The sequence below is a fragment of the Symsagittifera roscoffensis genome, chromosome 2 (genome assembly GCF_963678635.1).
Source record: "Symsagittifera roscoffensis chromosome 2, txSymRosc1.1, whole genome shotgun sequence".
Classification (NCBI taxonomy): domain Eukaryota; kingdom Metazoa; phylum Xenacoelomorpha; order Acoela; family Convolutidae; genus Symsagittifera; species Symsagittifera roscoffensis.
Window position 1 is genome coordinate 35,126,484 of NC_087063.1, and position 69,262 is coordinate 35,195,745.

At 35.4% G+C, this 69,262-nt stretch overlaps 3 protein-coding genes across 3 annotated transcripts; 2 read left to right on the forward strand and 1 right to left on the reverse strand.

Moving 5' to 3' along the window:
• Positions 1–965: 965 nt before the first annotated feature.
• On the forward strand, positions 966–26,381 carry LOC134839820 (uncharacterized). The gene is made up of 5 exons (XM_063855442.1): positions 966–1,199; positions 1,483–1,802; positions 1,958–2,414; positions 24,659–24,981; positions 25,913–26,381. Exons 1-5 carry the CDS (start codon positions 1,149–1,151, stop codon positions 26,379–26,381), a joined length of 1,620 nt encoding a protein of 539 aa, XP_063711512.1. The 5' UTR covers positions 966–1,148.
• Positions 26,382–28,674: 2,293 nt separating this feature from the next.
• Positions 28,675–34,758, forward strand: LOC134840108 (uncharacterized). The gene is made up of 3 exons (XM_063855800.1): positions 28,675–28,809; positions 32,908–33,230; positions 34,162–34,758. Exons 1-3 carry the CDS (start codon positions 28,783–28,785, stop codon positions 34,628–34,630), a joined length of 819 nt encoding a protein of 272 aa, XP_063711870.1. The 5' UTR covers positions 28,675–28,782; the 3' UTR covers positions 34,631–34,758.
• Positions 34,759–52,042: 17,284 nt separating this feature from the next.
• Positions 52,043–59,139, reverse strand: LOC134840157 (uncharacterized). Its single transcript, XM_063855866.1, has 6 exons — positions 59,041–59,139; positions 54,986–55,309; positions 54,664–54,816; positions 53,918–54,183; positions 52,631–52,789; positions 52,043–52,374 (listed from the first exon to the last, which is right to left on the reverse strand). The coding sequence occupies exons 1-6, from the start codon at positions 59,048–59,050 to the stop codon at positions 52,057–52,059; spliced, it is 1,230 nt and encodes a 409-aa protein (XP_063711936.1). The 5' UTR covers positions 59,051–59,139; the 3' UTR covers positions 52,043–52,056.
• Positions 59,140–69,262: the final 10,123 nt, after the last annotated feature.

Below are 69,262 nucleotides of genomic sequence, written 5' to 3' on the forward strand. Positions count from 1 at the left end.
GCGTTTGAAAGAGGTGAATTGAAACGCTCATTCAAAATAATAACTTATTACATAATAACATTTTTTGAACCAATTTTTCAAATTTATGAAAACTTAAATCGTTTAAAAAAGCTCGGGGTTAGTTTTGACTGTTTTTGCTACGTAGAAATTGGAAAAATGTCTAATGGCCTTATAGATTTTGTTTACTTGCCGCTATCTAACCCTATTTTAAACAAAACTGAAAGGCTTTTACTTGAACCGAATAATTGAAAGCGTCTTTCAAAAAGAATGGTTTCTGTAATGGTTTCTACTTATCAATTGGATCTATGATAGATGAATTCCACATATCGATTGCAGGTCAAAAATTCAGTTTGACAAAAATAATGCAAACAGGTCAAAAGATTTTTTTTCGGATGCGATTTCAACTTATTTAACTTATGAATACTTAACAGTTTTTAGATTGGTAGAAGTAATTTTCTAGGGTCTTTTAAAAAAACGAACTTTTACAAAAAGTTCGCACCAATAAGAATTTCGGCGCTTAATTGAATGAGACAGGAAATATAAACCGATTCTATGTTAGGGAAATCATTATACCAGTTTTTTGCCGTTTATTTCATGTATATTTGGCCAACTAAATAATTTTATTGTTTTTTAAACAAAGTTTCAAGTGAATTCAGCGGCCTCGTAATTCACAGTGATTTAACGGCTCCCAAAAAAATTGATTTTAATTACAGTTATTTAATAGCAGCTTTCAATAAATTTACCTCATAATTTTTAATTTTATAAACAGCATGCTTGACTAAAAGTTTGTCAAATTTTTTTTTCTCCAAAGCTGACTCGAATTTTAAAACTTTTAATATATCTTAGTAAAAATTTAGCAATCAATGGGACAACTGCAGTTTGAAAAATTTATCTGTGAAACAATTTGGTGTTCGAACGTCGTTATTTATTACTCTGACAAACCATGTTTGCATTGTATAGTGAACCATTTTGAATGATTTTATCTCTACTTACTACAGCAGTGCTACGCTCTAAAGAGTTTAAGCTCTAAAGAAAATATCAGTTATAAAACTCAGTATTCAACACGCTTCGGGTCATTAGCTTCAAACCACCTAAAGAAAAAGGCTTGAGATATTTGGTTGTAGGTCTAGTCTGACACATTGAGTGAAATGGAACCGTCTGGCGATCAGCCCAATTCTTCACAAACCCAACCAAACCAGGTGCGACATTTTAATTTTTCTCAACATTTTTGCTCGATTTTTATGTAGAAACAAAGAAACATATCGAAACTAAAACTCTGTACTTTCTTTATGAACAAATAAAGAAAATTAGTACCAAATGTATGAAGAAAAATTATGAACAATCTAGACTTCTATTTGGACTTTGAAAAAAGAGCGAACTATCTTTTAAAAATGAACAATCTAGACGTCTATTTTCTATTTGAACTTTGAAAAAACGAATTTGATTTTTGAGATGGAACAGTTTTGGCTGTGCCGCATGTAGGTTCGAATAATCCAGTGGGGTTCATGGCGCACTCTCAGCTCCCTCTTCATGCGTTGTCTCATGAACGCCCCTAACTCAGTCACCTTCTGCGAACTATTCGGACTCCCCTGGTACTACGGAGTAGAAGCCAAAACATCCAGAACTCTCATCCCCATAGACCTCCCGCATGACAGCACTACTTTTGCACGGGTGAAGGAGAAGTATGAGAATGCTTATGATGATAAGAAACTGGTGTTTGGAAAGGAGTTCGCATTTTATGTTTCGCCGCAGCAAAACTATAAATATATACCACGTGGCTATAGGCAGTCATTTCTTATCAGGTAAACACTTTGTTCCAACTTTTTCTGAAGAGCGCTTTCGAAGAAGAAAATCTATAATGAAATAATAAAAAATCGACAGTTAAGATATTCTTATGCCCTTTTTCGTTGAAAACAGTTTTGAAATCATCAAATTAAATCAATAACTGTTATTTTAGACATCCATACAAAACAGTAACATCTCTTAATAAAGTCATGATGAAACAAAAAGATCCAGGCTTTAACTGCTTCCTGGACGAAGACGTCAGATTTGAAGATATCTGGAACCTCTACCTTTACACCCTCGAGTATCTGGATGCAGACGCAATCATAATCGATGCTGACGATTTAGTCAGGGATCCTGAAACTGTACTCCGCGGTTATTGCCAGCATTACGGAATAGAATACAAAGATACATTTATAAATTGGGATAGTAGCACTTTGAACGAAGACATGTTAGTATACGGGGAGTCCTGGTTTGAGGAATTGCTCAGTTCGTCCACCGTCAGGACGGATCCATACGTCAAGAATCTTCTAGAAGATCCACCAGATATTTCTGAATTGTCACAAGAAATGCAGAAGTCAATCGAATCAAACTTAGTGTTTTATCGAAAACTTTTTGACAAACGATCAAAGTTTTAAATTGTACTCGGTTTTTACAATCATTTAAAACAGTTACTGCTACGCCATTCGGTATATCTGTCTGTTCATTTATATATTTTTAAAAAAGCTGGAGTGTTTATGGAGCGTTTTTTCCACTGCTTTTAGAATCCTCAAACAAACGTCGCTCATGCATCAAGTATGCTAATGGTTGAACCTTAAAAAAGCTAACTTAAATTTGCCCTTTTTAGTAGCAAAAGGTCACGAGTTGGCGCATTTTTTAACGAATAAGAATTCTTTGACTGCTGAACTTCCATTTATTAAAGGTAGGGGTGATCTAATATTCACAACTGCAACTCGGGTCCAGGTCGTGGTTTTATGTTGGGATGGTGCTGGCAAAAAGTTGATATCGTCTGACCACGGGGAAAAGTTTGGTTTCCTCAGACGTGTTGACTATACTTAGCAACTTTGATACCGTGGGGTCCACAGTACATAATCTGGTATGTTCAGTTTAGTCCGTAAATGAAAGTTAAAATTATAGGTACTTTGTTCAGTCTATCGCATACATTTTCGAACATTTTCGAATGATTAAAGCAAACCATATACCCGAAAATCGTCAGCTTTTTGATGACTTTTCATTGTTCATTACACCATCGGATTTAGGGGACGGATGCCCCCCTCATGAATTTGAACCCTGCCGACCCAATAAGTCCACCCTTTGTACTATTTTCAGATATACATTTTTTGTGACGGACCCGAAAATTTTTTTAAGGTGCCTTCGGCGCCGATATATATTTCTTTTGAGAGGGGAGCGCGCGCCGAGAAAACGCAACTTTTTGGTCAAAATTTTCCAAAAAGCGCCTAAAACGCTTTTTTTGTAGTGTTGTTTTTTTAATTTGCCTGCGGCGCAAAAATTTGGTCAAAATGGGTGTCTTCATAGTGATTTATTTGTGAGAGCTCAGAAAACCTAATTGGTTGAGCTAAAAAAAAAGGCGACAAAAATTTTGAATTTTTTAAAAATCCTCCGCCCCTCGAGAAAATCATAGATCCGCCCCTGGTTCATTAACAAACTTTCGAACTAATTTCACTGATTTCACACCTATTCTCTGGAAAGCATCGACTTTAAAATGTCGCCAATTTAATATCAAGACAAAACTAAATGTTTTATTACGCTCATACGCGAGTTTAGGAGGACTTCTGCAAACTCATTAAAGAATAAAACAGTGCAATTTCATTCATTTTTGCGTCATTTCTATTACATTTACACTTTTTAGTGATTGACTACTACTTTTTTTACCAAAATTAATTTCAACACTTTTCAAAACTGATTCGTTTTTCAAGGCTTCTGTTCTATAATGCTTAAACATTTCTATGGTCAGAGGTTGATCATGAAGCTTGCAGTTAGTACCCGGGTTAACCTCCATAAACCAAAAATGCTTATTATACAAACCCATAGACAGAAAAATGCTTATCAAAAAATTCCATACATCAAATAAATGGAAAAATGCTAATCATACAGTTTTCATACAATTTTAAAAAATCATTGAAAAAAGATTCGAACCAGTTTCGACGGCTATTTGAACAAGCAGTCTGGTGATGAAAAAAAACTGTGTTTCTTTTTTTTTGGAAAAAAATGGATATCGTACAATTTACATATATGAAAACTGTATGAGTATAAAAAATTTTGAAGTCGATAACAAAATTTTTTTCAAAAGCATTATTGAAATTGCCCGAAAACTTTTTTTTCAACCGCAAATCCAACTATGCACTCAAACTAAAATTTTCCAAAAAAAACATTTTTAATTTTTTGTCTGCATAACGTATCCTGTATACACAAAAATTGGATTTTTTTCCGTTTTTTTTGGATAATTTTTTTCAAACAGGCTGAAAACTCCTATTTTTTGTATGGCATGTTCAAATATGACTTGATCAATGTCTGATAATTTAAAAATTCTAACTTTAAAAAATTATCATTTTTCAAATTTTTGCCAAAATCTAAAAGTTTGATGCTTTCAGCTTACGATTTGTGAAGAGAACTGTTACACAGTTCAGGTCGTTTCCAATGCATTGTAAATGCCAGACGATCAACCCTTTGGTGACTCGACTCTAGTTTTGAGTGAACCATAATTTTAGTCACTTTTGTTCGGTCTCGAACCTATCCCAAAATTTTGAGAAATAGAGTCTAAAAAAATCAACTTTTTGCTTTATGAAAAAACGCTTGTCCTACAATTTCCATATGTGAAAAATGCCTATCTTAAAATTTTTAAACATTTTATGTATCTATGGAGTTGTACGAAATTGTATGACAAGCCTTTTTCATATATGAAATTTGAAAGATAAGCGTTTTTGGTCAACCCGGGTATTTCATGAAATTTGAAAAATAGTTAATCAGTTGCAAGATCACAATTCTTGTTTTCAAGTAATTGGCAATTATTTTGTATGGATTCTTTTTACGTCTGTCTCATTCGTTATTACTTTGACTTTGTCTTTGTCTTTTGAAATCTTATAAAACAATCTTGTTTTATGGCACAAGATCTCTCGCCAACTTCCGTTCTCCCTCGTATCATAAACTAAATGACATTGATGTTTTCACGATTTTAGCAATTCCGATGATGTGAAAAACTAGGTCAAAGCAGGATTTTTTTCGTATTTTTTCTATGTTTTTGCATGATTCTAAAATCTACATTTTGAATGGTTCTAACTATGAATCAAGATGTACTGATAGAATGTCAATTAATTGGCTGTTGATGGCACTGAGTGAAAAAAACTGCACAGAGGGAAAAATCTCAATATTCGAAAGTTTTTTGAAATGTTGGGGATGACTTAATGATCTATGTCATATTTGATGATAATATCAACTCCTCTCTCGTTGTTCGTTATATTGCATTTTTTGATGCAGTAGACCTTAAATCTGCAGTCTTATCCTTGAGTTACAACAAAGTTTCTAACAAGCAGATAGCAGAAAGTTTCGACTTGAATTACCAATGAGAATAAAAATTTCGTCTGCTGCATTTTTGATAACAATCATATAAATTGACACAAAATTGACTCCAATTTAAAAAATTCACAACGAATGAACTGAGCTACTTCAACTGTTTTCTAGTATTGTTAAGGAGTTTGGTGTCAAAAAAACCCCTGCTTTTTTAAAATAAAACAAAACGAAATAAAAGTAAGCAAAAAGAAAAAATTCGAAGTTAGCAAAACACTAAATCAAGACCCAAACCACCATCTTAAGTTTTCTAATACAATTGCGAAAAAAGCAGTAATTATCACCCAGGAGAACATATCCGCTATTTAGACTTAAAGTCGAGATTTCTCAACTTCGTCTAGTTTGCTTTACAAATCACAAACTACTGGAATAATTATCAAATTATATGTGAATGAAAACTGAAGAAAAAAATCAGTTCTATTATCAGAAAAATGGCTGCCTTATCACAATTTTGACAAAAGCGCCAGTGAAATCATAGGCTCGTGTAATAGGTTTTTTAAAATTAGGAGATCTGTTTTAAGAATAAGGAGTAAAATCAGTTCTTTTGTTCTAGAAAAATAATTATCTTCACAACGTTTTTTCACAAATCCAATGGCTTGGACGATCTAATTATTTCTGTTTTTATTGATTTACGAAAGCAAACAAAACAAATTGACAACGCCAAAACAATCAGTTTTTTGAGTTGGGTCATGATTTTAAAGTTGACCTTACTCTCGGGTGACTTTTTGTGATAGCAAATATGTCTGTCTCCCTTCCTTGTTTATTTGATGGCAGTTTCAAATAGATGCGTTTTTTTTCCAATCGCGCTTTGTTGTTGACTTACAAACCTTTGTTGTCTTTGACCAGCACAAAAACCACACAGTTGTTCAAAACAGTGACCACTCCCGAATTTTTTTTATCGATGCTTCGATTCCCAGTTTGTGTTTGGATAATCGTTCACAATATTAAAAGATCATTGACTGCGAGATAATGTATCCGCATTACAAGGCCAAACTGTGTTTTTTTTAATTGCAAGCGGATTCCGCAATAAGGATGTTACCTTTGTTCTTCTTATGTTCTTTCGTTTTTTATCGTTCCGACAAAACTTTAACATGCTTAAAGATTTGTCGCTGGAATCCAGGAACAGAGAGACAGAAAATTGAGTGCCTATCACTGCACATTTTGGCCTCGTAATGCGTAACAAAGAACAGGATGAGCTTAAAAATCACACTTGGTTAGTTCTTTCCTTATTTTTACCGTGTGAGCTTCGACTCGTTTTTAAAGTGACATCACCCACGCTTAGAGCTTCAGAAGGCAGAATGCAAGTCTCAAGGATAATTGAAAAGAAAATTAAACCAATTTTCAGCCTAATATAATAATTTTCATATAGAACGTAATCAATTTCTCTGGTCGCTCAAAAATAGAATAAAAATCAGAAACTACAAATCGATTTTTCTCGTGACTCGGAGACCTTTTTGGAAGTTTTAATTAACGACTGAAATGGCATCAATGTGATATATCAATCCAGCTCGATGATTTATTTGATGTACCTGATTTTGCGTGGGGAAGAAAACTAAAACCAACTCAAAAACAAGGTTCCTCCGCATTATCAATGGTCTGAACAACAAGACTGCTCGTATCCGGACGAGGCCATGAATGTTCCCACTGCCTTTTAAGGTATATTGAGCAGTAACAACATGAAAAGTTTAAATGTAAAAAGGTAAAATATATTTGTTTATTTCAAGTTTTTTGCAAAAATCATCCAAAAGCCAATATAAATTTCAAACTGATAGATTTTGTTCCTAGTAGCGAATCAATTATGGCGAATAAGCTTCCTTAAACCAAATTGGAACGATTTCTAAGAAGGATTAAATCTCCAATTACGCGTTAATAGCGCGAAATGTCTCGCGCGTTAATTGTCCCAAATCGGCCAAAATGGCAATCTTTATACCCCCAAAACTTTACAAAAAATGATCACAGGCGAAAAATCTTTTCAAATTTAAGCTCAGGACAACAATGTCTTTTGATTGTTTTTTAAATTTTGCCACAAATGGCTAGTTAAAATGTCGAAATTTGTCTAAAGAAAAAAAACCCAACCGGACCACAAATATTCCTTTACTTTTGTTTCGAAAGTCGGAACACATTTTGAATTCAAGTGTTATTTGGGATCTAATTCAGATAATTTATTTGATCAGGCATTTCAAGTATTCATATTTCAGGAGTTTGAAAAAAATCAGTGTTGTATATCGGTCTATAAAAATTTTTGTTGAAGAGCAATTAAGTTTAACGGTAAATTTTTCATTTACAACAGTTTTTAAACCGCCAGAAAAAACTTTCGAAACAATAAAATTCATCAAACCATTCATTTCTTTTGTCGCTACTGAGATTTTTTTCAGAGATTTATCAAAAAGAAGAATTTTTCTCAAGGACAAACACATGCCATTTGGCAGCTTGCTTTGAGTTATTCAGACGATTATGGCCGATGTTCCGAACTTAGAGTATGTTTATAAATTGTTTAAAATACGAATTTCCAGAGTTATTTTGCGAGAATATGCTCATTATTTCAATTGATTGAAATTCAAAATTCTTACAATTTCTGGAGATTAGAGCGCACAGTTTGGCCCATCACAAGGAACATCGCGATTATCCCAATTGCAATTATCCGAATTATCGCGATTATCCGAAATGTCGCGATCATCCAAAATATCACGATTATCCGAAATATCGCGGTTATCTGAAATATCTCTTTTATCCGAAAGTCGCAATTAACCGAAATACTTTCCAACTCTCACTCTTCTTTGAATTTTTTCAAACAAAATTAGGAAAAGTGATTAAAACATGAAAATTGACATTGAAATTCTGGCCATTTTTTTGCAAGTTTTTGGAAAGCCTGCTGCAACATACGTCTGAACTTGAAGTTGAGCTATTCACCTCAATTTTTAATCTTCGATCACTTTAGATGATTTCAATTGTGAACAAACTAGAAAATGAATACATCTTTGCACTAGACAGTAGTTGGTCACGCTCTTCAACTCGGATTTGCGGAGTTGGAATTGCAGCTTTAATTCTTTGGGAAGACAACAAGTATCGAGGACATCATAAAGCAGGTCTACTACAGGACATCAGGAAGACAACTACAAGACATCATACAAGATGTCAACTTCAGAAATTTTGTGAGGCCTGGTCCAAGTGGTTGGTGAACAACAGATTGACAAAAACTTATCTCCGGTGCTGCCACACTCCAAAAATTGTCGGAAACTGTAAGACTAGTCTAGTTTTTATTCAGCATTCAATGCAATAAAATTCCATACAGTGAGTCATTATGATTTTCGACCCAAAGCAAGCTCCAAGTGGTAATTTTTTCCCGATACCGCAAATTTTTAGGGTAATTTTGAACTGATTTAAAAATCCAAAAAATTGGAACATAGAAAAAGGTATAAAATCAATTTTTCGGATAAGTTTTGACTCGAATCCTCGAACCGTAAACTCTTCGGCTAATCGTTCTTTTTACGTCGGAAAAACCACACAATAAGACAAAAATTAAAAATTACGATATAAAATCCCCAAACATCGTTGTTATTCCGTTTCCAACCTATGTTAAGTGGTTTGGTAAAGCAATATCAGGCAAGTTGAGTTTTTCGTCCTTAGGTTTCTTCCGCGTGGTTGTTGATATTCAACCAGATTTGCCTGATTCCCCACCTCGTTGGTTAATTATAATTCAAGTTGCCCTCTCAGGAGCATCTTTTTTTTCGCCTGCGCATTGACTTCGTTTTTCGCAATTTTTTAAGTGGTCAGGTACGGTGATGTTAAGTAGGTTAAGTTGAATTTGTTCTTCCTCAGGTTTCCTCCGCGTGGTTGTTGGAGTTCAACCAACCTACTTAATTCCCATCCCCTTCGCTAATACCGTCGCGAATAAGGGCTAAACGCATGGTGTTCATCGTCGGAGCCAGCTCGCTAGATCACACGCTTCGTAAAATATCCGCACCGTCTAAAAAGCGTATGGAAAAGACCTGTTCCACTAAGCCGGGTTCGAGTTTTAGTTTTACGCCAGGGATTTAAAGAAAACTGTCCAATACTATCTGCATCACTTTTTTTCGAAACGCACAGACCTACTTATTTGGAACGGCGCCATAAATAACTCTACTAGTGGACACCGCAGTAACAGCAACCGTAGTTTGAGTATTGAACAGCTTAAGAGCCTTCTTCTGAGATCAAGGAAAACCTTACCTCTATTGCATACTGTCGCCGCAATGGTACTGAGAATATATAAGCAGAGTAAAAAAAGACAGGAGTTATCTTTCTTAACGTAATTGAGGACTTTATTTTAAAGCGAAAGGCCAAAGACCAAATACTTATCGAAGTGTAGAAAAAGCAACACCAGCTCTCTCCCCTTGAGTTGAAGACTCTTTTGCTACTTAGACGGTACAGTGCTACTCTGAGTAAACTGAAAATTTAAAAGAGGCGGAACCATTTGTCGCCTAAAAATCGCATAGATAAAAACTCAAAAACTCCTTGTCCTTCCAAAAAGAGTGAAAAACAACAGTCGAAGAAATCAGATATCCGCTCTGAGTTTTCACATCAGAGAAGCCGACATCAGCAATCGGATTCTCGGAAATCTAGTCTTATTTCCGCCGCTCCGTCGAGCACTTTTTCTGATGAAAAGCGCAATTCAATGAGTTTATAGAAACAATAAGAGGAGAATGAGATGTAGGCAAAAGTGTTCTTAAGACTGAATGAGCCACAAAACAAGACGAAACAATATATTTTTTTCTAACAACAAAGCAGTTTAGAGTTGGAACAAATGGTTGAAGAACACAGGAAAAAATTTGCAGAAGTTGGGTTGAAAGGGCTCGAGTTCGAAGATGAGTTGTCGGAAACAGTGAGAACGCCGAGATAAGTGATTTAACTCGAATCTCTCCACAACTAACAATAGACGACAAGGATTGTACACGTCACTGGGTCGAATCTGTCGACCACAATTAGCCTGGCGCTGTTGTAGTTACCAATCAACAGCAACAAGTTAGTTCGACAGCTCCTGAACAAACTTATCCTGTGTAAGCAAGTTCCATGGCCTCATCAAATTTTGCAGGAGTGAGTAATGGCCACGCAGCTTCTGGTGATCCGAGATTGTATTTCAGCAACCAAATTCAAACGCAAAGATATAATTTGTCGATAGTAGCGGGCTATCAGGCACCTGTAATCCCATCAGAGCAACAAATAATTGTTGCCGTTAGTAATTATAATTTTCAAATGAGCACTATAATCCTTAAAGTAATTATGGGAGACCAGCTGTTACTTCCCTCTGAATGCCAGCTCAGCAACACTATGTTCCTCCCACAACTGTTTTTTGAGCAGTAACCCCGATTGCTCCTACAAGATTTCTTTGCGCAGCCTGAAAATTTTTTGCAATCTTATCAAACGTTGGTTCCTGATTATCGCGGTAATTCTTCGAGTTACCCAGCACCAACTCCCGGTAATTCACATAGTACACGTCGAGCGTCCTCTTTCGGCACGAGAATTGGTCGATATACTCATGCACAGCCGAAAAGATCATCTTCCTGAGTGGAAGCTGATGCAATTTAATGGCAACCCACTTAATTCGCGTGAGTGGTTTTACCAGTTCAAATCGACTGTCAACTCAACCATACTCAGTGATGATGAAAAGCTCACCTATCTGAAAGCGCTCGTAGTGGGTAAATCATAATCCGCAACCGCCGGGAATAGTTATAGGGGAGTACTATATAAGTGAGAGTTCGGGCAGCCGCATGCTGTAGTAGGGGCTCAACTGGATAAATTGAATAGTTTTCCACCTCTGAAACAGCACAACTCGGAAAGTGTAATTGGCTTTTCCTCTACAATCTCTGAAATCGTTGCCGTATTCGAGTCTCTGTTTATTAACAACGAACTGAAAAGTGTTAACTTAATGAATCAAGATGTGACTATGCTTCGCTCGAACCCTAAAGAGGCATGTCAATGCAAACCGTAAGAAGTCAATGGCATCGACCAACTCTGCTAGATTTCAACGAGTGGCTTAAAGAAAAGGCGGAAAGCCATGAGCGGCTAAAGTCACGGAATTTTAAGGGTTAGTCGGAACCATTGAAACAAAAAGTAGGCAATAAAGTGTTTGCTAGTAATCCAGAAAGTAAGTGATAAAACTAAGAAAAAATTAAAGTTCCCTACATGTTTTGTAAGTAAAGGTCAACACGCTTTTGGAACTGCGCCGCGTTCAAAAAGAAAAACGCTACGCAACGGGCAAAGTATGTGGCCTAACAAAAACTTTGCTTTGCGTGTTTACAGAGCAATCACAGTTTTCGTAATTGTAGCAACGCCAGAAATGGTTCCAAGCCAGATTGTGAAAGCACTCAAAACGTGATTTTGCATGAAGCTGAAAAATATGCCCACCAAAGTATAATAAAATCTTCCAGTCGTCAGGCCACGGAAATACTAAACATATATCGACTGAAACTGCCGTCTGCGATATAACTTAAGACCTCCTGCCAGTTGCATCACTCGCCGTTTCTTCGGATGCGAAGAATACTAATGCCCTAATTCCTTGCGATAGGGCTTCCACGCACTCATGTGTGTCCGCTGATCTCTTTAAAACGTCTCTATTTGTTTGGTACTCCCCTTAACCTTACCATAAATGGATTCAATTCCAGGAGCTTAATGAAAACTCATCAAATAAGATTTCAAGTTAACGCCGAAACGAATAAAAGTGAGATTTCACTTTTTTGGGCTTATAAAAAGTACCATATCCGCATCGGATTGGATTGCATAACTATTCCTGGTGTAAAATAAAATACCCGGATAAAACCTATACATTATAAGTAGTAGGAAGTCGAAATAATTACTGAACAGGAAATCTACAACGCAATAGGACCCGTTAAGTACCTTCTAGGGGACACTAATTCTCTGAGCGCCGAACGGCTTCCGGTAGGCCGAAAAACGCGCTCTGTCGATTTTGAAAATTGACAACTGTGCTGATGGTGAGAGGTACAATGTACCAATGCTTTGGATTGATAATGAAAGTAGTTTATCGAACAACCATTAATCCTCCTTAGCTCAATTAATGTCTTTAGAAAGGAGGTTAGATAAAGATTCGTCACTCCGTGAGAAAAACGCCGAAACAATTAGAGATGGTATACAAAAATAATATGTCATAACCGTTAAGGCACACGATCCCAAATCAAGAGCCGATCGTGAGTGGTATCTCCCGCATTATCCGGTGTTAAACCCGAACAAACCTGTTCAGTTGCGCCAAGTCCTCAATGGTGAACCGAAGTGTCATCGCACTTCCTTGAACAAGTCTCTGTTGGATGGCCCGGATCTTCTTCAAAACTTCATTTTGTACTTTTGAGATTCCGTCACCATAACTACGGCGTTTTAGCCGACACTAAAGGGATGATCTTACAGGTTGGAGCCTGTGAAGAAGATCAACGTTTTCTTCTCTTCTTGTTGCGAGAGGACCCCACATTAAGTGTGGCAGTTCACCAAAACACGCTTCACATTTTGATGCTCGTGACTTGCCGTCTTGTGCGAATTTTTCTCTGCAGAAGAATGCATCTGATCATCAAGCTGAGTAACCAGATACTGCTTCAGCTGTTGTCCAGATGTTTTATATGGATGACTATCTGAAATCTCTGAAAACAGAAAAAGACGCCTTGAATTTAGGTAAGGATTTCTTCTCGTTGCTTAAACTTGGTGGATTTCATCTGAAAAAAAATTGTCGGCAATGTGCCCGATGTAACAACAACTCTTGATCCTGACAACCGTGAGTCCAATTCCTCTGTTAAAGGTATTTGTGAGAATCCAGACCAGTCATTGCCTGAGCTCGGTCTGAACTGAGATCATGTAAAAGATACCTTAGTCGCTAGTAGAGGGGTTGATTGTTCACTAGACAAAGCAATTGCTCAAGGCACCCTGTTGAGTTTTGTTTCCTCGGTTTTTGATCGAATCGGATCAGTAGCTCCGTATACTCTGAGGGCTGGCCTTCTATTAAAAGATTATTGGCGAATCAGTGGCCAAAAGTAAGACGATGACCTCCCAGGGGAAATCAAAAAGCAATTCCTTGAAGGGCGCTCAGGTCCGCCTTTGTAACGTTCTTTTATAATACCTAGTAGCTGTTTCAGTGAACTTTTTGACGAATAGAACTTCAAATGTTCGGTAATAGTTCGCAGGTTGTTTTCTGTGCCGCCTTTTCCTTCGTGTGCGACTTACTAGTTGGCATAAGACTGAATTAGCCTTTATGATTGGCAAATCCCGCGTGGCGCCTTTGAAAGCGCTATCTATTCAAAACTTCGAGCTTCAAGCGGCCCTTCTTGCAACCCGTTTTAAAGAGGAAGTTTTGAAAGAACTTACTTTCAAAATTTTAGACATTTTTATGTGGACAGATAGTACCACTCATGTAATAAATTACCCGTTTTTGTTGGTAATTGGACTGGTGAGATTCTAGAGTCTACCACCTCTCTCAGTGGCATCACTTACTTAGCGGTGACAACCCAGCTGATACCAGTACACGAGGGATTTCTTCGGAAGCCCCCAAGGAAAGCAGCTGGGTTAATGGCCCTAGTATACTGAGGACGACGGATTGGCCATTCAAACCCGATACAAGGGTTATCGATAAGATAAAAATCAAATGAACTTCATATGTGATATCGACATTTTTCTGGAAATTTCGTCAAATTTTGTTGTCAATGTTTTGTCAGACAAAAACTTTCCATTCGGAAACTGGGAGAGATTCATCTCATTTGTAAAATACAAACCGACAGTAGCTATTTTAATAAGATGTTTGCCTTCCCATAAACATTTCCGGTTGGGTAAACTAAAAATTAGCGACCCATGTGAATTGGACATTGCTGAGCAGAAACTCATTTACCTGTCCCAGTGTGAGACATTCCCTAGCGAGCTAAAGCAACTAGGTTCCACTGAAGTTATTAGAAGGAATAGTCGGATCGCCAAGCATTAGCTCGCCGTTCGTTGGACTAGCTTGCATCCTTCGCTCGACTGGGTGCATCAGCCGATTCCGATAGCAAGCATCAATTTATACTTGATGCACGTCACGCGATTGTTCGATGATTGGTTAGACACTTGCACGTTAGGAACTTCCACCAAGGTTTGGATTACATGCGTGCGGTGGTTAATTTGAAATACGTTGTTGTACTTGTTGCTGCGAAACCTTGAAAAAATTGCCAAAAACGTGCCGAAAACGCAAAGCGCAAACCATAACAATTATAATGTCTGATCTACTCATTGAGAGGTTGGGTTTTGGGTCATAAGGAACTTCCTTTCTCTAACACAGGTGTCGACTACTTTGGGCCCTTCCTAGTTCCGATGCGCAGAAGTACGGAAAAAAGATGGGGTTTTTTGTTTATCTGCAACTAGAGTGGTACACATTGAAGTGGTCCCCTTTCTCGACATAATTTCCTGTGTTATGGGCGTGGAGAGGTGGTATTTTGACTACCATCATGTCCGACAACGGCACGAACTTTGTTGTCGCTCAGAAAGAGCTCTTAGCTTGCGTTGCGAGTTGGAACAAGCTCGCTCCGGCTGTTTTTGTTCAGAAAGGGAACAAGTGGGAACTCGGTCCACGTAGCGCACCGCACCATGGCGGCTCCTGGGAGCGATTAGTTAGAAGTGTGAAGCGTGAAGCCTTTACTGTATGACATCTCAGGCGATAGATGAGTAACAGAGGTTCTAGGAACCACTCTTTGCCTTGTTGAGCGGTCACTAAAAGCAAGACAAGTCACGGCCGCTAGTTGCAACCCGCAAGGTTTCGAGGCGTAGAACCCGACACATTTTATGGGTCATCACGCAGCGACTTTTCCCGCGCTAATTTTTGAAAAAAATTCGAGCATAAGAAGCAGTACGCTAGAGTGCAATCATACGCTAACGCAATATGGACATGTTGGATGCGGGAATACGTTCCTTCCCTCAAAAAGAGTGCAACGTGGTGCGGCCAATCAGACGTTAAAATGAAAGCCTGCGACTTGGTTGGGATCAAAGAGCCTGAGAGTCCACGTGGACCTTACCCACTTGCACGTATCGTTAGACTGCACTATGTCAAGGACGGATGCGCGAGAATTCGCCGACATAAAGACCGTTACGAGCAAACTGACCCACCCGACTGTAAAATCTGCTCCTGTTCTTTCTTGTTTGGGGGCGGAGAATGTTGCAAGGCAAATGTAACGAAAGTATAAATGCATTAAACTAAATGCATTTAATGGCGTAATAAAATGAAGGAAATAGGGACAAGCGACTCATACCAGATGGCCGAGCGGCTTAAGTTAACGTACCGCCGACTGTACAGATTTGGCAGATGGCGTAGATTCGAATTCCCTTCCCATACCTTAACCTTTAAACATGTAAATTTGAGGGGCTATAGCCTCACTTGACCCTTTTTAACCGTTTTTTCGCTCTAATTTGGTTCAGCTTTGATTAAGGTTGACGATCAAAAAGAGAAAATTGTCTCAAGGACAATTACTGGCCTTTTCGCAGCTTGCTTTTATTTATTCAGACGATTATGGCCGATGTTTCCGTAGCTAAATACGTTTAAAAATTGTTTAAATCATAGATTTCCCGAGTTTTTTTTGCCGAGAAAATGCTCATTAATTCAATTGTTTGAAATTCGATTTTTTCTGCGATTTCTGGAGATTAGCGCACTTGAATCTAAACTGGAAGTATGATATATCACGCAATCCAGTCCAATGATTGTTTGTGGTGCTTGATTTTGCGTGGGAAAAATTTTCAAACACCCGAATACATATATCATCTGCATTGTCAATTGTCGGATTAAAAAGCGAATTTTCACAAGTGTTCCTATCCTTGATTGTAACCCAATCAGGCTCGCACGCAATCAGGCTTCTGTTCTATTAATTGGATTGCTTAATAAAACAACTTTCTTCTTTTTCAATTTGCCCTCTTGCTGCGATTGTCTGGAATGCAATAGAGCTATACGGGCTCACTGATTTAGCTTGTTAACCGAATGCCCCTAAGCAACTTTTCAATATGCCTAAAATTGGCCGCAGTGTTTATTGATTGCGCAGTTTTTTAGCTATAATTTTTTCGAATTAAAATTAAAAACAATTTTTTCAGGCTTCTGTTCCATTGATTGGATTGCTAAATAATAATTTAGCGTTTACTTTCATCAAAAACTTTTCAAACAGTTGAGCAAATTATTGTTTTTTCATCTGGCTAGGTTTAACTTAGAAGTTCGCTTCGAAATTTTAAAGCTCATTAACTCGTGACATCGACTGTTTTGTTTTTGTGAGTGCAATCAAAATTTGAATAATTAATTTTGACTTCTGAAAACGGCAGAGTTATTAAAGGCTCGGTCCGTTAACTATATTTTTTTCTAAATTTCGAACAGAGTTAACCAGGGTAAGTTTTTATTGTTGCTCTATTTAACTCTTCTAATTTTAAGTGTATAGAACTACCACTTAGCAGCGCTATTGCTTCTTGCAGTCGTAATTGATCTAGCAGCAATCTACGTGAAGCTAGAGGTCAATTTTCTTTTCGGTCACTTTACGCGGTAATTTTTTTCTCTTAATGCAATTTTCTGATGAGTCTTATGCCTCCAGAACGGAACATAATATTTCCGACTTTCGAAGAAAGTGCGAAATATTTATGCTTGGGGTTGGGTTTTTTTTTTCTTCAGTCAGTTTTCGACTTTTTAATTACACGTGTTTGACAGAAACTTTTTAGATAAAATGAATATACTACCGAAAATCAAATGTCAAAAATTCCCCTTTAGATCGTTTTTGTGAGATTTGAATTATGCTAATTTGGCTAATTTGGTATTATCAACGCGCGACAGTTTGCGTTGTTATTCTTCGATTATTATTTTTACGATTAAAAATATTAACTGGTTTTTTTTTAGTCTCGAATGGACGTTCACAAAGGTGCCTTTTATTCATGTGCACATCTGGTTAATGCTGAGGCCATCAAGATCCCGCAATCCTGATGAAAGCCTTCTTTTGTCAATTCATAGGCATTTTAGCATTACATAAGACTCCAGATATTTTTGAATAGACAGGAAGAAGTAAATAAAAAAAAAACACTCAAGAAAAGACAAACCATTCAGCCGAAATAAAATTTCTATAACCTGTTGGCAAAAATTAACTGTTCAATTTTGATTGTTTTTTAGCTTTCATTCAGAGCTATAAACTCTCCTGATTAGCTCTACCGATGATATGATGAATAGTATTCATTATGCTGATAATGTTTTTTTACAGCTTACTAATATGAGCGGCAAATCTACAACAGCATAAAGTCATTTTGTATGATCTGTTTTTGACGCTGAAACGTTTATGTTTGGTTGAAATTACTAAAACTTGGTTAGCTTGGTTCTCAGATTTTTACAAAATCAGTATTATACTAGATGAATTCAAATGCCCACAGAAAACAGGTAAGGTATTTGTTTAGTTTGTTTTGTCAAATTTACCTACATATATGGTCTCTCGATTCCATAAAAATAAGAAACAACAGAGAACTTTATGAGTTTAAACTCTGCTGTGTAGAGCGCAGTATTTGGTGTCTGTATGATCCTTGATTCCGGAAACAAGACTCTAAACAAGACTCTAAATTTCATTTGCAAAATTTCCGTGGATTCCGCGCACAAACACTTGTAACGTAAATTTTGTCGGCAATATTGTTTTGTCGCGGATTCTGCAACAAGTGAAAGTAGCTAGTTGCTCTGGATTTCGTAAAATGTATATGCTTTCCGCAATTTTTTTATTACTGAACAAAACCAGTTGTTAAATATGAACAATTAAAAACAGAGCTGGAATTATTATCTAGAAATGCGGGAATCAACAGCGAGGACAAACAAGTTTAGTGGAATTCATGAACAAATAAACAAATATTGCTTAACAATATCGGTGAATGTCAAATTTTAGTCTAATTGGGAAATTTACCAGCAGGCAACGTTTTCGGGATTGATTTGGAAACAATCACCAAATGAAATCCTAATTTGGGTTATTTTTGGCTTCATAGTGGTTTCAAATCATCATTATTTGAGATGAGATGATTCGGGCGGGAAAAAGAATGAGATAGAAGGAATTGAGATCGAAGGAATTGACAGGAACTGAGATCAAAATGACAGGAAATGAGATCGAATTTGGGTAGAATGCAGGAGTTGAGATCGAAACTGGCAGTAGTTGAGATCCATCCTGGAAAGAATTACGATCAGAATTAGGCATAAATTACCAAGAAATGATATAAAAGTTGGCGGTAAGTTGGGGACAGGAGTTGGATCGAAATCGGTGGTAAATTGGCAAAATCTGAGATCGCACAATTGATCTTTCAACTGATAAGCAGTTTTTGAGATTGAAACCGCTGAAGACCACCTGTTAAAAGTAGTTTGGAACATTACCTTATATGTAAATTGAATCCGCAAACAAAAAGTGAATTCCGCTTTAAAATGATGCCGCAACAGCTCATTTTACACTAGCTATGTTTTTTATTTGTTAGTTGATTCGACAAACTGTTCCGGTCTCCACAAAAACTTGTTTTTGGAGTGATTTTGACCGATATTGAGTTTTGTTTATTTTTTTGTAAATCCAAAACAGCAAAGAATATCAATGAAAAACAGCAAAATTGCAGATTTTGCGACAAATCTGATTTTGACCTGTTGGGGAATCCACTCACAACTCTCATAATAAAGTCATTTTGTATGATCTATTTTTGACGCTGATACGTTTATGTTTGGTTGAAATTACTAAAACTTGGTTAGCTTGGTTCTCAGATTTTTACAAAATCAGTATTATACTAGATGAATTCAAATGCCCACAGAAAACAGGTAAGGTATTTGTTTAGTTTGTTTTGTCAAATTTACCTACACATATAGTCTCTCGATTCCATAAAAATAAAAAACAACAGAGAACTTTATGAGGTTAAACTCTGCTGTGTAGAGCGCAGTATTTGGTGTCTGTATGATCCTTGATTCGGAAACAAGACTCTGAACAAGACTCTAAATTTCATTTGCAAATTTTCCGTGGATTCCGCGCACAAATACTTGTAATGTAAATATTGTCGGCAATATTGTTTTGTCGCGGATTCTGCAACAAACGAAAGTAGCTAATTGCTCTGGATTTCGCAAAATGTAAGTGCTTTCCGCAATTTTTTTATTACTGAACAAAACCAGTTGTTAAATATGAACAATTGAAAAACAGAGCTGGAATTATTATCTAGAAATGCGGGAATCAACAGCGAGGATAAACAGGTTTAGTGGAATCCATAAACAAACAAACAAATATTGCTTAACAATATCGGTGAATGTCAAATTTTAGTCTAATTGGGAAATTTACCAGCAGGCAACGTTTTCGGGATTGATTTGGAAACAATCACCAAATGAAATCCTAATTTGGGATATTTTTGGCTTCATAGTGGTTTCAAATCATCATTATTTGAGATGAGATGATTCGGGCGGGAAAAAGAATGAGATAGAAGGAATTGAGATCGAAGGAATTGACAGGAACTGAGATCAAAATGACAGGAAATGAGATCGAATTTGGGTAGAATGCAGGAGTTGAGATCGAAACTGGCAGTAGTTGAGATCCATCCTGGAAAGAATTACGATCAGAATTAGGCATAAATTACCAAGAAATGATATAAAAGTTGGCGGTAAGTTGGGGACAGGAGTTGGATCGAAATCGGTGGTAAATTGGCAAAATCTGAGATCGCACAATTGATCTTTCAACTGATAAGCAGTTTTTGAGATTGAAACCGCTGAAGACCACCTGTTAAAAGTAGTTTGGAACATTACCTTATATGTAAATTGAATCCGCAAACAAAAAGTGAATTCCGCTTTAAAATGATGCCGCAACAGCTCATTTTACACTAGCTATGTTTTTTATTTGTTAGTTGATTCGACAAACTGTTCCGGTCTCCACAAAAACTTGTTTTTGGAGTGATTTTGACCGATATTGAGTTTTGTTTATTTTTTTGTAAATCCAAAACAGCAAAGAATATCAATGAAAAACAGCAAAATTGCAGATTTTGCGACAAATCTGATTTTGACCTGTTGGGGAATCCACTCACAACTCTCATAATAAAGTCATTTTGTATGATCTATTTTTGACGCTGATACGTTTATGTTTGGTTGAAATTACTAAAACTTGGTTAGCTTGGTTCTCAGATTTTTACAAAATCAGTATTATACTAGATGAATTCAAATGCCCACAGAAAACAGGTAAGGTATTTGTTTAGTTTGTTTTGTCAAATTTACCTACACATATAGTCTCTCGATTCCATAAAAATAAAAAACAACAGAGAACTTTATGAGGTTAAACTCTGCTGTGTAGAGCGCAGTATTTGGTGTCTGTATGATCCTTGATTCGGAAACAAGACTCTGAACAAGACTCTAAATTTCATTTGCAAATTTTCCGTGGATTCCGCGCACAAATACTTGTAATGTAAATATTGTCGGCAATATTGTTTTGTCGCGGATTCTGCAACAAACGAAAGTAGCTAATTGCTCTGGATTTCGCAAAATGTAAGTGCTTTCCGCAATTTTTTTATTACTGAACAAAACCAGTTGTTAAATATGAACAATTGAAAAACAGAGCTGGAATTATTATCTAGAAATGCGGGAATCAACAGCGAGGATAAACAGGTTTAGTGGAATCCATAAACAAACAAACAAATATTGCTTAACAATATCGGTGAATGTCAAATTTTAGTCTAATTGGGAAATTTACCAGCAGGCAACGTTTTCGGGATTGATTTGGCAACAATCACCAAATGAAATCCTAATTTGGGATATTTTTGGCTTCATAGTGGTTTCAAATCATCATTATTTGAGATGAGATGATTCGGGCGGGAAAAAGAATGAGATAGAAGGAATTGAGATCGAAGGAATTGGCAGGAACTGAGATCAAAATGACAGGAAATGAGATCGAATTTGGGTAGAATGCAGGAGTTGAGATCGAAACTGGCAGTAGTTGAGATCCATCCTGGAAAGAATTACGATCAGAATTAGGCATAAATTACCAAGAAATGATATAAAAGTTGGCGGTAAGTTGGGGACAGGAGTTGGATCGAAATCGGTGGTAAATTGGCAAAATCTGAGATCGCACAATTGATCTTTCAACTGATAAGCAGTATTTGAGATTGAAACCGCTGAAGACCACCTGTTAAAAGTAGTTTGGAACATTACCTTATATGTAAATTGAATCCGCAAACAAAAAGTGAATTCCGCTTTAAAATGATGCCGCAACAGCTCATTTTACACTAGCTATGTTTTTTATTTGTTAGTTGATTCGACAAACTGTTCCGGTCTTCACAAAAACTTGTTTTTGGAGTGATTTTGACCGATATTGAGTTTTGTTTATTTTTTTGTGAAATCCAAAACAGCAAAGACTATCAATGAAAAACAGCAAAATTGCGGATTTTGCGACAAATCTGATTTTGACCTGTTGGGGAATCCACTCACAACTCTCAAAATGCATAGTTTGGCCTCGTAAGGAAATTCACTGCAAAACAAATTTTAAAATTAATTGAATTTTGATTGGGTTATAATCGAAATAAGTAACTTTAAAAAGGAAACTGCTTTTCGACATGCATGACTGTTTTTTTGTTTTTGTTTTTTTTCCAATTAAGGAATTACAATTTCATCAAAACGTTTCATTATAAATTTTTCACTAGATTGTGGAACTATAAATATTCTGGAAAGATTTTTTTGCTGATTGTTATACTCAAATCAAGAAACGTTCAATTAATTTGCATTAAAAAAATTTTGAATTCTCCTACAAAGTATAAATGTTGTTTAAAAAAACGAAAATTTATCAAACATCCTGATTCTAAACAGCCAATTTCCTTGCAATAAAAAAACAAAATGGATAAGTTTACAGTACTCAGAATTACAAAAAAAAACATTGAAATTGTCAAAATGAACGGTGAATAAATAGAAAAAGTTCAACTTTTCACATTTTAGAAGTAAATTTAAGATCACAAACTAAATTTTGACGAAAACACAGAAAGACTCAAAAAACATTTAGACATTTCTCCGGAACAAATTACTGAGCGAGACAAACCTGAAACTTGTAGGAACATGTGAGAATTAGCCTACAAAAGTGCGTACAACCAAAAAATAGAAACAACAAAAAGCACTAAATTAGATGAATTATAAAATCTATTTCATGGGTTAAATTGTGTTATAATCTGAGAGGAAGTTTTCTGTCAAAAAACATTGTTCAACTTAAACTATATCTGAAACAGAATTGATTCGACATGATGTTTTAATCTTTCAATTAAATTAGTACAGAGTAATACAAAAGAAATCATTAGAACCTTTTCTGGTCAGGGGTTGAAACTGTCCTTAAACACCAAATTCCTTTTATGAAAATTATCCGGACTTTATAAATCAGCTGTCAAAAAACAATTTGGACAATTTTCCTCATAGTTTCCTGACAATTGTATCTTGGGCTGTTCGGAACTTTTCAGATAGATTTTATGTAAATTAATTTGATGATTAGATAATTGCAGTTTTACATTGGCCAGTTTCTTTTTATGAAAAAACAAATCTAATTTTACTGAAAAAAGTATGCTTTTATAGTAAGAATGAGATATACCTCAAAACGGTATTGGTTTCTGTGGCATTCACGCAGATTTCGTTAAAAGTCTTTTGGATGCCCTCTCAAATTTATTTAAAGAAAAAAAAATTACTGAACTCTAATTTGTTTATAATTGGTTTGAAAATTTTTTTAATGATTTGTATTCATGATAAATATTTCTTCGCAAAACATTTGTTGTCAAGCAAATCTCATTGAGTTTTCCTAATACGACAACTGGCCACAAAAGACAACTCTCAACAAAGTATAACTCTCAAAAGGCAACTCAAAAAATATCCACCGACGTGATGTGTGTTTGCCATATCATAAGGCAAATTTAAAAAAAAAAACTTAGAAGCGGTTATCGCCGCAAAGCGCTGACGAGCTAGTAGCGCGTCTACTGGCAAATTTAAACCAAAGCTTTCAAGTCATAAATCAGTTATAAACATTTTGAGTTGCGATGTGTCACAAAACCTGAGATTTTTTACATAGCGTAAGAAAACTTTATAATTGGACATTAAAAAGTTTTCGTACGCTTTGTGAGAAAAAAATCAAATTATTTTTGGTGAAAGTTGTTATGAAAAATTATCCAACAATATCTGAGAAAATCGGAAAATTATTTTATTGAAGAAAAAGGAATTTATAATTTTTAGCTCGATTTTGCGTGCGGAATGGATGGAGATTCAACAAAATTGAAAACGAAAACATAAAAATGACAGTTTTCACTACTTTTGAAAATTTTATGGCTTCATTGTATGGAGATTAGAAAACAATCTGATATAGATACCTTAACGGGCAGTCGGAGCGTTCAGGGTTTTTCCCTGGTTGATAGGGACCTAGTTGTTCTAATAAGCATTTTGATTTTGACAGCTGATTTTGCTATGAATTATTTAACATTTTTATTTATTTTGATTATCCATTCATTAAGACGTGTTTTCTTGACATATAATCGAACAGCAGAACGGTGAGCGCACTCGCAGTTTTTTTGCACTTCTTCAAAAAGATCTGCTAGCCTTGTGGCTTTGAAATATATATATATATATATATATATATTTGAAAATATGTATATTTGAAAATTAGCTAGACACTTCAAATTGAGACCAGAAAATTAATCGAGTATTTTAACTAATAACATCTAGTATTTATTTATTAGGTTTGCTGATAAACACAAAAATGAAAACTTTTAACTCCATCCTTTCCTCAACACGAGATGTTTCGCTTTTTCTCATCTTCAATGTTTGTTAAAACATTGAGGATTTTACTGAGTACAAAAATGAGCAGTACCAATTTCAAGTTCAAGTTAGATGAATTCAAGTTCGAGTGTTAGCTTCAAACCCGAGTCGAGATTTTCCGCCTAATTTGAAGTAAGGTTTGAGCCTTTTTTTTGATAAGTGCGCTTTATATATCTTGGTTCAAAATGAGCATTTTGAGAACTTTTTGAGGGGTGGTTCGGTTTGAGTGTTTTTGTGTGATATTTTGTGTGAAACACCGCCCAAAAATTGTTCTAATCTAGCGTGATTTTTAGCGGTTTTTGTTAAGATACCACTCAAAAACCGCTTAATTGTTTGTAGAAAAAACCGGTGAACGCGCGTATTTTGAAGCAATATTTTAAGCAAAATCGTCTAAAATAAACGCTCAAGCTCCTCAAAATTTGCTTCAAGTTAGGTGAAAAATTCTACTTGGGCATTTGAGGTTCTCTTACAAAATTATATAATTGAGCCACATTTTTACGTTCGAATGTCAACCGTCTGATTTGTGTACCCAAGGTTAAAATACTGCAGTGGGGGACATGGCGAACGATGAGCACGACATTCATGCGATGCATGATGGGGGCTGAGGACTCGATCACGTTCTGCGAGCCAATGCGATTTCCATGGTACTATGGAACAGAAGCGAGAACCAGAAGAAAGCTGGAGATACCAGCTGATCTTCCAGAAGATGGAAGCACTTTTGAGTTGGTGAAGAAGAAATATGAAGCACCGTATGAAGGAAAAAGACTTGTATTTGGGAAAGAAATGGCATATTATGTATATCCGGAGGAACACTTGAAACAGATACCAGATGGGTATCGACATTCGTTCCTTATCAGGTCTTAAATTAGCTTCATGGAACTAGAAATCCAGCATATCTCTGTACAGTCATATAGAATAAAGTGACTTTTTGCAGGTTTTTTTTTGTTGCAAGGAAAAAAAACGTACAATGCTTAAGATCGGGAGAAGCAGTTTTTATTTTTATGAAAAAAAATTTACTGCGCCATTGTTCCTATTTTTTGGGGTTTGAGCGACGCTGAAAATTTTGGTGCAAAAAGGGCTATAGTTTTTATAGGGACCCCTCAAATCAATCCGAACAGCGCAAATCAATCCAAACAACGCAAAAATTTTGGCGCAAAAAAGGCTTTAGTTTTTTTAGGGACCCCTCAAATCAATCCCAACATTTCATAAACCCTCTGCGAATCGCAGAAGCCATTTTATCAAATAAATGTTTTAACTTTTTGTTTTGAAAATTCAGTCTTACTTCTCTACAAAGCTTAGATCACCCCTGATATGCGTTAAATAGCCCAGCTTCATTTTTTTTTTCAAATATTGACTCCATCCTCAATTCTGGCAGCCAAAATGTTCCTTTAAACTTATTAACGACATAAATGTAAATAAGTGGCTGCAGCCAATTCTGGATGATCAACTGTGAAACTTTGTAACGCGCTTTCTGTGCCAATATTTAGAGTAGTATATAATAACAGATAAAGCACTTTCTTATGTTCACAGTTCCTCCACAAAAGTGCTCAAAAAACAGTTTTTTTTTAAAAAAGCCTGCTGTGCAAAAACCCAAATATGAAAAGAGCTCAAAAAGTTGGAAACGGCTGACTCGCTGATTTAAAAAAAGATTGACAAATATATTAAAACTCGACCCCACCTGCCCGTGGCCTTCGTAAGACAAAATGACAATTGTTTGATGCTCTTTACTTACGAGAATTATTGGTAAGGGACTGTAATGGGGAAAATAGCTTACACTTGTATGTTTAGACATCCCTTCAAGACTATGACATCAATGCTTAAGGTCATGAGCAACCAAGAGGACCCAGGTTTCAAAACAATTCAGCCAGAAGAAGGAAGGTTCGAACACATCTGGAAGCTATACCAGCATGTCATTGAGCAAATCGATCCACAAGCTATCATAATAGACGCTGATGATTTCATCCGAGATCCAGAAGCAATATTGAAAAAATATTGCAGTCATTATGGACTAGAATTCTGCGATAGTATGCTAAACTGGGAAGGCGATAACTTCAACGAGGAAATAGAATGTTGGGGAACTGTATGGTTTGGAGACTTAATGTCAACCAAGACTATTAGAAAAGATCCAGATGTTGCGGATATGTTGTCAGAACAACCTGATATGTCACACTTTTCAGAAGATATTCGAAAGATTGTGGAAGAAGACTTGATTTACTACAAAAAGTTACACGAACTAAGGCTTCAACTGAAGCTTTAAGCCCATGGTATAGAAACTTAATTAATGCAACGAGGTTTTATGACCAACGAAAAACTCGAATATTATACAATTATAACTGTCACAAGATGTTCTTGCTGAAAAAAATATTATAAAAATTTTAAGAACGATCTATATAATTCATACATATACATATATATAAGGGACCCTTTGGGAAAATTTGACAACCAGAATTGAGGGGGGAGGGGGATCAAAGAGACAAATATTGCCAATACACCAAGAAAGTGCGAAATATTTATGCTTGGGGTTGGGTTTTTTTTTTCTTCAGTCAGTTTTCGACTTTTTAATTACACGTGTTTGACAGAAACTTTTTAGATAAAATGAATATACTACCGAAAATCAAATGTCAAAAATTCCCCTTTAGATCGTTTTTGTGAGATTTGAATTATGCTAATTTGGCTAATTTGGTATTATCAACGCGCGACAGTTTGCGTTGTTATTCTTCGATTATTATTTTTACGATTAAAAATATTAACTGGTTTTTTTTAGTCTCGAATGGACGTTCACAAAGGTGCCTTTTATTCATGTGCACATCTGGTTAATGCTGAGGCCATCAAAATCCCGCAATCCTGATGAAAGCCTTCTTTTGTCAATTCATAGGCATTTTAGCATTACATAAAACTCCAGATATTTTTGAATAGACAGGAAGAAGTAAATAAAAAAAAAACACCCAAGAAAAGACAAACCATTCAGCCGAAATAAAATTTCTATAACCTGTTGGCAAAAATTAACTGTTCAATTTTGATTGTTTTTTAGCTTTCATTCAGAGCTATAAACTCTGCTGATTAGCTCTACCGATGATATGATGAATAGTATTCATTATGCTGATAATGTTTTTTTACAGCTTACTAATATGAGCGGCAAATCTACAACAGCATAAAGTCATTTTGTATGATCTGTTTTTGACGCTGAAACGTTTATGTTTGGTTGAAATTACTAAAACTTGGTTAGCTTGGTTCTCAGATTTTTACAAAATCAGTATTATACTAGATGAATTCAAATGCCCACAGAAAACAGGTAAGGTATTTGTTTAGTTTGTTTTGTCAAATTTACCTACATATATGGTCTCTCGATTCCATAAAAATAAGAAACAACAGAGAACTTTATGAGTTTAAACTCTGCTGTGTAGAGCGCAGTATTTGGTGTCTGTATGATCCTTGATTCCGGAAACAAGACTCTAAACAAGACTCTAAATTTCATTTGCAAAATTTCCGTGGATTCCGCGCACAAACACTTGTAACGTAAATTTTGTCGGCAATATTGTTTTGTCGCGGATTCTGCAACAAGTGAAAGTAGCTAGTTGCTCTGGAATTCGCAAAATGTATATGCTTTCCGCAATTTTTTTATTACTGAACAAAACCAGTTGTTAAATATGAACAATTAAAAACAGAGCTGGAATTATTATCTAGAAATGCGGGAACCAACAGCGAGGACAAACAAGTTTAGTGGAATTCATGAACAAATAAACAAATATTGCTTAACAATATCGGTGAATGTCAAATTTTAGTCTAATTGGGAAATTTACCAGCAGGCAACGTTTTCGGGATTGATTTGGCAACAATCACCAAATGAAATCCTAATTTGGGATATTTTTGGCTTCATAGTGGTTTCAAATCATCATTATTTGAGATGAGATGATTCGGGCGGGAAAAAGAATGAGATAGAAGGAATTGAGATCGAAGGAATTGGCAGGAACTGAGATCAAAATGACAGGAAATGAGATCGAATTTGGGTAGAATGCAGGAGTTGAGATCGAAACTGGCAGTAGTTGAGATCCATCCTGGAAAGAATTACGATCAGAATTAGGCATAAATTACCAAGAAATGATATAAAAGTTGGCGGTAAGTTGGGGACAGGAGTTGGATCGAAATCGGTGGTAAATTGGCAAAATCTGAGATCGCACAATTGATCTTTCAACTGATAAGCAGTATTTGAGATTGAAACCGCTGAAGACCACCTGTTAAAAGTAGTTTGGAACATTACCTTATATGTAAATTGAATCCGCAAACAAAAAGTGAATTCCGCTTTAAAATGATGCCGCAACAGCTCATTTTACACTAGCTATAATTTTTATTTGTTAGTTGATTCGACAAACTGTTCCGGTCTTCACAAAAACTTGTTTTTGGAGTGATTTTGACCGATATTGAGTTTTGTTTATTTTTTTGTGAAATCCAAAACAGCAAAGACTATCAATGAAAAACAGCAAAATTGCAGATTTTGCGACAAATCTGATTTTGACCTGTTGGGGAATCCACTCACAACTCTCATAATAAAGTCATTTTGTATGATCTATTTTTGACGCTGATACGTTTATGTTTGGTTGAAATTACTAAAACTTGGTTAGCTTGGTTCTCAGATTTTTACAAAATCAGTATTATACTAGATGAATTCAAATGCCCACAGAAAACAGGTAAGGTATTTGTTTAGTTTGTTTTGTCAAATTTACCTACATATATGGTCTCTCGATTCCATAAAAATAAGAAACAACAGAGAACTTTATGAGTTTAAACTCTGCTGTGTAGAGCGCAGTATTTGGTGTCTGTATGATCCTTGATTCCGGAAACAAGACTCTAAACAAGACTCTAAATTTCATTTGCAAAATTTCCGTGGATTCCGCGCACAAACACTTGTAACGTAAATTTTGTCGGCAATATTGTTTTGTCGCGGATTCTGCAACAAGTGAAAGTAGCTAGTTGCTCTGGATTTCGTAAAATGTATATGCTTTCCGCAATTTTTTTATTACTGAACAAAACCAGTTGTTAAATATGAACAATTAAAAACAGAGCTGGAATTATTATCTAGAAATGCGGGAATCAACAGCGAGGACAAACAAGTTTAGTGGAATTCATGAACAAATAAACAAATATTGCTTAACAATATCGGTGAATGTCAAATTTTAGTCTAATTGGGAAATTTACCAGCAGGCAACGTTTTCGGGATTGATTTGGAAACAATCACCAAATGAAATCCTAATTTGGGTTATTTTTGGCTTCATAGTGGTTTCAAATCATCATTATTTGAGATGAGATGATTCGGGCGGGAAAAAGAATGAGATAGAAGGAATTGAGATCGAAGGAATTGACAGGAACTGAGATCGAATTTGGGTAGAATGCAGGAGTTGAGATCGAAACTGGCAGGAGTTGAGATCCATCCTGGAAAGAATTACGATCAGAATTAGGCATAAATTACCAAAAAGTGATATAAATGTTGGCGGTAAGTTGGGGACAGGAGTTGGATCGAAATCGGTGGTAAATTGGCAAAATCTGAGATCGCACAATTGATCTTTCAACTGATAAGCAGTATTTGTGATTGAAACCGCTGAAGATACCTGTTAAAAGTAGTTTGGAACATTACCTTATATGTAAATTGAATCCGCAAACAAAAAGTGAATTCCGCTTTAAAATGATGCCGCAACAGCTCATTTTACACTAGCTATGTTTTTTATTTGTTAGTTGATTCGACAAACTGTTCCGGTCTTCACAAAAACTTGTTTTTGGAGTGATTTTGACCGATATTGAGTTTTGTTTATTTTTTTGTGAAATCCAAAACAGCAAAGACTATCAATGAAAAACAGCAAAATTGCGGATTTTGCGACAAATCTGATTTTGACCTGTTGGGGAATCCACTCACAACTCTCAAAATGCATAGTTTGGCCTCGTAAGGAAATTCACTGCAAAACAAATTTTAAAATTAATTGAATTTTGATTGGGTTATAATCGAAATAAGTAACTTTAAAAATGAAACTGCTTTTCGACATGCATGACTGTTTTTTTGTTTTTGTTTTTTTTCCAATTAAGGAATTACAATTTCATCAAAACGTTTCATTATAAATTTTTCACTAGATTGTGGAACTATAAATATTCTGGAAAGATTTTTTTGCTGATTGTTATACTCAAATCAAGAAACGTTCAATTAATTTTCATTAAAAAAATTTTGAATTCTCCTACAAAGTATAAATGTTGTTTAAAAAAACGAAAATTTATCAAACATCCTGATTCTAAACAGCCAATTTCCTTGCAATAAAAAAACAAAATGGATAAGTTTACAGTACTCAGAATTACAAAAAAAAACTTTGAAATTGTCAAAATGAACGGTGAATAAATAGAAAAAGTTCAACTTTTCACATTTTAGAAGTAAATTTAAGATCACAAACTAAATTTTGACGAAAACACAGAAAGACTCAAAAAACATTTAGACATTTCTCCGGAACAAATTACTGAGCGAGACAAACCTGAAACTTGAAGGAACATGTGAGAATTAGCCTACAAAAGTGCGTACAACCAAAAAATAGAAACAACAAAAAGCACTAAATTAGATGAATTATAAAATCTATTTCATAGGTTAAATTGTGTTATAATCTGAGAGGAAGTTTTCTGTCAAAAAACATTGTTCAACTTAAACTATATCTGAAACAGAATTGCGTCGACTTGATGTTTTAATCTTTCAATTAAATTAGTACAGAGTAATACAAAAGAAATCATTAGAACCTTTTCTGGTCAGGGGTTGAAACTGTCCTTAAACACCAAATTCCTTTTATGAAAATTATCCGGACTTTATAAATCAGCTGTCAAAAAACAATTTGGACAATTTTCCTCATAGTTTCCTGACAATTGTATCTTGGGCTGTTCGGAACTTTTCAGATAGATTTTATGTAAATTAATTTGATGATTAGATAATTGCAGTTTTACATTGGCCAGTTTCTTTTTATGAAAAAACAAATCTAATTTTACTGAAAAAAGTATGCTTTTATAGTAAGAATGAGATATACCTCAAAACGGTATTGGTTTCTGTGGCATTCACGCAGATTTCGTTAAAAGTCTTTTGGATGCCCTCTCAAATTTATTTAAAGAAAAAAAATTAGTGAACTCTAATTTGTTTATAATTGGTTTGAAAATTTTTTTAATGATTTGTATTCATGATAAATATTTCTTCGCAAAACATTTGTTGTCAAGCAAATCTCATTGAGTTTTCCTAATACGACAACTGGCCACAAAAGACAACTCTCAACAAAATATAACTCTCAAAAGGCAACTCAAAAAATATCCACCGACGTGATGTGTGTTTGCCATATCATAAGGCAAATTTAAAAAAAAAACTTAGAAGCGGTTATCGCCGCAAAGCGCTGACGAGCTAGTAGCGCGTCTACTGGCAAATTTAAACCAAAGCTTTCAAGTCATAAATCAGTTTTAAACATTTTGAGTTGCGATGTGTCACAAAACCTGAGATTTTTTACATAGCGTAAGAAAACTTTATAATTGGACATTAAAAAGTTTTCGTTGCTTTGTGAGAAAAAAATCAAATTATTTTTGGTGAAAGTTGTTATGAAAAATTATCCAACAATATCTGAGAAAATCGGAAAATTATTTTATTGAAGAAAAAGGAATTTATAATTTTTAGCTCGATTTTGCGTGCGGAATGGATGGAGATTCAACAAAATTGAAAACGAAAACATAAAAATGACAGTTTTCACTACTTTTGAAAATTTTATGGCTTCATTGTATGGAGATTAGAAAACAATCTGATATAGATACCTTAACGGGCAGTCGGAGCGTTCAGGGTTTTTCCCTGGTTGATAGGGACCTAGTTGTTCTAATAAGCATTTTGATTTTGACAGCTGATTTTGCTATGAATTATTTAACATTTTTATTTATTTTGATTATCCATTCATTAAGACGTGTTTTCTTGACATATAATCGAACAGCAGAACGGTGAGCGCACTCGCAGTTTTTTTGCACTTCTTCAAAAAGATCTGCTAGCCTTGTGGCTTTGAAATATATATATATATATATATATATTTGAAAATATGTATATTTGAAAATTAGCTAGACACTTCAAATTGAGACCAGAAAATTAATCGAGTATTTTAACTAATAACATCTAGTATTTATTTATTAGGTTTGCTGATAAACACAAAAATGAAAACTTTTAACTCCATCCTTTCCTCAACACGAGATGTTTCGCTTTTTCTCATCTTCAATGTTTGTTAAAACATTGAGGATTTTACTGAGTACAAAAATGAGCAGTACCAATTTCAAGTTCAAGTTAGATGAATTCAAGTTCGAGTGTTAGCTTCAAACCCGAGTCGAGATTTTCCGCCTAATTTGAAGTAAGGTTTGAGCCTTTTTTTTGATAAGTGCGCTTTATATATCTTGGTTCAAAATGAGCATTTTGAGAACTTTTTGAGGGGTGGTTCGGTTTGAGTGTTTTTGTGTGATATTTTGTGTGAAACACCGCCCAAAAATTGTTCTAATCTAGCGTGATTTTTAGCGGTTTTTGTTAAGATACCACTCAAAAACCGCTTAATTGTTTGTAGAAAAAACCGGTGAACGCGCGTATTTTGAAGCAATATTTTAAGCAAAATCGTCTAAAATAAACGCTCAAGCTCCTCAAAATTTGCTTCAAGTTAGGTGAAAAATTCTACTTGGGCATTTGAGGTTCTCTTACAAAATTATATAATTGAGCCACATTTTTACGTTCGAATGTCAACCGTCTGATTTGTGTACCCAAGGTTAAAATACTGCAGTGGGGGACATGGCGAACGATGAGCACGACATTCATGCGATGCATGATGGGGGCTGAGGACTCGATCACGTTCTGCGAGCCAATGCGATTTCCATGGTACTATGGAACAGAAGCGAGAACCAGAAGAAAGCTGGAGATACCAGCTGATCTTCCAGAAGATGGAAGCACTTTTGAGTTGGTGAAGAAGAAATATGAAGCACCGTATGAAGGAAAAAGACTTGTATTTGGGAAAGAAATGGCATATTATGTATATCCGGAGGAACACTTGAAACAGATACCAGATGGGTATCGACATTCGTTCCTTATCAGGTCTTAAATTAGCTTCATGGAACTAGAAATCCAGCATATCTCTGTACAGTCATATAGAATAAAGTGACTTTTTGCAGGTTTTTTTTTGTTGCAAGGAAAAAAAACGTACAATGCTTAAGATCGGGAGAAGCAGTTTTTATTTTTATGAAAAAAAATTTACTGCGCCATTGTTCCTATTTTTTGGGGTTTGAGCGACGCTGAAAATTTTGGTGCAAAAAGGGCTATAGTTTTTATAGGGACCCCTCAAATCAATCCGAACAGCGCAAATCAATCCAAACAACGCAAAAATTTTGGCGCAAAAAAGGCTTTAGTTTTTTTAGGGACCCCTCAAATCAATCCCAACATTTCATAAACCCTCTGCGAATCGCAGAAGCCATTTTATCAAAAAAATGTTTTAACTTTTTGTTTTGAAAATTCAGTCTTACTTCTCTACAAAGCTTAGATCGCCCCTGATATGCGTTAAATAGCCCAGCTTCATTTTTTTTTCAAATATTGACTCCATCCTCAATTCTGGCAGCCAAAATGTTCCTTTACACTTATTAACGACATAAATGTAAATAAGTGGCTGCAGCCAATTCTGGATGATCAACTGTGAAACTTTGTAACGCGCTTTCTGTGCCAATATTTAGAGTAGTATATAATAACAGATAAAGCACTTTCTTATGTTCACAGTTCCTCCACAAAAGTGCTCAAAAAACAGTTTTTTTTTTAAAAAAGCCTGCTGTGCAAAAACCCAAATATGAAAAGAGCTCAAAAAGTTGGAAACGGCTGACTCGCTGATTTAAAAAAAGATTGACAAATATATTAAAACTCGACCCCACCTGCCCGTGGCCTTCGTAAGACAAAATGACAATTGTTTGATGCTCTTTACTTACGAGAATTATTGGTAAGGGACTGTAATGGGGAAAATAGCTTACACTTGTATGTTTAGACATCCCTTCAAGACTATGACATCAATGCTTAAGGTCATGAGCAACCAAGAGGACCCAGGTTTCAAAACAATTCAGCCAGAAGAAGGAAGGTTCGAACACATCTGGAAGCTATACCAGCATGTCATTGAGCAAATCGATCCACAAGCTATCATAATAGACGCTGATGATTTCATCCGAGATCCAGAAGCAATATTGAAAAAATATTGCAGTCATTATGGACTAGAATTCTGCGATAGTATGCTAAACTGGGAAGGCGATAACTTCAACGAGGAAATAGAATGTTGGGGAACTGTATGGTTTGGAGACTTAATGTCAACCAAGACTATTAGAAAAGATCCAGATGTTGCGGATATGTTGTCAGAACCACCTGATATGTCACACTTTTCAGAAGATATTCGAAAGATTGTGGAAGAAGACTTGATTTACTACAAAAAGTTACACGAACTAAGGCTTCAACTGAAGCTTTAAGCCCATGGTATAGTAACTTAATTAATGCAACGAGGTTTTATGACCAATGAAAAACTCGAATATTATACAATTATAACTGTCACAAGATGTTCTTGCTGAAAAAAATATTATAAAAATTTTAAGAACGATCTATATAATTCATACATATACATATATATAAGGGACCCTTTGGGAAAATTTGACAACCAGAATTGAGGGGGGAGGGGGATCAAAGAGACAAATATTGCCAATACACCAAAAAAAACTAATCCTAACTTCAAATTTCGTAGAACATTATGCCCTGTTAAATTTCTTTGAACTTATATTAAATAAATTAGATAAAATGGACCAGCTAGTACTTTTTTTCGCTGAAAAGTCTGAAAATTAAAATCTGTTTTTAAAACTAAAATTTTTTATTCATTTAAATAACTTGTTAGTAAAGACCTTAACTTGCTCTTAACTTAGCAAATGAGTTCGACATAAACCTGAAAGAAATCCAAAGTCACACTGTGAAAACTCAAGTTTGAGTGCTCACAACTTTCCAGATTATCTTAAAAAAAACAGAAAAAATGCAGGGGTAAAAAAAAACATTTTGGTTAGAGCCAGTAAAAAAAATGGTCTGGAAGTTGAATGAAATGCAGTCTGAGAAACTTAAATGTTCAGATCAGTTTTTTATCACCGATTTTTTTTTAAATTTAGTTAGAATCAAAAACCTAACCCAAAGTGTTCAAATTAGATACCCAAAATGCTCCTCGGCATTTTTTGAGGCTTTCCTAGATGGTTAAAAATAATTCTCTTTTCAGAAGTGGTCAAAATAATAAATATATGCAAACCTTCTCGTGGCAGAGAAAGACGTTAACTGTTCCGACACCCTATTAGGGAATCTGAAGTAGTTTTTTTGGTTTAGTCATAAAATAGTTAGTCAATCTATCTCAAATGATAACACTCATGCATTTCGAAAATTGTTCGTTTTAAGTTGGATTTTAGTTTGCGCTCTGGAAAATGATTTCTCGACGGCCGAAAATTTTTGAAGCATAAAAAACTCTGAATAAAAAAATTGCAAAAGAAAATGTTTCATCTAGTAACGCGTCATTTGGATCAATTTGTTTTATTGAAGTTCGAATAATTTGTGAGCCGTACGATTTTGCCGTTTACGTTAAGCGTTATAATAAGACTGTAAAACAGCGGGCATAAGTTACCCTATACTGGCTGTAGTATTGAGAAATACTACACAGACAAAAGACCATTGTCTTAATTGTTTATTCTAAATTGGAGCGTGCCATTTAAATTAAATCCTCTTTTCACTAAATCAGATATTGACTGATTTACTCTTATTAGGACTATAAAATCTTGTTTTGAAAATCCACTCCTTTTTAAATACTTGTCCAATTTTTCTCATTTTTTCATGCTCAATATTTTAAAAGGGCGGCGATTATTAATACGTCCCTTTTAACTTAACTTGAAACAAACTGGATAAATATTTAGCAGTCTTGCCGGCTGCACTGAAATTCTCCTTGCTTTGATTAAGCAGAAGTGCACCTGCAATATGATGCATCAGAGAGAGTAATATGAATTTTTAATAAGACAAACTGAAGGCTGCGGTTTTTATCAAAGGGGACTAATAAATTAAAGATATTTGATTTGAAAAAATCAAGTAAAAACTAGTTGAAAATTCCCTTATTAGAAAGGGAGAACAAAGGAGCAGGTGAAACCTGAATAATTAAAGATTGAATCAGCCGCCGGTTTATGCTTACGAGCAAAAGGAATGGCCTGAAATCTTCAGTGTTTCATTTTGCTCAGTCAGCAGCAAGTTAGATATCTTCAGTTAGACCTTTTCAAAAAATAAATAATTTTTCTTCTCTGCATTTACAGTAAAATTAAACTAGTCTTTTTCACAAAAAAAACAAAGAATAAATTCTCATTTCAAGTTCGATAAAATTATAAAACGAGATACTCGAGATAACCCCATCTGAGGAAGTCTGGACTACAAGTACCCAAAGGACTACGGCAGGACAAAACTGACAACCAAACCAGAAGTGCCAAGTGGACAACATCAAGGCAACCCAAGAAATACTACTCAGTCATCGACCTTAGTAAGAAGATAAAATATTGATGAACAAAATAAGATTAACTCAACCTCCCCTCATAGGTATATTTCTTTAAGCTGTTCGATTCGCTTAAATAATCTAATTACCCAGTGCTCTGTATTTAACCAACTAATTAATTCATACCTTTTCTAACTATCGTTTCTACTCTACTTTTTGTCAAGACAATTTGACGATTTAAGGTGAGACTTATAACTTAGGATAAAATTACTAAGCATTCAACCAGCAAACTTACCTTGGAATGATATAAGAGATCAATTCATAGATAGATTCACTGATGATAAAGATAAGTATAGGAGACGAATAGAAGCAGAAAACATAAAAAGACAACCTGATGAATTCATTAAAAGCTACATACATAGATTAAGCACCGCAGTAGACCGTGGATGGCCTAATCCAACTTTTAATGATGATCAAAGAACAGCAAAGAAAATGGAATTCTTTGTACGCGGCTTAAGCCCGCCAGGCTTGAAACAAAAGGCTCATCAATTCCTAATTGAGAATCCACCCGCAACATGGCAACAATTAAAAGATCATATTGCAACAAAAGACTAAAGTTTTGCAGTAAGTAGTGAGTTTACTGGAACAGCCTCAAGTGTTGATAATAAATTGGAGATAGAAGGAATAAAGGATCAGCTTAAGGAGTTAACAGGACTAATGAAAGATCATAAAATAAATGCAGCCTATAATCCAAATGAACCCAGAAATAAACAAAACCATACCCGATTTTGTAAATGGTGTCGTAGGTCAGGTCATACTATCAGTGTTTGTTTTAAATATAGAGACCACAAAGATCAAAACAGAAAACCACCTCAGTATCGTGAAAAATTCTCAGACAATTATAATAGGAGATCTAGGCCTCGAGAAGAAAATAGTTATAACAATCGATACAATGGCTATAACCAGCGAAATAACAATAACAGACCATATTCTCCGTATCCTAGACAGTTCAATAATAGAACAAATAGTTTCGATAGATCTCGATCTCAAAGTTTTGGATCAAGAGATAGAAATTTCAATAATAGATTTAACGATCAAAATACCCCAAATCGTTATAATACTTACAACACAACCTCAAATAACTATAATCAAAATAGGAACAGAAGCAATTCTATACCCGAACGAAATAGAAGATCATTTTAACAAGACAATTATAGAACGCAATACCAAAACAGACCTCACGAAAATAAATTCCCATCCTACAATAATCAATCAAGATCCCTAGGTGATTCAAAACCATCCTCCAGAGAAAATAGCCGAGACAGAAACCCTAAAGTACAATTTAGTGAGAATAAAATCCATGGCTATTACAGCGATGACGAAGGCGAGGAACTTACTTTAAACTAGAACAGTCTCCGCAAGATAAAAAGTCACAAATGTATATTAATCTATATCAACATCCCGTCGGAGACAAAAATAAAAATAACGGCCTTGAAACCCAATTTTTATTAGATAATTGAGCAACTTGTTCACTGTTAAATTATGATACCTATTTAGAATACGCAAAAATACAAAAGTTGACACTTACTAAAGCACAATCCAAAACATTTGCTGTTAATGGACAAAAACTCAAACTCTTAGGATATACAAATTTTAACGCTAGTTTTGACAGTAAAGGTGATTATTTTGTAAAAATTTGAGCATGGGTTGCGGCCAAGGACGGATGTAAACTTAATATATTAGGTATGGATTTCCTCTCTAATTCAACTAAATCGATCGATTTTTCAACAGCAAAACTAGAACTCAAAATGTACCCAGGAGTATCAGTCGCTATAAGCAATATAAAAAGCAAAAGCTATCCATTTATATGTAGTTATCAGAATGTACTTTTGGACCAAACTATAACTTTAGCACCAAAATCAACTCGTGTCATTTCCATATCCCCAGCGGACAAAGTTTTTAAAAAAGGAACATCGTTCAAACTTGATAAAGACCTACAACAAAAAGGAATATACACTTATAACACATATTGTAATCATGACGAGAAAACGTTACCTATAATGTTAAACAATCCTAAAGAATCGAAGGTCATTATATCCAAAGGTTCAATTGGACAAACTTTCGAGGACATTGAAACTGATTCAAAAACAATCTACAGCGTCGCAGACAATATAGCTTTTATGGAAGTTTTGTTCAACAAAAATGAACATCTTGATCATATTTTTCATGTAAGCGAGCAATCAAAAGATCAACTGGTTTTCAAAAATGCATCAATTGGTGAAAATAATAAAAATTCAAAAAGGAAAAACAAGGAAATTTTTAAACAAAAAGAACTAGATTATACTAATAAATACGAACTAGAAACAGATTTCAGCAAGGAATTGAAGGACCTGAAACCCAAATCTGAACTAAACTCTCAAACACATTTTACAAATATACAAATTCATGAAATCCAAAAAAAATTTGACAAAACAAAACAAGAGTTTCTAAAAAAATTTGACTTTACTCACTCTGATATAGACCAATATCAATTACAAGACCTAATGAATATGCTATTACAAAATAAAGACGTATATTCACAACATAAATACGACGTAGGACTGATAAAGCAAAAATTCCGTGTAAAGCTTTTACCAAACTCTGTATTGACTAAACAAAGACCATCAAGAGTTTCATTGCATTACCAAGAAAAACTGAATGACTTACTAGACCAACTATGTAAATCAGGAATAATTAGAGAAATGGGAAGTAATATCGAAATGGGATCAGAATTTATAAATCCAATTATAATACTTCCAAAAGGGAACATAGTCAAGCTCGTTATCGATGCGAGATACCTGAACTCAATAACTGACTTAAGTCGTTATTCATGGCCATTAGAACCAATAGGATCGCTCATCACTAAGCTAAAAGGAAATTTCTTCACCACGAGTGATTTATGCTCAGCATACAATCAAGTACCTTTAACAGAAGAAACACAACAATTAACAAGCTTTGTAATTGGATCAAAACAATATACTTTTAAACGAGGTTTTTACGAATTATGTGGTCTACCAAATTTCTTCAGTAGAATAATGACAATACATTTTGCACCCTTAATAAAAAGAAATCAAGCAGTAACCTATATAGACGATACAATAATGCAAGCACAAACTGTAGAAGAAATGTTCGACATCATTGCTACATACCATGACTTATTGAGAAAATCAGGACTAAAAGCTCAACCAGAAAAAACGAATTTTTTTTTGAGAAGAGTACAGTTTTTAGGACATGTAATAAGTAAAAATGGCATACAACAAGTCAAGAAAAAGGTAGATGATCTCAAGGCATTGAAATCGCCAGAGAACAAAAGAGATGTAATGAGAGTGTTAGGTTGTTTAGGATTCTATAGTATGTATATAAAGAATTTACATGTAGACTCAAAACTTTTCTATGATTTGATACGGAATGATACAATTTTTAAATGGACACAAAATCATGAAAAACTATTTACGAAATAAAAGAAAGAATTAGCGCAATCACAATTTTAGCAATACCAGACACAAATATCCTTTCCATGTACACGTAGACTCATCATCAATAGGAATAGGTTCAATATTGGTACAAGAATTCCCAGAAGGAAAACGTATAATATCCTTTAATTCAAGAGTATATAACAAAGAGGAACAAAAAATGTCAACAACAGCTAGAGAGCTTTGCGGTGTTGTATCAGCTCTACAAACATACGAACACTATTTATTAGGTTCACCACATCCAATATATCTCTAAACTGATCACGAAGCTTTGATTTATCTTTGGGGAAGAAGAGGTAAACTTTCCCATAGATATTTTAGATACCAATTGGTTATATCACAATTCCAAAATTTGAAAATTATTTGGACCGAAGGAAAAAACCTAGCATTCCCGGATATTTTAAGCAGAAATGTAACAACTAAAGATTTAGACAAACACCAATTAAAACTTAATAAAATTCCCAAAGACATTCTATTCTACGACGAAAATGGCTACGAAGAAAAATACTTCATAGTACATGATACCGAAAAAGGACCCAGCGACGAATTTTTTCCTGTCATTAAACAAAATAAGAACGGTGTAACTAGATTCAAAATAAACAACGACAAATTAATCAAAATACCCAAGGAAACAAAAAAAGAACAAATTTGCCCACTAACTGATATAAGTTCTTGCTTTATACAAGGTTCAGCTATCAACCAAGTTAGAATGATTCATAACAAAATACCAAATAATAATGCAAATGACGAAGAATCAGATTATAACTACTCCGAATTGTCCTTCGAATTAAACACTAACCCAACCCAATTTGGGGATTATACGTCAAATTACGATATTGAAGACCAGTCCTTTGAAACGACTGAGGAACAAGATGAAATCCTTCAAGAATGTTTGCTAAACGATGAAATTGCACTATGTGAACAATTAACCAATAAACTAGAAAACAAAAAAATTGCAACCAACCTGCCTAACGAAACACTTACAAACAAGGATAACCTTACTCAGATTTTCACTAGTTTCAACAACCTAGGAAAAAATATAGATTTAAATACGGAACTTATTGCCAGAGAACAAGACACGGATGCAGTCATAAAAATCGTAAAAGAATTAGTGAGAAACAAAAACAAAGACTTAAAAAATATACATTATAGACAATCGAAAGCTTTATCTTCATATCTAAATAAATTTGAAACATTATTATTATTAGGAAATATTCTTTGCATCGAACAAACATCAGATAATCCCGAAGTGAAAGAAATTAAAATTTGTGTACCTATGTCACTTTTTATAAAAACATTTGAATTGGCCCATACAGATCAATTAGCAGGTCATGTAGGAAAAGACAAAACCATTGCGAATATAAAACGATTTTTCTTTTGGCCAGGCATGTATAAATGGATAACACAGTTAATAGCAGGATTTCTTGACTGTCAAAAAAACAAACACAAACGTCACGATCTTAACCAAGCACCGTTAGAACAATGGACGGAATCAGTACCTTTCCCGTTTCATACTGTACACATAGATCATAAGGGACCAATTAATCCTATATCAAACGGAAAGAAACACTGTTTAGTTGTGGTAGATTCATTTTCTCGATTCCTCCAAGTATATCCAGTAGCTAACACTACCGCATTTGAAACAATAAAAACTTTAGAAAAATTTATTCTCACATTTGGTATTCCACAAAAACTAGTTTATGATAAAGGAAGCTTTAATGAACGAAGATTTTCCTAGTTGGCTTCATGAACTAGGAATAACACATGCTCCCAGAACCGCATATTCACCATGGACAAATGGTAAAGTGGAAATACAAAACAAACATCTAGGAACACATTTTAGAATTTTCTTTGATCAAGCAAAGGGAAATTGGAGTGATCTAGCTGCGAAATTCGCTTTCGCTCATAACACCACTATCAACGCAAGTACTGGATTAACACCATACGAAATTGTTTTCGGACAAAAACCTCAAATACCAATCTCTTTAAAACTAGGATTACTCCGAAATTCAGAATTAACGTGCAACTCTGAATTCTGTGCTAATCTTCCATTACACAGACATTCTTTACAAACATCATCAAATAAAGCTATACAACCATTATTAAAACCAAAAATTAACACTTCACTACTTATCCGAGAAAACCAATTTAAATACATCTATAATACAGCTTACAAGAAAAGTCTTGAAAACAACGCCAAAATCCACAAATATCGAAATAAATATAAATTAGGAAAACCCTTAGAAATAGGTCAAAAAGTACTGATGGAAAACCATTCCATAGAAGGTGGCAAATCAAAAAAATTACAAGAACTACGATCAGGCCCATATACGGTAACAAATAAAGTAACGAATGTAAACTATGAAATACAATTAGATTCAGATCAAACTATAAAAAAGGCAGCTCATAGAAACCATCTAATTGAATAATTTCCCACTGAAGAAAAAGCAAAGGAACTGGTGAATGACTATGTTTTAAAAGACCAGTCCGACAAACCATTCTATGAAATCTAATGAAATCATGGAATAAAATTGTCAATACACCACTCACCAACAAATCATTTCAAAACCCAATGGGTTCATCAGAATATTTACCTGTCGAAACACACCATAGACGAGAAAATAATATAGAACTACATAAAACTGAGCAAGAAAAAACCTTAACGAATATTGACTCAGGATTTCAAGAGCACAACACAGAAACTATGCAAATGCCACATACACCAGGATTAGCTCAGAGAAGGCTAACCTCAACACCTCTTTATCCAAACGATAGGAATGGTAATAATTTCGATGAATTGTCATATATACCAACTACATCGAGTCACAACCTCCAAAACGGACAGACATCTGTTCAAACGGGCTCGACAAATGAAAGAATTCAGAGACATCGGCGACAACCCAGCTTCTACCAAGCAGGATTCAACTAAAAAATCTCTAATAATCTTCACTAGCTAAAAACTCATTTTGTAATCTCCAGGTCATCAATTTGGATACAAAAGATTATTCAAACTATGACCCCACACGTAATGGTCAATCAAACTAGTCAATTTTTAATAAAACAATGGTTTCTTCCAATAAAAACCAACCAAAAAAATTTACTATTGCTAATTTTTAGCAACTTCGCGATAATGATGAAATTTACTACCCTACTTTCAACATTTATAACTCTTGTCATTCTACAGAATGATTATTTGGAAAACGTATCGAATTCTCTCAAAGTTACTCACTATGGCTGTTCAAGCATGCAGGAAAATAAAACGTATGCTTTAAATCAAGTGGCCCCATGTAAAGTTAGCCCAGAAAACTTTTACACTACCGATAGCACAATTAGCGTATATCAACGGTCTTATAGAACATACGTGAACGCAGTTATGTGTAAAATTAAAACATTTCCCATTCGTTATAATTGCGGAATGTGGGCACATTCTTCCATCGTTCACAATATGAACATGATAACCTATGAAATTATTATACCACCAGAAGATTGCGAAAAAGCAGCAAAGAACAACAAAATTACAATGAATGAAGATGGATACACCCATGAACTAATTATAAAAATGGATGAAAGTATTTTACAACACAGAAATGAAGGAACATCATTAGAAGGCGACAGTTCGACAGCATGCAAGAATAGGGGACAAATCAAACAATATAGCTACGAAACCCACATGCAAAAAGTTCAACTCAAAATAAATCTAGAAACAAAACAAGTACAAAATCCTTACGGTATCCCATTACCATGCACAGTACTCGAAGGCGGATGCAAATCAACATCATTAGACCTTTATGCTTACACTTGGGACATGCCCGAAAATTGCGTAGTCACAAAATTGTTTTCTCAAAAAGCGAAAATGGTCAAGTACGCTAATAAGTTGGACCACCCTCAATATCATATACTGAGTGAGGGATCGGCACCCAATGGCTTAGACCTCAAAATTCGCATTTACAACAAGCAGCAAGAAGTCTGCAGCAGGCCAGGAGCATTATATAAAACAATTTTTGAGTCCTTGTTTATTTCTTTTTCAGGCGGTTTTGATATGAACACTGGTAAATCCAGCAACATGCGACACGATGATAGAAATTACTATCAAATGCAAATAAATGAGAACGATCAAATAAGAGTGAAACCTTTGAACTATCATCTGGGATCAGGTAATTTTTCATTCCTCCATGATGAACGTAACAATAAAAATCGGGATCCTCATTGGCGCCATGTAGGTACCGATGAAATTGATTACGAACTTCATCTGGGTGCAAAGTTAGATTACATAATGTATTTTAATGCTAAACAACTCAAACATTCTGAAATGACATTATTACAGAATCAATGTGAACTCGAAAGAACACAAATTCTAACGATAATGATGTTAGCTTTACAAAATACCAGGCTTGCAGGATATATGTTAACCGGCAATCGTTCTATGTTTTTGGACACCGATGGAGCAGTTGGCTGGCTGTATGACTGCCCTAAAAAAGTTTCACCTCTTAAAGTTCTCGAAAAATGCTTTGATCGAATACCGATCTTTTACAATGGGCGAACAATGTTTGTCGACCCTATTACCCGCCAAACTTTTCCTTTTGCCAACGAAATACATTGCGTTGGTGGCTACAAAAATGCCTTTCAACTTGATTTAGATGATAAGTTATCTTGGTACCAATTAATGCCGGCTCCAATACCTTTCAAGACTCCTTTAATGTTCGCTCCACAAGATATAGAGCATATTACGGAATTTCCCGTATACGATTCGCGACGCGCAGGCATGTATACCCCAAAACAATTAAAAGCTTTTTGGGATAACATTATTCATAACACAGCATCAACATCTATTCTCAAAAAAATTACAAGAACTGTTCTCCAAAATGGACACATGGATTATGCAAATTCCGACGCTTTAACCGCTGCAATGGGTTTAAACCAGAAAATTTATCTAGATTCTCTGCTCTCACCAGGATTTTTCATGAATAGTTTCATCGGAACATTCGGTTTTGTTGCTTTTTTCTTAGAGAAAATTGGAATTTATTTTGCCTGTTTTCTTTTTCTCAAATTCCTGCTAAAAATAATAGTAACAATTATTAAAGCTTTGGAAATTAATAAGTTAACAAATCGTACTATGAGCTTCTGGAAGATAATATTAGGTGCAACGTATAACCTTTTTGTTCTATCAGTCTTTACTTCCATTTTCTCAAACGAAAACTCCAATCTTGAACCATCAGATTCGCGAAACTCAAGACAAAAACAAATACGAGAACAAAATCATAATCAAAGTATTTACCAAGAGAGCACTGCTTCAATACCTATGGTAGAACAAAATGAGCCTGCAGTACCCTTAATGTCACCAGATTCGCGAAACGCACCTGGTTTATACCCAGACCTAAATAACCAAAATGAACATTTAGTACGGACCAATGTAATAGGAACGATCTCTAGCACAACAATCCCTCATCCAACCACCAACAACAACACTATTTCACCAATCTAAGCAACAGTTTTCTATTTCAGAATGCCCTCAAGAAAACTGTGCATCCCCATAGACTAAATGCTAGTCGATATTTTAGACAGACAAGTTCTTTTACTGATTCAATTTCCCACACTTACAAATAAACTGTTTACACGAATAGCAGCTGTTGACTTACCTCAATTGGGAACCAATAATTTTATACGCCTCATGCTAATTGTTTACCCAGGAAAAGTGATTCATGAAGCTGTCATTGAATCATCGAATCCCAAATATAATTATATCTGTTCCTTTCTTCAAAGTAACCAATCTGCTATCATAAAAATTACTTCAGAAGGAGTTCATTTTTGTGTGTGAAATACCACGATACAAAGAATTTACTGAACACAAACATTCAAATTTTGGTAGGAATTTTGGATCGAGACATTCGTTTATTAATTCAACTTCCAAGTTATGCAAACAAACTACCAGCATTAATAGCATCAGCAAGATTACCAAAAACCAAACCAAATGATTGCATTCACCTTATGATAATAACTTATCCTGAGGAAACTGTTCAAGAAATTGAAATTGACTCTTCAAACAAAAAATATGATTATACTTGTTCTTTACTGGAAGGAAATAGCTCAGCAGTCGTCATTACCGATTTCGAAGGAATTCACTTCTGTGTATAAGTATTAAACCAGAAACAACAAAATTGAATGGATACTTTCCAAATATAAAATTTGGAGAAAAATAAATGTTCCTTGACACACTAAATCAAAATTTCTGCTTAATCATATCTTGTCCTCATTTCCCAAAGAAATTCTATTCCCGAGTCACAACAGCAATTTTACCATCCGTAGCAATTGATAACAATTTACACTTAATTATCAACGACTTTCACCATAATCAAAATTACGATATTATCGTAAAGCAAACCAATCCTAGATACAAAGATATTCTTCACATCTTAAAGTATAAAAACTCAGCCATATTCGAAACTGCTTGTGAAGAAATTATTTTTTGTGAGTAAAATAATTGAACATAAACTCATGTTATTTAAACACAACAATCGTCACGTACTCCTTTATCAAATAGAAAAATCCTTCGACGCTTGTAACGGTTCATATTGTCCAAAACTTATCTTATATTTCGATTATTGTAATACTTGGGAAGACGGAATAATTGAAGTCTTCCACAACTCGCCATATTGGAACTTTTTTGTAGTTTTGTCGAATACATGTTTAAGTCATCTGCCAAAAGACATAAGCGATTTCCATTCAAATGATCTCACTAACCTCTTGTAATCTGTTTATCCGGTTACCAAACCTACGTTACTCACTCATTGGAGTAGAAAAACACTCTGGAAACTTTTATCTTTTACATGTGAGTAAGGTTAACTCCAGTATAGCAACTACAATAACAGTTCCAGGAAATCACCCTAATTTCCTTGAACTAAGTCATTTTCTTGCTTTTGACACAAATGCAGAATTTTTTCTAAATCCACCTATTTTCTCTAATTAGAAAAAATGATGTTTAATATCAACGACCAACCAGTTTCAGTTATTCATAAAAAGAAAACATTTGAATTACAACCACATTATCAAGTTTACATGATAGTTAATGTTCGATACATCGAAACAGGTACTTTTGAGGAACTTAGTATTTACCCCACTTCCCGATATTGGCCATTCTTTCTTTTTGTATCTGATCACCCAGAGTCTTGTCCTACCAATATTGAATGTGAACAATGTACCTTAGACTAGAATGATAGTTTTTACGAAGGAACCTTTGTCCAAATTAAAGGGTTCCAACGCTCCTTCATTCTAGCAGAAAATTTCAAAATAACCCCCATTTTTATAATTCATTTCGAAACGCTTTATAATGGCGAACTACACAGCACCATTATTAAACCAAGCAATAAATACTGGCATTTATTACTATGTCTTGCAAATAGCCTAACATTTCCCATTCCCTGCGATCTAGACCAGATTGAATGAGCAGTGAGAATGACAACTGAATGTCCTATATGTTTGGAAATTTGCGATCAAACGAAAAAATTACACAAAAATTTTCCTCCACAACCACCACATTTAGTTTGCGTTAATTGTTATAATAAACTCAAGCTAAGAGCTAGTACACCATTCGCAAAAATTCCTTGCCCCATTTGCAGGCAGATTATTCATGTAATTAGTATGACAGAATACGATGTCTGTAATATCTGCAACCAATTAGTGTTATCCAGAAACAAACGAAAGGGTGAACATATGATAGTTAAGCACCCTTATATTACTGTATGCAATAACTGCATTGAGAAATGTAAAAACATCTGCCTTATCTGTTTTTCCAAAATTGCCTTTGATGAGCTTTGGGCATAACTTCTTTTTATACAATGACAAACGAATGCCCTGTTTGTCAAGAATTGAAAACAACCCTTCAATTAAGAAAACTTCACAAAAGAAAGTATCCACAACCCTTTCATTTTATTTGTAATGAATGCTACATGACTCTCAAATCCAAAACATATTAATTTTTGACAAATTCTTATGCCATATATGCCACCAGGATGTTCACGTATTAAATTTCGAACAACTTAACAAATGTCTGACCTGTAAAGGCAATAAAAAAAGAATAAACAATTATGCTGATTGTTTAGGAAGCCGCAAAATGTTCTGCTTGGTAATGGACATTGATTTTGTCCTTGATTATAATCTCCTCGTCCAAGTTGACGGTTACCAAGCGCGCACAAACCGTATTTATATTCATCCCGATCAACAGCAGTTGGATATTTTTTGCACACATTATAGTCCTGGCTTCCACGATGAAGAAAAATTTACTGTCAAAAGCAGCAGTAGATTTTTTAATTTTATCTTAAATGCATTCAACAATGACGAAGATGTTATCGACATAAATTTCCAAACCTCCAATCGACCTATTTTTTAAATCTTTCTTTCATTAAAAAAATGATTCAGATAACTTTACCAGCTTTTATATGTAAAATTTTTCAAGCTTGTTGTTTTTATTTCCAAAGTTTTCTTTACGTTTCTCAACCCATACTACAGTACTTCCGAAAAAAAACATTGAACAACCCATTCTTGAATGCCCAATTTGTTACTTACCAAAGTCAAAATTCAAGAAACAACATAATAACGAGCCACATCATCCACCAGACTTTATCTGTATAGACTGTCATGACCAAATTATAGCCCATTTTTCTAAATATGGACAGATTTTACGCCCGATTTGCCAAGTCCCAAATTATACCCAATCACTTTCATATTACTCCCCTTGTTGTTCATGCGATAGTATGGTTAAAAGCGCAAATTGGGGAAGTACCCAGACCCAAAGTATGGCAAGCTATCAACATCTTACTGATTGCCATCAAGGTATCACTATTTGTACAAGATGCCTCCCTAATACTGCAAAATTTTTTCCCTTATGCCACATCCCTTGTGATTTTTCCGACCCCTGGAATTAATTATCCACACTATCCGATGTCATTATACAATTCCTCTACACTTCTACATTTGTTAAGGCCTCAACCCTTCAGTAAATCGCTCACAATTTATATATCTTTATAAACAATAGTAAACACAAAATACCCTTTAAATATGCTATATTATATACTATTTACCCCCCCCCCCCGGTTTTTTCTAGTCCCTTTTACCTATAAAAGGGGACCCCATGGTAAGCCTGTGGATGACCCCAGGTGGACATACATTTAAGATTAGGGGTTAATTAATGCCCAAATTTCCATTTTTTGCTTTAATTACATTTGCATTTTTGCTTTAAGTTTCATATCTGAGCTTAACTCAGTGTTGTAAAGTGCTTTATTCCTGTGGTTAATAAACACCATGATCGTTTTTCTTCATTTGTTTTCCGTGGTGGGTTTGTGTGAAACCACAAGATTATATGTTCCACCTTTTATATATATACAATTTTACACTTTGTCCTTCATTGTTCAAAGCAGTTGATAATTAGCCTGAATATCCGAATGTAATTCGGGATTTTGAATATTTGGTCATTTTATATTGATGTTTAGCAAAATGGAATACGACCCAATTTTGAACTGGAACTGCAGAAATGCAGACCCAGCACCAGAGGAGTTCAAAAGAAAGCTGCCTCTCAGGAAGAAACAACGGAAACCTCTAGCAGTTCAATCTTTGTCAATGGACGACGGGTTAAATAAGAACCCTCGCAACTTTCCCAGTTTAACCCAAAGATTGGAGCTGCAGAAGTGCAGAGAAACCAAATTGGATACGGAAAATCCAAAATATATAACGAGTTTAAAGTACTCAATAAAGGAAAATTATAACAGATGGAAGCTACCATCGTTCATTGAAATCATCAACTCAACGACAATGGAAAAGGCGATGATGCCTATCGATTTCATAACCCAGCCAGAAGTGGTTATAAAGAACGAAAACAACTTCTGGAAATTAAAGAAGAGGGAGGAAAACGGCTACATCCTCAAGGCAGGAGGCACGCAAGTCACCATCCCGTTCGAGGGAATAACTGCTTTTCCGAACCATGTAAAAAACAGACAGGAAGAACGGGACGACATTCAACAACTTACGGACGGAATGAGCAGACTACGAATCAAGAACAAAATTAAAAAGAAGAAAATCGTGAAGTTGCAACAAAAACTTGAGGCTTCACAGAGAAAGATAGCGATCCTCAGATCATACAATGTGGAGCTAGAAGCCGGAAGGAAGCTCTAGATAAAACCTAACTTATCTTTTCAACCTTTTCATTTGATGTTCTTTTTAAATTTTATAACTATTGTATTTAACCATTAAAGTGTTTAAATTTTCACCATGGTAACTGTAAGAATCGAACAGCTTAATTTTCTAAAAAAAAAAGGGGTGAGTTGTAGTATTGAGAAATACTACACAGACAAAAGACCATTGTCTCAATTGTTTATTCTAAATTAGAGCGTGCCATTTAAATTAAATCCTCTTTTCACTAAATCAGATATTGACTGATTTACTCTTATTAGGACTATAAAATCTTGTTTTGAAAATCCACTCCTTTTTAAATACTTGTCCAATTTTTCTCATTTTTTCATGCTCAATATTTTAAAAGGGCGGCGATTATTAATACGTCCCTTTTAACTTAACTTGAAACAACCTGGATAAATATTTAGCAGTCTTGCCGGCTGCACTGAAATTCTCCTTGCTTTGATTAAGCAGAGGTGCACCTGCATTATGATGCATCAGAGAGAGTAATATGAATTTTTAATAAGACAAACTGAAGGCTGCGGTTTTTATCAAAGGGGACTAATAAGTTAAAGATATTTGATTTGAAAAAATCAAATAAAAACTAGTTGAAAATTCCCTTATTAGAAAGGGAGAACAAAGGAGCAGGTGAAACCTGAATAATTAAAGATTGAATCATCCGCCGGTTTATGCTTACGAGCAAAAGGACTGGCCTGAAATCTTCAGTGTTTCATTTTGCTCAGTCAGCAGCAAGTTAGATATCTTCAGTTAGACCTTTTCAAAAAATAAATAATTTTTCTTCTCTGCATTTACAGTAAAATTAAACTAGTCTTTTTTCACAAAAAAAAACAAAGAATAAATTCTCATTTCAAGTTCGATAAAATTATAAAACGAGATACTCGAGATAACCCCATCTGAGGAAGTCTGGACTACAAGTACCCAAAGGACTACGGCAGGACGAAACTGACAACCAAACCAGAAGTGCCAAGTGGACAACATCAAGGCAACCCAAGAAATACTACTCAGTCATCGACCTTAGTAAGAAGATAAAATATTGATGAACAAAATAAGATTAACTCAACCTCCCCTCATAGGTATATTTCTTTAAGCTGTTCGATTCGCTTAAATAATCTAATTACCCAGTGCTCTGTATTTAACCAACTAATTATTTTATACCTTTTCTAACTATCGTTTCTACTCTACTTTTTGTCAAGACAATTTGACGATTTAAGGTGAGACTTATAACTTAGGATAAAATTACTAAGCATTCAACCAGCAATGAGCGCTTAGTAAATGGCAAACTGGTCAAATTTCATACATCTATAACTTTCAGAAAAATGATCGCTGAATAAAAGTTTTGCCGATGTCAGTTAAAAAATTAAAATTTGTCTGGAGAAAAACACCTCTAGCACAAAATTTATGTTCAAAATTCGGATTTAAGAAGGGCTTGGTCCTTAATCGAAAAAATGATGATTTCAATTAAATAGCGGCTAGTAGCCCATTTTCTGCTGATAAAAATGTCACTGTTCTGTAAATTTTCTAATTTTGGTAGGTTGCCACGCACTTCAAATCGAGATGCAACAAACATAAAGTATAGCTTGATACTCAAAAACTGTCACTCTTGCGCTTCTATCCTCAATTTAACTGCCTCGACCACTTCGCTTGCATTGCCATTAACTAAGCATAATTATTTTTAAATTAATTAATTAGCATCCGGTATTACTAATTGTATTCAGAATATATCATCCTCGTTGGGCTCTCCGGCTGCGTTGGTGCCTTCAACTATATTCCTCTGTGTCCCTCTAATGTCTCCGCCTGCTCCTGGCAGACCATTGCCACCTGTTGCATCATTCAACTTGCCAACATCTCCACTGCCGTCCAGATCTGACTGGTCGCCTGTGTCGATGGCTCCTGACTCGATAGGGTCCGAGTAGCTGTCGTCCAGTTTGTCCCCATAGCCCCCTCCCCCGTTCATCATTAGCTTCTCCTTGTTCATGCGCACCCGCTGAAGTCGCTCTTCGTTACGCCTCTTTCGCTCCTCTTGCGCTTCCTGAATTTAAAAAAAAAAAAGCTTTCTAAAACTTTTTGAAAACAAATTTTTTTAAAATTCCGACGATTTTCTAATTTTACGCAATGTTGTTTTTTGTTTTGAAAATCATGCCTCAAAAACGCATTTAACCTGCCTTTTAGCATGCACAGTTATTTTCATTATGATTATGTGTTCAGATGATTTAGCCGAAAAAACTACAAGCTAGCAGGTGTTTTATCTAATTTCGATGTTTATAAAACTCAACTAAGTTGCCAACCTTGAGCTTCTGTTTGTTCTGCTCTATAAGCTGTTGTTTCTGCTGGATGTCCTGCGACACCTTCTCTTTCATGTCGTCATCCCGCTCCGACAACTCCGTTTCCGAGAGGCGACGCTGACGAAGCTTCTCCAACTTTTGTCGAATTTTCTCGTCACGGTTCTAATTGGAGAAAAGATTTATCAACAGTCACTCACAAGAAAACCTTACATTTGTTATTGTTCCGACTTTCGATACGAAAGTAACGGAATATTTGTGCTCGGGGTGGGGATTTTTTTTTCTTCAGACAAATTTCGACTTTTTAACTAGCCATTTTTGACGGAATTTTTTTACATCATTCGAAAGGTATTGTTGTCCTGAGCTCAAATTTGAAAAGATATTTCACCTGTGATTATTTTTCGTAAAGTTATGAGGGCTTAAAGATTGCCATTTTGGCCAATTTGGGACAATTAACGCGCGATGTATTTCGCGCTATTAACGCGTAAGCGGAGAGTTAATCCGTCTTAGAAATCGTTCCAAATTGGTTAAAAGAAGCTTATGTGCCATAATTGGTTTGTTACAAGGAGCGAAATCTATCCTTTTGTACTTTGTATGGCGTGTGGGGTGATGATTTTTATTTAAAAAATTTCAAATTTTAGAAAAACTTTTTTTTGATTTTGTTTTATTTCATTGAATTTTTAAATGTTATTACTGCTCCATAAACCTTAAACGGCAGTCGGAACATTCAGGGCTTCGCCTTGATACGAGCAGTCTTGTTCTTTATGTATTCTAAGCACAACTCTTCTGCCAAAACCTCAGTAGCAGCAAGAATTATTGAATAACTTCATCAAAAACTCAAAATCTCATTTTTAAATTAATTTTATTTTGTGGTGGAATTCGTACCATAAAAAGAATATAGAATTTTATTTTGCTAAACTTTTATACTTTTATAACTTTCAATCCATTTTTTCCATATTTAATTATAAGAAAGAGAAAGAAGATCTATGATGCTCACTTGAAGGATCTAAAAAATTGGAGCACGAATATGTACAAGATTCTTAAAAATTACTCAAAGAATTTGCTACTTATTCTTTTTTACCTTGCTGAATTTTGGGATTATGCTCGTTTTTTTCTCATTTTTGGTCCGTTCAAACCTGCTCCCTCAGCATTATAACAAAAAAATATATAGCCCTCAATTACTGATTGATTTGTTACTCTGCTAGCTTATGACCGCAGAGGTTTTAAATGGTTTGCGGCCCTAATTGGTCGAGGAAATGAAATACATCTGCTTGCAATTGAAAAGCAACCAACCTTGCGTCTCTGTTCAGCCTTCTTCTGTTTGGCGTCCAGTACTTCTATCGAGGGGGGCTGGATGGGCGGAAGGCTGTTCAGTCTGTGCAGTCTACTCGGGGGCAGAGGGGGCAACATCCTCCCTTCTCCCCCTGCCCCTGCCCCTACCCCGCCTCCCCTCACTTCGTCTTCATTGTTGCTAGAGTGGGGATGTTTTGAGCCGTTGTCTAATTCTATGTTGAAAGCTAATGAGCTGCCACATCTGTTCGTTTTCAGAGGCACTATTCCTGAAACATCGCAAAGTCAAACAACAGAAAACTACGACGAAACAGTAGAGGCTCAAAAATATCCGAAAGAACTCCTCCGCATTTTTAAATTTACACAAAAAGGCTTCTGACTCAGAATATGAAATTTACTAATCAGATGAGCATTTCCTTGATGCATCACATTAATTTGTCCGGCCGTTTTGAAAATTTGGAACATACATGCTGATCACCTAATTTCAAACATTTTTCCTGATATACAACCTCGTGAAGTTGATGATTCGCGGGCAAACTCTTTTGTGTCGGTGGTGGAAGGGGGCGTAGTAAAAATGAACAGCGTTTTGGAAAAGCGCTTATGATCTTTGTCGCTTGATATGTATGTTAAATATATAAATGTTCAAAAACCACCAGCTGCTACGCTATGAAAATATTACACTGCTGGGTCAATCATGAACCCTATGAGGCGAATTGAAACAGTTTTTATTTCAAAGAGGGTAGACTGGCCTATTTCATTGAGCTGGGAGAGTATTTCCTCGCTAGCTAGTCTGGGCACGAGCCCCCCACTCTGTCCAGATCCTCCATTTTTACTCTCTATTGCGGGCAGAGTGACTGGCGAGCTAGAAGTCACTGGGGGCAACACAGCTGGCTTCAGTTGGTCTGAACATCAAAGATAATCACACATCATTAAAAGCTATAAAACATTTTTCATTTTTGTAGCTATTAAGCGTATTTCAAACGCTGATTGCGACAAATAGATCAGCTTAAGTTTGAAGCAAGAAGCCATAACTACGTGAGATTATGACATAAATTCAGCATTAGCACATACCTTCTCCGATGCCACTGTCCTGGGAGGCCTTGGACTGTGCAGATCCTTTTCTATAATCCTCGTTTAGATAAGCTTTGGGTGGCGATGACGACTCTATTTTGGGCAGCACTGTCTTCGTGGACCCGGTGTTCACCAGTCGTGTCTCTTTCGAGCTGTTTTTGTCTGCTAGTGGAGATCGAATGGTGTCCCCGAATGAGCCGACTGTGGTGGGTGAAGTGGAGCTGCCGTTGGTGTTGTTCTCGATGCCGATCTTATTTTTACGGCCTCTGCATTCTGGCGAGAGCACTACGGGCCCAGAGCCTGGACGGGAGAACAGCTCAGTTGCTAAATTAAAAAAAACTGAATTAGCCAACGGTTATGTTGAATTAGTACTTCCTTCTACGGCTTTCAGTATCAGTCACTCGAAGGGAGTTTTCCCAGTGTTTCGATTTTGGAAAATATTGAACCCAAAAATGTTGGAAAATGTTACTTTCCAAGATCTCGAAAAGATATAGAGATATATCAGATATGTCAAATATATGTCAGATATATGCTCGCGAAAAAAGTAATTTATCAAAACTTGGGGTTCAAGGTCTTGTCAACATATAATGGTATCATGGATCATGAAAATCTTGGAAAGATCTTGACAAGTCTTGTCAAGATCTTGTCAGAATATCCATGATACTTGCAAAAAAACTCAATAGCGTTTGCATTGGTAATTATACACAGGTTTGATTCTTATCAAACAGAATTCAACAAATTCTCCATGCTTTTTTTGTAGAATTTGTTTTCGGCGATTTCGATTTAGGGTTTTTTAAAGGAAAAAAAATCGATTGAGAAGGGAAGGACAAAATTTTAATACCAATTTTAACCAACCATCTTTTCTCTTATAGAGGTTTGGTGAAAATGTGCTCATCCATTTCTTTTTTTATTTTGGAAAAAAAAACTTTCATAATTATGTTCAAACTCCTATAAAAAGGTTTGTTGAAGAGAGAGTTCACAAAAAGAAAAAATGAGAACTTGTCAGCATAAAGTTTGGTTGTATACGTTGAAGGACCTTCCAATTTAGTGCATTCACTTTCGTTTCCTTCAATTCTTTTCAGTATCTGAGTGTATTTAAGTCGGGTATTCCAGAAAAAAGTGACAATGCCTGCAGTTTTTCTTGTGAAATAAAATACTTCATTATTATTTGGATTTAACTTGTTATAACAAGTTGAATCTAAATAATAAAAAAACTTTTTTATTTCACAAGAAAAACAGCCGCAATAATAAGAAAAACTGCAGGCAATGTCACTTTTTTCTAGAATACCCGACATAAACACACTCAGATATTGAAACGAATTGAAGAAAACGAAAGTTAATGCAGTGAATTGGAAGGTCCTTCAACGTATACAACCAAACTTTATGCTGACAAGCTCTCATTTTTTCTTTTCACGAGCTCGCTCTTCATCAAACCTTTTTATAGGAGTTTAAACATAATTGTGAAAGTGTTTTTGTAAATACATACACATACATACATATTTTCCAGTGGTTATTTTGCTCGAGAATTTGAAAAACGTTGCTCACATTGTTTTTCGTCTGGACATTGAAAAAAATCTTGCTTGAGTTAAGAACGGTTAAGCACATTTTTTAAATTGTAGATAGTATTGCAACTGCATCTTAGCGTCACATTACCTTTCCAGGCCTTTTGATGGTTTTGATCGGTTTTTTTATAAGACCGCTCAAAACCCGCTCAAAAACTGCTCAAATCTTGCTTGAAAAACCGTTCAAAAATCACAGCAAAAATTGAGCGGTTTTTGAGCGATTTCTTAAACAAAGATTTGAGCGGTTTGAGCATTTTTCCGAAAAAAAAACACCCAAACCGCCTAAACCGTTCAAACCTCTCAAATCTTGCTGGAAAACCGCTCAAACCGCTCATATCTTGAGCGGTTTTTGAGCGGGATCTCAACCCGGATAGCTAGATTGTTCTTATAATTGTTATTTGATTTTTTCAAACCACTCGCCCGATTTTTAGTTTCAAAAACCTTTTTCATGTATTTGCATTGCGAATCTTTTATGATATATTTTTTTTTTGTATTTGCCTTATTGCTTTGTTTTAATTTAATGAACGAATTTAAAATTTTGATGCTAACTATCTTATCGCAAACCATAAGTTTCAAGGGGATGGTTTCAAATTTTTGATATCTGAGGGTTCCAGCGATATAGGAAGTTATAACAACCCGCAACATAGGAAAAATTGCAACAAAATTTTAATAATTATCAAGTGTTAATTTAATATTTTTGTAGCGAATTTAGCCGGATCATTTAAAACTGAAACTTGCAGAGTCGCATTTGGCCAAAACGAATTTGAGACAGTCAAACTTTATCGAAACCTTGATCATAAACATGTTGTTCCTGCGAATCGAATAAGAGCTATCAGTAGGCTTAACAGGATAGTCCATTTGTATTATTTTCGATCGGTACATATTTGGTCGATATATAGAGAAGTATTTGATTGTTCAATTTGAAATGTATCTGCCTCGGTCAAACTTGGTCGATTATAGAAGTTTTATAACGGGCGGTTTAAAACAAATTGTGGTTGGTCCAAATATTCATTTGGCTTTTTTCCTATTTTCCCCAACACGCTTCAATTTTTCTATGTTCCTAGTTGTCTTACGTGTTATTATGGCTCAAAGCGTAAAGTTTCTCAAAGCGTATGTTGCAATATAAAGTATGCTGATCAAATGTGTTCAGAATAGTTAATGTGTTCACCATGCTAAGTTTTATTACATCATGACAACGTTAAAATAATTTTTTAAAACTCAAATTCAAATGTGGGTGGAGAGTAAAAAAGAGCCAATAGTTTTTGATTTCTCATTTACGAAAAAAACAACAATGGCAATTCATCTTTTTAAACGTGAGCTTAGTTCATGAGTAGTTTTTAGATGATGTTGAAATTGTGAGTTCTTTTAAATTTCCATCCACAATTGAAGTTTTGTTTTAAAGAAACGTTTCATTTTAGCCATAATGCAGTCATATTTTACATGGTAAACGAACTAACATTTGCAAACAAATTGATTTTTTATAGTTCAAGTGCTAGCTACACATTTTTAGGCAAAATAAGTCAATTTGAATCGAAGTTTATAAAATTGGAAGAAACTGAAGAGAAGGACAAAGATTCGGTTCAAACCAAGAATCAAAACGAGCAAAAGTTTTTTTGCCGTTTTTTTCCAAAGTCGCAATAAAAATGTTTAAAAAAATCGTTACACTGCCCAGTTTCCCCCTCGCCATTGAACTTCGTCGCGCCTATCCCTTTATTTAGATTAAATCCAAAAGAAATCCCGTTTTGTTGAAGACTGCCACATTTTGTTTAGGAAAATTTTTCGTCATCTTTCCAGGATGAGCGTGGTAGATAAAAATTTACATCCCGAAAAGCGGGTTTTCATCAGGTAGTGACCATTGTCGCGAGCGAAACGTAACGATCAACCCCCAAACTCACCTGATCTTTTCAGAGCAATATTGATCGAGAGAAATTTTTAATGCGCTTATTGGAAACACTCGTGAGGCTGTTTAATTACAAAACTCTTTGCCTTTAATTATTGGACACAGCACAGCACGTTGGCCGTTTCAATTCAGGCGCCTTGGTTTTTTTTCTGCTAAGATTGCGGTTCGCGCCTCAAAATGTTACGCTGAAGTTTTAATGTAAAAAGAAAACACAACAATGGTTTTATCTAAAGAAATATTGCTCGAAACATTGCAAGGTCCTTGTCCGTATAAAGCAAAAAAAAGGGTTGACTCTGCGTTGGTTTGTGAGTTATAGGGCAAATAATAAACTGGCAATTAAACTGTCTTTCTTTCTTAAATACTTTACTGCAATGTAGCGTTAACATCCGCCACCCCAGAGGAAACAAGAACCGGAACAAACTTGACAAGCAGCCCTGTGTATTTTCCGGAAATGGTACTAAAGTTTGAGAAACGAGGGACATTGTCTTTTCCCTAATGTAGTGACGTTACGCGTGCTATTGGGTAGGGTGATTCAACTAACCACACTAGATCACCTGTTTTGAAAAAGTCCCCAATAGAAAACTGTCACTTACCACTTTTCATGAAAGTTGGGATGTAGTCGCTAAACCATCGCTGCCAAATTACGTTTGCGTAAAACTGCAAAGTGGCCTAGCATTAAGAGGGAGAAAAACTTCCGCTCGACCTTAGGGAAGTAAGTGTTACACTGTGCTGTCGTAAAAAAACTATTTCTTCGTCAAAGTATCGAGACTACTGGCTCGTCGGAAACGTAATTGAGCGGACGGTCGTTCACCGAACTTTCAGCCAAGCGCATGCTTGTGTTCAAAACCTCGTTGGTCAATTTTTTGACTGCGCTTTTTTGCTTGCTTCCCTGCTCCACGTTGAAGTGGTGCACTAGGTGGATTTTACCTAAAAATTGATGCCTTCGTGAACAAGTGACTGCAGAGCTTCTGTTTTTTAATTTTGATTGCAGCATGAAGCTTTTACTCTTCCTACACAATTGGTGCCATTGTCCAATCAAACTACCAAGAAGGTTGCATACTTGATGATGAAGCACTCGATAGCCATCACATATTATCTTTTGTCCTTTGAGCGAATAATTTTCTAATGAATTGCGCGGTTCGTTTAGTAGAAAGAACTGCCCAGCTTTTCACGAAGATCGACGAATAGTTACTACATACCTTCCGAAAATTTTGACATCACCATTTCGAGAATAAGGGCCGGCTGTAGCATAAACGTTCTACTACTGGAAAAATGGACCTCCTTGGCGCACCGTTTTTTTTTGCTTTCTGCTGTATGCGCACTGCGTTTCAATAGTTTTCGGTGCAGATCTCCATCGTAGTACAACAAAATACTCTTGAAGGACTGAACCAGTCGGCTCACTGACAATCAGTTTTATGTAAAGAAGGTACAGATAATCTGTTTAATTTTTGACAGCTGCCCAAAACTAATGAGTAATGAGTTTCGAAGACGGTTGCGAGAGGCGTCAAATTTAGCCTGTACATTTTTAAAAAAAGATCGGTTCATTAATTTTCATTCGAGATCGAGAAAGTGCAAAACAGTTTAGGGATTGCTGGAGAAGTAAAGTTTTTATTTGGCTTAGGGAGCAGTACGGTTTTTCTAGCGGTATTAGAACTGATTTTAGTTTTAATCACTTCCGGGCATTCAACGGAACCGAGGTCATCCATTAAGCATTGTTCAGCTTCACCTGAGCGGCTTAGAGATGACAATCATGATTACCCGCGGCTATTCGGCGAAAACCCTAATAAGCAAAAGTCGTTTGAACGATCGCTCCGAAGATTTGCCTGGTATTTCGAAGCGCACGTGTAATGTGGGGTCTTCCCGTCACAAAAAAAATCACCAAACATTGATCACACTTCAGCACTCCTTTAATGCCTGCAAATACTGCATATTTGTGCTGTCGGCAGCGCCTTGAACTAAACAACAGTTTAGGCAGCAGTTAGTGGCCAGCATGAGGGGAGCTACTTAGCGATTCGCCGAAAAACTTGCTTGTCCCGTTTAAAACCCGTCGAACTATCCCGGATTTGTTCGGGTTTAGAATAGTGTAAGGCGGAAGATACCGTTTTTGCTCCAAACGATTTTTGAGTCATGACGGCTGGGCGGATTATAAAAACCTTCCCCAAGTTCATCCGGATATCCAAAAAGTTTTGATCTCTGAAGTTCAAACTGTTCTCTAAACGTTCTTCATCAGGTTGAAACTAAACGAATGAGGTTTAGAGATTATCTGGCCGAAGAAACAGATCTTAAACTCAGAGCATTCCGACTCGTAAGGGCTGCCATCATAACACGTACTAGAATTTTTTAAAAAATGATTTTTTTTATCAGATGTGGAACGGGGATCAAATTTTTAGAAAAGATTCTTACTCCTACTACTACAGGTGCTACAAATTCAGCTTTGCAATGAAAATTGGCAGCTCAAATACTTATTAGCATGAAAACACTTCGGAATAGTGAAGAACAATGGATTTATTTGTCTGTAGATGCGGAAAACTATCGTGCAGAATGAGAACGTCTCTTGCTTTGAAACCAACGCTAAAGTTATTTAACTTCGACATACGGCGAAACACTAAACGTGCCTATACAGATATCGGTTTTAGCATTGACGTTTTTTTTGGTCAGATGAGTGGAGATGGTTTCCGACCAATTGGAGCCATGTTGTTTGATTTATGATATCTTGTGTTGTTGCTTCTCTGCTGCTACTGTGTTGTTCAGCGGCTTTGCGGTGAAAACGTTTTTCAGCACTATGTAACAAGACATGTAATCCTGTTGAAAGCGAGCAAACTGTTTTGAGCGGCGAACTGAGTCCATTGAGAAACTGTTTTTCTTCCAATGCAACAATACTCCATAAAGGCGCTTACTTTTACATGCGGCACGGAGCGTAATTTTTCTTGGCATGTTGTGGCAATAGAAAAACTGTTGGTGGGGGCTTCTTTACTTATTTGGCTAGACATGACTTTGTCGCGATGCCAGTTATTGAAAGCCAGCGTTGTTGGTTCTTTCCAACATCTCTTATTATCATGTTGTGAGGCAACTTTGCAAAAACCTGGTTAATGTTCTTTGTACTCTTCGAGACGTATTTTTATCCTGGCGATTTCAGATTGGCGACACAAACGTAAAAACTGAGGATATTTTCTGATTTGTGCTATTTCAATACATTTTCAGACGAGCACCTATAAATGGTTGTTCAAACTAAGTTTCCAGTGTTCTACAGAATCTTTGTAAAATGCACAATTGAAAGCAAACTCCGCAAATGCGTTCTTTAATTTTCCGGATACAAGGTTTTTGAAAAAGGTCAATTTGACATCATCACTCATGGACTTTGACATACTCACTTTTTTAATCTGAGCAACATTTTTAGGCCATTGTGATGGGTTACCTTCAAATGAGGACAATGTCCACTCTGGCATGGGACCTTTCAGACTTAGTGTCAAAATTTCAGCCTAGTCTTGATAGTTGATTGGCTTGTTACGCCTAGCAGCGTCTGACGGGGATCCTTCGTACTAACATAATTGAGATGCGACGAACGACTATTGGTCATTGGCTGTTGGTAAATTGTTTCTCCTCCCTTCCAGAATGGATGAACCATCGTTAGTTGCGTAATAATTTGAGTAGCAGGAGGTAAAACCGTTGTTGAGAGATTTGTAGAAGAAAACATGGGGGGGGGATAAAAAGCTGGCTAGTTTACTCTGATGGGAGATTACTCTGATGAAAAAAGCTACGCATTCGGAGGTAAATTTATCTGCAATTCATATCAATTATTAACATTGATATTCGCGGCAATTGAATCGCTTGCACCAGGAGATGGAATGTATGTGTTTTCAAACCAATTTGCATCCATATAAATTTTCTGAAGCATGGTAAAATTCCTGCTAAACGGTGGCTCAAAACTTGTGAAAGAAAAAGCAGAAAGCAGAGTCCAAGTTGGTATTCACCACCGGCAACAGGGGCTGAACTACTTCTTGAACTGGCAACTCCTATTTCTTCTTCAGTTTGAGTTTCTTGAACAACCATCGCCTTCTTTACCTGCGCCGACTGATTTCCGACGCGTCCTCCAGATATTCAAGGGAAAAAACCGTGACTAACTTGTGATGTTTTTCATCGACCACAAGGACTCTTCATTGACTGATCTTCAAGCTCTTGCTTTTTTAAACAAAGATCAGCCTCTGTCAGGTGTTAAGATTCCTCTCGTCTTTTTTCGCAAGAAAAGCTTTTCACAACTGTTCACTCGAAGTCATTGATGCAATTTCTTAATGCTGTGAAAGTAGTTTTTTCGAACAATCGGACTCAGTTGCTGTCAGAGTTCTCGAAATTACTAATAAGTAGTCTTCTGCCTGAAATTCAAAGAAATTGCTGCCAATCATTTAATTGGTCATTTTTTTGCAGTGATAGCTCCAAGATAAAAATCGGGTCGATTTATGGTATCAAAATCGTTGTTGCTGTGCAATTACTATAACTTAAACACATCATTTTTCTCTTCAATTTTAGCTGATCCGTCAGTTGCACTTGCATAATTTGTAACTTTGGCATTGATTTTGAAAACATTTATCTCAAAATCTTTCCTTGCGAGATATTGTTTCCTCGTTGCCTGCAAACCATAAGGAGAACAAACTACTAGACTTAACTGAAAAACAAATTGAACCAAAACTTTTTTTTGTAATTCTTACAAATTTTCAATACTCCTCGACTGTGGTCAATCGAGAAATCCCGTTCTCATCTGATCTCCGTTTTGTTAACCCTGGTCGAAGAATTCTATTTTTGTTCAACAAGTCAGATATAAAGTGAAAAAAAAAATTATTAAATTTTCAATTACCAAAAATCGAATTATCAAAAACTTTTAATTATCAAAATTAATACGAACAAATTTTTGGCCTTTAACGTAGTATTTGTGAGTTCGAAAGAGGCCAAATCATGTAATTATGAGTTCGAGATAGACATCGCAACAAGCCAAAATCAGATTTTGTGTGGAATCCGAAACTTTATAAGTTTTCTTTGATCTTCGTTCCTGTTTTGGATTGCAGGAACAAATAGCTAAAACACTGTTTCGCTCAAAATTGCTGCTAAAACAGCCTAAGTTGCTGAACCCACGGAACAGTTTGTTGAACCCATCATTCAATAATAATAAATCAATAAAGTGAAACTGCCTTGTCGCGGAGTCTCATTTTTGATCGCAACTTATAATTATATATTTAGTTAAAACTCATATTTATTCCACTTTAACCAGTAATTATATCAGTTAAATTTCTAGAAATGGTACTTTTTCTAGAACAAAAGATAGTCAACTGTAGCTAAATTCACAAAATTCAGGATTTCTGATGAAAGCTATGGTTTTGCTGCTGGATATCAATATTCAGTTTCAAATTTTCGAATGCGAAGATTAATATCTATGCGGCTTTTCAAGATATCGGATAAATGATCATTTTTCACAGCTAGTCTCCTGATTTTGCTTATATCGTGCATTTTCGAAATTATGATCCCCGAAAACACTTTGGTGGGTATTTTGTAAGGAGTACATCCACTATTTTAAATAACTAATAGTTTAAGATTATGATTTGATTTCTATTGAGAATGGTTAAGCCCTCATTTTTAAACTCCGCATCTGCTAGATTTTATTTCTAGATCAAATTATTATTTCTTCACGCACAAAAAACTGCAGAATAATGCATTGTAATGTGCAATTCAATTATATTTCAACGAATTCGGTTACAATTTGCAATTTCCGCTTATATTTTGCGCAATCGGCTTATCTTTGCAGAATACAGAACAACTGCGATAGAAAGCGCTTGCGACAACAATGAACACCATTGAAATTGATAACCGTGAGGGATTCTAAGGTTTCAGTCCCTTACTAAAGGTCCCTATATTTAATTTGGTACTATCTAACTCAACGGGTACGGTTTATCGGTTAAACTGCACAGCGATACGGCGAAACGGTAGAAAAAACTTTCGCGGCGGTTTGTTGTTGTAAACTGATTATGATTATCCAACCACTGGGGGAACATTCCAAAACTATTCATACCGAAACGTTGTTCGACACTCCTGCTTGTTTTACCAATCCAGCTGGAGGGACTAGCACGGTGTTTTGTGATTTGTTTAAATTTAAAAAAGCTGTTTTTTTCTTCGTCTGTGAAAGGTTTATAAAAAATTGTTAAATAAATTTTTTCCGAGATTTTTTTGAAAGTTTTATGGATTTTTTTTTCATGTTTTACAATTTGGGATGAAGTATCACCTGGGGCATTAGAGTACTGGGTTAACTCTAGGATTAGGGTACCTATTAGAGTCTTTATCGGTTTGCAATTCACAGCGTTGTATTTAAAATTGCATCGTCAGGCATTTGAAGAATTTTGAAAATTCTGCTCCGAAACATAACACTGTGATTGAACAGAATTTGACTGGAAAAAAGTTACAAACTTTTTTGTAAATTCTAATTTTTGGAGGCATAGCACAATTTTTCACAGTTTGTGAGGTTTGCGTGATTTTGCCCTTGCGCACTTTTTCAACCGTAAGCAATGGAAGCCGTCTTGTTTGGTTTTTCAATTTTTGGTATATGAATTGCCTAAAATCAACCAAAAGTCACTTAGGTACTCTGCTGATTTACAGGTTACACCCAGTCATTTATCATATTGTGTTCGAGACCATATTGTATTCGAGAAAACTGCTTATCACCTTTTCAGGTTGGGCGGGGTCGTTAAACATTCGCATCCCGAGTAGCGGGTTTTCATCCAGTAGTGTTTTCATCCGGTAAATTTTTCAACTCACCTGATCAGTTTCGGGCAGTTTTGTTCGAGGGCAATGTATAATGCGCTCAATGGAAATACCAGTTAGGCTGTTTAATAATAAAGCTCTTTGCTTTGATTCGTTGCTTGATAATTCGTAAAATTTTTTGGCAGAGGTCACGAGGCGAGGCTGGAGTCCTAATCAGTTCACGAGGTTGAAATAACAGAAATTCAACTGAAATGTTCTATCAATTTGGTCTCAAATGAGATTCTCAATCGAAATGTCTTAGTTGAGTCTAAAACCAAGCCAAACTCGCTAGAACGCACTATAAATGCGCTATGCAGATTCACTTGATTTAGTTTTTTTTTCATTTCTATATTTGAAGATTGATACTTTCAAATAGATGGTAGGCTAAGTCTTATGCTCTAAAATGAGCTCACAAAGTTAATTGTTTTTAGTATAAAATTTTCAAAACGAAACTTCAAACTTAATTTTTTTCAAGGAAAAGATTGAAATTGAGATTAATTTGCCTACTACTGTAGTATGACTTCTGAATTTGGAAGTTTTCAACTCAGTTTTTTTCACATTTTTGTATAGGTTTTAAGTGATTTCGTGGCTCAACGCTAACTGTTGCGATATAAAACATCGAGAAAAAATCTGGTCTCAGTTGTTAGTCTGTTTATGTCAAGATTAATTGCATTACAAAAGCGCTAATTAAGCTTTCGAAGTTGAAATTGAAAGGTGAAGAAAAGGTAGAAAAGATTAATTAAATCTTTTAAAATAGCTTGCTGTTCCGACTTCACGAAATATTTATGCGGTATATGGTTTTTTTCAGTCAATTTTCACCGATCGAAAAAATAGTTTTCATCAAAAAAATTTTATACCCCATTGAAGATATCGACTTCTTGAGTTCAAATATAAAAAGATATTTCACGTACAATTATTTTTTGTAAAGTTCTGGGGGTTTGAAAATTGCCATGTTCTGGACTAAATTATGCTCGTGCGAGGTGGGGAAAAAGGTAAAAGAACTAAGCTTTGATGAAGAAAAAAAAAGCCATTTTAGGCTCTTTTTCCACCCCTCCCCGGCCCACCTGCGATTTTTCACATCATAAATTTTTTTCACATTGTCTGAGTGTTATGAAAACTGGCATATGGACTAATGGAGCCATCATTAACATTTTCAGTCTGCATATTTATCCTTATAAACCCTCTCATTACACCATAAACTTGATGCTCGTGCGAGATGCAGAGGAAGAAGAAAAAAGCCCCATTTTGCCCAGCCATGGTAACATAAATCCTAATTCTTTTCTAGTACCTTCTATCTAATTTTTTCATGAAATTGAACTCACCAAAGTCTAGGGCTCTTTTCCAGTTCCCCCCTTGATTTTTTCTAAACTTCAATGTACAAAAGTCTATTTAAAAAGATTTATCTTGATAAAAACTGCATTACAACGTGTCAGCGTGAACAGGTGACTAAATTTTCACAACATTTGTTACATGCAAAACACCGTGTGCATAGTTTTTGAATATTTTTATTTTGTAAATTTACGAGGGGGTGGAAAACTGGAAAAGAGCCAAATCTAGTCAAAACAACTTTTGAAGTTGTACACTGTGATATGATGTGAAAACGTGAGCAAGAAAACAGGTTGTTACAGCATTTTTTCATGCAACTTCCGTTTGACTAACTTTTAATCAAACCTATTTGTGTTGGATAGGAAATTGAAAAAGAGCCTTTAATGGCTCTTTTTCGTCCCCCCCCGACCTCACATAAGTATCAATTTCACGAGTGGTTTTACAAGGTTGAGTATGACTACCAAATATGTTTGTCATGGCCTAATTAATCCGTATGCTGAAATTGATAACAATCCGACAATGTGAACAGAAAAATTATTCTAAATAATTTGCAGGTAGGGGGGGGGGGAGGAAATAGAGCCTTTTTCACGGAAGCTTGTGTTAACTTTTTCCGGTTTCCCGCCCCTTTTGATTTTGGCTCTTTTCCAGTTTCCCCCCCACCTTTCAGAATACCGAGTCTTATGTTCGTTTTACGTGTTATTACGGCTAAACGCGCGATGTTACGCTGTAAAGTATGAAGAACAAATCTGTTCAGAATTGTCGATTTGTTCACCACGCCAAATTTCATTAAGATATAACAACGTTAAATAGGTTTTTCAAAATTGAATTTGAAAGGGGGGGGGAAACTGGAAAAGAGCCTTGATTTTTTCTGAAAATCAATAAATGAACGGCTTTTTATAATTACTTTTGTGGTTACAAACTGCATCCAAACGTGTCAGTGTGGAAAGGTGAACAAGCTTTGAAAAAAATTTCTTAAATGCAAAACGCCGTTTAAACAATGTTTGAACAGCTTATTTGCAATTTCTATGGCTCTTTTTCCTTTTTCCCCCCACCTCACTCAAACATGAATTTTATGGTCTAAAAACTGGTTTTACAAGGTTATTTATGAAGATCAAATATGCTTGTTATGGCCTAATTAGTCTGCATGTCAATTTTCACGACAAAAGGACAAAGTGAACAATAAATTCAAATATCAAAAGTTGCAAGTGGGTGGGGGGAAAGGAAAAAGAGCCCTTTCTATGAGGTGGCTGGAAAATTGGAAGAGCCCAAGTGATATTATTCTTGGCATTTTTGTAATCTTTTTTGGCTCCTTTTCCTTCCCCAACTGCAATTTTTTATTATTAAAATAACTGTTCACATTATCAGATTGACAAAAAAATTGACTTGCAGACTGATTAGGCCATGACTAACATATTTGGTCTTCAAAATTAACCTGGTAAAACCAATCGTTAGACCTGAAATTAGTGCTCGTGTGAGGTGTGGGAAAAAGGAAAAAGAACCTTTTTTTTTGAAAAAATCGTTTTCGGTTATTTTCCCTCCTAAATTTCCATTTGTCCATATTTAAGTATGTTACCTGATGTTGTGGCTGAACGCTTTTTTTCACCATGCAAAATTTCAAGAACAAAGACAACGTAAAAACAGTTTTTCAAAAATGAAAATAAATTTTTTGGGGAGTTTTTTTTATAATCTTTTCTTTTTCGAAAGTAAATAAATAACCGGTGTTAACTGGGAACGGTAAGAAAGCTATTAAGAGTTTTTTATCAATATGCAAAGAAATTTTTTGTTTATGTGAGTCAGTCCAAAATTTATTGAGCTGATAAAACTTAAGCTAGATAGGTTTTTTCTTTTTTTCTTTTCCCTTATCTCATATAAGCATCAAATTTCCCAGGTTGAATACAAAGACAAAACCATTTGTCATGACTTAATTATTCCGCATGCCATTTTTTAAAACGATCAAACACTGCACGAAAAATTATTTGTGAAAATTCGCAGGTGGGGTAAAGGAAAAAAATCACTAGATATTTCAGTTTGAATAAAAAGAAGAAAGGTAGAATTTTTTCTTTTTTTCTGCACTTGAGAAATTTCACAAAAAATTGACCACTTTGTTCGATTCGGCTATTTTCACCCCCCACATTTAAATTTAAATTTTGAAAACTATTTTTACGCTATCACAATGCAATAAATATCTGCATGCTGAGCAACTTAAGGCTCTTTTCCACTCTCCCGCCACATTTCTTGCAGAGTGAAAGTTTTTACTATTGTGAACACATTTTTTCTATTTACTTTACATCGTAAAATCACGCATTCAGCCCTGATAACACGCATGACAAGTAAGAAATGAAAAATTGAAATGTGGGGGGAGGGGGGGGGTGGTATGGGCTTGGAAAAGAGCACAGCTTAATTATTGTGAACGCATTTGTTCTTCATATCTTAGATCGGAAAAATCGCGCATTCAGCCATAATAACGAGTATGCAAATCAGAAAAAGAAAAAATTGAAATGTGGGGGAAAGCAGAAAAGAGCCTGACAAGTTTAAATAAAATTTTGAAAGTTGAATTTTAAAGTGGGAGAGGATAACAGCCATTTTTTGTGCTTCACATCGTAAAAGAACTCGGCTCTTTTTCCTTTTAATCGGACAATGTGGTCAACAAATTTACATGTAAAAATTTGCAGGTGGGGGGGGGGGGAGGAAAAAGAGCCAAGCACTCAA

Bases quoted from the DNA above. Each gene is read 5' to 3' on its own strand.
- LOC134839820 (XM_063855442.1), top strand. From the start codon at position 1,149: ATGGAACCGTCTGGCGATCAGCCCAATTCTTCACAAACCCAACCAAAC. The intron at 1,200-1,482 runs GTGCGACATTTT...TGCCGCATGTAG, and splicing joins CACAAACCCAACCAAACCAG to GTTCGAATAATCCAGTGGGG. The intron at 2,415-24,658 runs TTTTAAATTGTA...TGTGTACCCAAG, and splicing joins TTTTTGACAAACGATCAAAG to GTTAAAATACTGCAGTGGGG.
- LOC134840108 (XM_063855800.1), top strand. From the start codon at position 28,783: ATGAATTCAAATGCCCACAGAAAACAG. The intron at 28,810-32,907 runs GTAAGGTATTTG...TGTGTACCCAAG, and splicing joins CAAATGCCCACAGAAAACAG to GTTAAAATACTGCAGTGGGG. The intron at 33,231-34,161 runs GTCTTAAATTAG...TTGTATGTTTAG, and splicing joins CGACATTCGTTCCTTATCAG to ACATCCCTTCAAGACTATGA.
- LOC134840157 (XM_063855866.1), bottom strand. The intron at 54,817-54,985 runs GTATGTGCTAAT...TTTGATGTTCAG, and splicing joins GGACAGTGGCATCGGAGAAG to ACCAACTGAAGCCAGCTGTG. The intron at 52,375-52,630 runs GTTGGCAACTTA...TTTTAAATTCAG, and splicing joins AGAACAAACAGAAGCTCAAG to GAAGCGCAAGAGGAGCGAAA.